The sequence below is a fragment of the Anabas testudineus genome, chromosome 4 (assembly GCF_900324465.2).
Source record: "Anabas testudineus chromosome 4, fAnaTes1.2, whole genome shotgun sequence".
Classification (NCBI taxonomy): domain Eukaryota; kingdom Metazoa; phylum Chordata; class Actinopteri; order Anabantiformes; family Anabantidae; genus Anabas; species Anabas testudineus.
In genome coordinates, this window is record NC_046613.1 from 3,632,775 (window position 1) to 3,685,950 (window position 53,176).

The 53,176-nt window shown below is 40.0% G+C and overlaps 5 protein-coding genes across 5 annotated transcripts in view; 2 read left to right on the forward strand and 3 right to left on the reverse strand.

The window, feature by feature from the left end:
• Positions 1-6,662, forward strand: part of LOC113152428 (meprin A subunit beta-like) — an 8,364-nt gene extending 1,702 nt beyond the window's left edge. The window contains exons 7-15 of the mRNA XM_026345676.1: positions 1,218-1,396; positions 2,894-3,112; positions 3,693-3,842; positions 4,607-4,822; positions 5,004-5,260; positions 5,390-5,600; positions 5,669-5,845; positions 5,955-6,164; positions 6,519-6,662. Coding sequence (XP_026201461.1) covers positions 1,218-1,396; positions 2,894-3,112; positions 3,693-3,842; positions 4,607-4,822; positions 5,004-5,260; positions 5,390-5,600; positions 5,669-5,845; positions 5,955-6,164; positions 6,519-6,532 — 1,633 coding nt within the window. The 3' untranslated portion in view covers positions 6,533-6,662. The remainder of the gene's footprint in view (positions 1-1,217; positions 1,397-2,893; positions 3,113-3,692; positions 3,843-4,606; positions 4,823-5,003; positions 5,261-5,389; positions 5,601-5,668; positions 5,846-5,954; positions 6,165-6,518) is intronic.
• A 1,430-nt stretch (positions 6,663-8,092) lies between these two features.
• Positions 8,093-18,485, reverse strand: uhmk1 (U2AF homology motif (UHM) kinase 1). The gene is made up of 9 exons (XM_026344384.1): positions 17,705-18,485; positions 17,315-17,444; positions 16,570-16,756; positions 16,280-16,477; positions 16,038-16,132; positions 15,854-15,930; positions 15,587-15,685; positions 15,377-15,465; positions 8,093-15,157 (listed from the first exon to the last, which is right to left on the reverse strand). Exons 1-9 carry the CDS (start codon positions 17,985-17,987, stop codon positions 15,011-15,013), a joined length of 1,305 nt encoding a protein of 434 aa, XP_026200169.1. The 5' UTR covers positions 17,988-18,485; the 3' UTR covers positions 8,093-15,010.
• Positions 18,486-18,796: 311 nt separating this feature from the next.
• Positions 18,797-24,542, forward strand: akr1a1b (aldo-keto reductase family 1, member A1b (aldehyde reductase)). The gene is made up of 9 exons (XM_026344393.1): positions 18,797-18,952; positions 20,861-20,956; positions 22,046-22,165; positions 22,347-22,498; positions 22,614-22,809; positions 22,905-23,104; positions 23,844-23,916; positions 24,020-24,106; positions 24,265-24,542. The coding sequence occupies exons 2-9, from the start codon at positions 20,876-20,878 to the stop codon at positions 24,328-24,330; spliced, it is 975 nt and encodes a 324-aa protein (XP_026200178.1). The 5' UTR covers positions 18,797-18,952; positions 20,861-20,875; the 3' UTR covers positions 24,331-24,542.
• Positions 24,543-24,557: 15 nt separating this feature from the next.
• Positions 24,558-31,517, reverse strand: c4h19orf44 (chromosome 4 C19orf44 homolog). Its single transcript, XM_026344405.1, has 10 exons — positions 31,062-31,517; positions 30,555-30,722; positions 30,314-30,441; positions 29,672-30,200; positions 29,249-29,582; positions 28,539-28,618; positions 25,900-26,404; positions 25,673-25,762; positions 25,032-25,198; positions 24,558-24,896 (listed from the first exon to the last, which is right to left on the reverse strand). The coding sequence occupies exons 1-10, from the start codon at positions 31,176-31,178 to the stop codon at positions 24,804-24,806; spliced, it is 2,211 nt and encodes a 736-aa protein (XP_026200190.1). The 5' UTR covers positions 31,179-31,517; the 3' UTR covers positions 24,558-24,803.
• Positions 31,518-37,264: 5,747 nt separating this feature from the next.
• On the reverse strand, positions 37,265-41,515 carry LOC113152771 (protein shisa-like-2A). Its single transcript, XM_026346203.1, has 3 exons — positions 41,331-41,515; positions 39,214-39,350; positions 37,265-37,452 (listed from the first exon to the last, which is right to left on the reverse strand). The coding sequence occupies exons 1-3, from the start codon at positions 41,513-41,515 to the stop codon at positions 37,265-37,267; spliced, it is 510 nt and encodes a 169-aa protein (XP_026201988.1).
• Between the last annotated feature and the right edge of the window lie 11,661 nt (positions 41,516-53,176).

Below are 53,176 nucleotides of genomic sequence, written 5' to 3' on the forward strand. Positions count from 1 at the left end.
ATCACAAGCTTTTTCAGAGAAAATTCAAATTATACCTTGATATTTAAGATATTGATTAATTGTTTGTTTGTTTGTTTTTTAATTATTGAATCCTGCAATAGGCTTCAACAGAAATTCAACTGCACTAGATAAAAATGGTGTTACTAAATTTAAGGAATTAATTCCATCATTTTTTACTGAATATTATATATTCACTGATGAATTTCTTTTACAAATTAAGTTCATAACATTTTAAGAAAAAAATATGAAATCCTCCCTGCAACTGGTATTGATGAATTTGGATGTACAGCTCTAGATTCACTTGTAAGACATTATTCTTACTATGACTGCTTCAGATCATGTTAGTAAGTGTCTTTAAATTTAGTAATTAAATTTAGTAATTTAAATAAGTAAATAATCTCTTAGACCCTACCCTGGCTAAACTGCTCAAAGATGCTTTACCTTCATCAGCATGTCCATATTAGATTAGATCTGTCTTTACTTCTTTAGTAACAGGCTATGTACCAGGGGCTTTTAAGATCACTGTAGTCAAACCTCTACTCAAAACTTGAGGGGATTTAGCCAATAATAGACCAATATCCAATCTGCCTTTTATCTCTAAAATCATTGAAAAAGTAGATTCAAAACAATTATGTGACCACCTGCACTGGAATAACCAGTATGAAGATTTCCAGTCTGAATTTAGAGTCATAGTACAGATCCCTCCCACCCACTACACAGTGTGCTGGCTGTACAGAGGAACACTTAGAGCGAGTCTTTTCACGTATATGTCTTCCTTAGGTAATATTATTAGGAGAGCACTCTATAAATTTCCATTGTGTTGAGTTATCTTTGATATCTTCTTTACCCCATACGTAAAAGAAATCGCTAGAACTTACTTCCATCTGAGGAATATTGCAAACATTAGGAGCATCCTGTCTTAAGGTGATGCTAAAAAGTAGTCCATGTATTTGTTACTTCTCATAACTCTTTAAAAAGTCTCCAGCCAATCTAAATACTGCACACAGAGCTCTGATTGGAATTAGCATGAGAGATCACATTTCTTCTACATTAACATTATCTACTTTAAGACTAGGATGTGGCTACAGACAGTAAAGGCTGCTGGACACCATGTTAGCAAAGCAATTAAAAGAGTCTTATCATGTGAATATCATCTTTTTGTCCAGGTCTTTGAAGACTGTGTAGACAGACTTAGATCTCACTCTTCCTCTCTGCAGATGTTTCTCCTCTGTAGGCAACCAGCGTGTGGGAAAACAGCAGCTGTCTATTGGTAGTAACTGTGATCGTCTAGGAACTGTTGAGCACGAATTCCTGCATGCTCTGGGCTTCTGGCACGAGCAGTCCAGAGCTGACCGCGATGATTATGTCGACATCATGTGGGATAAAATTAAACCTGGTAATACTGATGAGTAATACTTTGAATTACTGCTTTACACTCTGAGCTTCATTTTCCAGCAGACAAAATTCTGTCTTCTTACTTTCATAGACATTTAGCCACAGCAGCTAAACATTGCACTCTTTGACATCCTCCATCATTTGTTTCACAATCATCATTCTGACATATACTGTGCAGCTCGGTGAAGACAGATGTGCTTTGTAACATATTACTGCAATTTCATCTACATCTTTAATGAGCCTTAAATTTATAGCAGGGATCTATGAAGGAATTAAGGTAAGATTCCATTTTGTTTCTTCTATGGTTTTGTTATCAGTATGCTGCTGTCTTGGGTGGATTCACTTGACAATAGTATAGTATACAACTTCCGAAGCTGTCAAAGAAAGTATTCCAGCAGCTACTTTGTTTCTTCAGATAGGTCTCACACAATCTTGCCGCAAAATGAAGTTACCACTAATCACTTGTTGCCCAGAGGGAATCATATGCCTCGTCAGGATAGATTAGTATGTTGATTGAGAAGGTCTTGCACAAAATGCAGATAACCAACTCTCCCTTTAACAGATTGTCACATTGCCTCCTCCATGCATCACTGATAGTGTTAGGAAGGCAAATTTTTATGAGCTCTGTGTCTGAGCTTTGTACTGTTTGGTCTTTGTTTGGATCTAAACACTTCAAAAACCACAAGACTTGGTTCCTGTCATCTAAAGTTCACTGCGACCTTCTGACTTGCCAACCCTAGAAGCTTTCTCTCATGTTTTATTTAACAATGCAGCCAATTCAAAGGCAGTGAAGCATCTGTTTCTCAAGGACAGTTGTTAAGTACTTGTCTTGGACAGATGTGCACTTGGGCCAATGTATGTTCAGCCTTGATTGGATCCAGGTCTTCAGTCTCAGGAGACTATAGTGTACATCTTTTAAAGAAATCTAGATCTTCTATCTAGATCTAGATCTAGATCTTCAATCTATTTCTTGGTTATACTTTATAATAGCCTTCCTTTCTTGAAACAAGTACAAAGTAAAACTGTTTTTGTTTGGTCATTTTTAGTTCTAATCTACACTGACAATGTAAGGCCAGTCTTCTTATGGAGAATTAGTCAAATATAAAGTCAAACTATTGGTTTTCTGGACATTAACATAGTTTTTTTTACAGTACATTTGTGTGTAAAAAAAACTTTTTTTTTGCCAGTTATTACAAATTTATCGTGCACATTTTTATACACATACATACATTTCCTTTATTAGGGTATGGGATATTCAATATCTAAAACAATCCCATATATTTGAGAACGTTATCACCCTGAGTTGCATAAAAGTTGCATCTGTGATGTATTTTAGGAAAATAGCCCGGGTGTATACTCATGCAGTAAACTAATACATTAAGAAATCAGCTTTATTAGCTCCTTAGGCTGTTTATACACATTTTCTCTCACTATGAGACACAGATAATTGTTGCATCATCCATAGACTGAAATCCAGTAATTGCTATGCCTTTTTCAGATAAGAAGAACAACTTTAAGAAACATGATGACACAGTGTCCACTGCTCTGGGTGTTCCTTATGATTATGGCTCTGTGATGCACTATGGGAAGATGTACTTCAGCATTGGCTCTGAGCCCACCATTGTCACCAAGATCCCCCAATTCACGGATGTGATTGGTCAGAGGATGGGGTTCAGCGCCACTGACCTAACCAAACTCAACCGCCTCTACAACTGCAGTAAGTCATTTTGTACATCACGACTAATAATGGGTCAAGATACCATCATTGCACCAGAGGAAGGCCTCAGGCTACATGTCCTACAGATACTGTAATATGATACTGTGGAGCAGTAGTTATGATGGTGTGGTGACATCACAGAAAGAAGGTTTTGGGTTTGATCTGATTGTGGAGTTTGCTTGGCGTGGGTACTCTTGTTTTTTCTCTGTTCCAAAAACATGCAGGTCCATAAGATTCATAGGGATCTATTTGCAGAAATGGAAAATGGAATTCATAATTAAGTTTTCATTACACTGTAAATCACAAGGAAATAACTATAGTTGTGTTTTCTTTAGCTTAGAATGAGCCTTTTTTGTTCTACATAAGGAGTGGACGTTTTTTTTTACTACAGCTCTGTTCCTGTTTTCAGTGTCTGTGGTGATTTCATATCAGACTTTGCTAAACAAATTGAAAACCTCAATCATCTATGCAAAAGAAATGAAGCTTACGTAGCATTTTAGGCTTTTTACTGGTGAAGACAGCTGAACTCATTCAAATGAAACTAGAAATTTCACCTTAATGCAGCAGTTTCTCTCCACAGCCAGTTCTTCTACCTTTGTGGACAGCTGCGACTTTGAAGAGGACAATATCTGTGGGACGATTCAGGGTCCAGGGACAGCCAAGTGGGAACGGCGCAGTTCTGTGAGGGGAGGACCTAAAACAGACTTCACAAACATGGGACAGTGCCAAGGTGACAGTCCATCATCACAAATGTACATCAACTCAGCAGTATCACATGGGACCTGCGTCCTCGTACCTACAAACACATTACAGCCATGCCAATATTAAGCTCAACAGTGCCCCCTTTCGTGTTATAGTGCTCAATAAAACATTAAAGAACAGTGAAAAGGATATGAATTATGACCTCTTTGACTTTGGATAGCACATAGCACAAAGGTCTGCATGTTCTTCCTGTGACAGTCTAAAGACAGATTATGGTAACTGGTGGATTTAAATTACTCGAAAGAGTAAGAAGTTTTCTGCCACTCTGTGACTACCAACACAGTGGTCCACCTTGACTTCTAGTATAGTTGATCAATGGATGGACGGATAAATATTCTTTTATTTTCTAATACCTCTGACATCACAGTAGCCCTTAATGTATTTTTGGATGTTTCCCTCTTGATATTTCATGACAGCAGAACATGATTCTTCTTTGTCTGTTCTTCTATCCCACAGTCAACAACCCTGAAGTAGTATAAACCTTTATAAGGGCCCCCAATGCCTTAGTTTGTCATTGTATTTCATAATGAACACAGGACATGTTCTAAGTCTTAGCTGTACAACTTTCCAGGCAGAGTCAGTAGGTTCTTGAATGTGGAGACAGCTCACGTATCTAATGTTGCCAGAAAACCTGATGAGTATTTGAATTTCTGGGAGATAGTTATTCACCATCCAGAGGTGATCTTCACTCATCTTTCTTTGCTGTGCTATTTTGATATGTTCTGTACTCAGGAAAAGGCTACTTCATGCACTTCAGCACGTCCTCTGCTAAACCTGGTCACCAAGCGTTCCTGGAGAGTCGCTGGCTTTACCCCAACCCTGGAGTCCAGTGTCTGCAGTTCTTCCTCTATAGCACTGCTGCAGCTGATGATGTTCTTAATATCTGGGTGCGAGAGTACGACCAGGCCAACGCCGATGGCAAACTGAAGCTCTTCAAGAGCATTTCAGGTAACAAATGAAACACTGAATACAAAAAACACCTTAATTAAATGAAAAGCTAATTTTACTCAATCAAAGCTGCTGTGAGCAGCAACATGAATGTATTTAAAAGCTGCATGTAGACTGCACCACTTTGCACTGCGGCTCTCTCACTTGTCAAGTACAACTTGTGAATTCTATTTTATTACAGGAGGTGTCAAGGGCTCCTGGGAATTACATAACGTCGATCTAAATGTGACAAAGAAGGCCCGTGTGGTGTTTGAAGGTGTGAAGGGAAAGAGACCATCAAAAGGAGGCTTCTCTCTGGACGACATTAACCTGTCGTCCACAAAGTGCCCTCAGCACATCTGGCACATCCGCAACATCAAGGGCCAAATGGCCAAAACACCACCAGGAAAAAAACTTTTCAGCCCTCGCTTCCCGTCTCCTGCAGGTTACTCCTTCCAGGTAAAGACTTATTTTTATTTCTCTGTGCCAGAAACAGCCATTTTCTGTTTTGGATTATTGATTGGATAATTGTTGGAGTGAGACATGTGATGATGTCACCTTGACCTCATGCTGCTCTGTGCTCTGTAGGTAGGTGTGTACCTCAATGGAAAAAGCAGCAATCCAGATTACATGGCCCTCTACTTCTACCTGACCTCAGGGCCTAACGACAAGAAGCTCAAGTGGCCGTGTCCATGGCAGATGGCAACCATGGCTTTGATGGATCAACAGTCGGACATCAGACAGCAGATGAATATGCACCGAATGATCACCACCGACCCTAACAAGAAGTCCTCTGATGGTAAGAGAATCTTGACTCGAGTTTAGAGGTGGTCAATCAGAGAATGACTGTTCACCTGTTTCTCTCAGGTACTGAGTTCTTCTGGGATGATCCCAGAAAAGTGGGCTCCAAAGTGACTGCATCTGACGGCAGCGTTTATTATCGAGGCCCAGCCTCTGGAACCAACACCTTCATCACCCACAGCAGACTGAGAAGCAGAAACTTCATCAAAGGAGATGACGCCATCTTCCTCTTCAGTCTGGAAGGTACAGATACTAAACCATTAGATAGGACCAGGACATCATAGACAACTAGAACCTCTAACTCAGTTTCATTGTGTGTCTGAAAAGTCATGATTGATCATCTTGTCTTCAGATATATCCCACCTGCTGAAACCTCAGCCTCTGCCTGACTCTGCACTGCACGCTGATGCCAGTCTGTTCAAGGCTGCAGACCAAGGTGCTCCAGAGGAAGCTGTTATCAACCCCAAGATGTTGGGGCTGCTAAAGGCTGCAGACCAAGGTGCTCCACAGGAAACTGTTATTAACCCCAACATGGTGGGGCTGCTGAAGGCTGCAGACCAAGGTGCTCCACTGGAAGCTGTTATTAACCCCAACATGTTGATGCTGCTAAAGGCTGCAGACCAAAGTGCTCCACAGGAAGCTGTAATCAACCTCAACATGGTAGGGTTAATAACAGCATGTGTGGCAGCTGCAGTGTTGGTAGTTTCCATTGTTATGATAGGAAACATCTGCGGGAAGAAGAAGGGAAAAGGGGACTTGAGTGATGATGTGCTGATCATCAAGCACGTGCCTGGATCCTTGGAAGTGAGCATAAGTCAGACAGTGACAGTTTACTAAAGCACATCCTGAACTCATTTACAAACTGTCCTGTGATTCAGTGGAAGAAGATACTGAATGTGTGTGTCTTTGTTTTCAGGAGTACCCAACTAAAGGATCATTTTTCACCACTCCATGAGGTGTTGATCAAAGGAAGAATCTAAACCAAATGATCTCTACAACATGTATTCATCTCTTCTTCTGCTTCTTTAATCTATAATATGTAATAAACTTTCTGGCAGCATTTGTCTTTGTCATTTATTCCTATTATCACAAGTTCTCCATCAGTGATCAGAGTGCCAGCCTCGATATTTAAGTTTATTTTAAATGGGTCTAGAAATGTGGTCTTCACCTTTAAATGGCAGCAAAGTCTGAAGAAAAACAGGGATTAACAATTCTGTGGCTATTTTCTAACTATGTGGTACTTACTGTAGATGATACAGAAACAATCTTGGACTACCTGGTCCGCTGCGTCCTGCAGCTCCACCTGTTAATCGGTGTGAGACAGTGGAAAAAAAGGTTCGATTTTTTGTGATGTGACTGCATTGTTCTGCTGTGGTTCAGGTTTTAACAATAAGAAACATACTGTATGGTCAAGTGAAACTGGTTTTCCAAGTCAGTATCTGGTCTACATTTGTCTCAGTAAGTTTTGAGGAGCAACAAACCATAAATTGAGATAGAAAATAAATAAATAAATAAAACTACTGTAAGTCTAGATCAAGATGAATGAATTAAATGTAGACTTTCAGCTATAATTTAAGAGATTTTACAAAAATATAGCATTTACAATTAGGAGTTACCTCATTATCTGTCAGATAAAACAGTTATCAAGTGTTGATTTTGGAGCAGTCTCAGTTTGATGGTATGGTAATGTCATCTGCAATTAAAAAAAAAATGTTTGTGAGGAGGTTCTAATACAAACCCTAACTTGGTTGAAATGAGCACTACAATTGCACTGCACCACCTACTGCGTATAAACACACAGAGAAACAGACAGCACCTCTTCTCCCACATCGATTCAATCTGCTGCCATCAAAATTCAACAAGGAGGCGCAGACTAAAAAAATATAGACTGAAGACATTTGGAGAAGAGCTGTCATTGGACCTGCAGGTACATAGGGTCCTTAAACTGAGGAGTGGACCAAAATACCTGTGGACAGAAGTCTCATTGAGAGTTACAGAAATTGTTTAATTGCAGTGAGCAGCCTCAAAAGGTTGCGCAACAAAATAGTAAGTTATTTTTTAGAACATTTTTATTTATTATTACTTTTGTCATATTCCAGTGACCTTTATGGGTTTTTCCTTTCTTTAATGGAAGGATACCAACAATGTTGTCCACGTTTGTATATAATTTCTGTTTGAGATTTGTAATTGATTTAGATTACTATGTAGAGGTCTGTTTCCACTTGGACATGAGTTTGTCACGTTCTGTTGATCAATGTGGAAAAAGACTAATTACACTGGCCATAATTCAGTGTTGGTAAAAAGTACAGTGTAAAAACCTTCTACACACACTGTACAGTACATTCATTTTTATTTTTTTGGTGCTTCTCTTCGTAATATACATTATTAGATTGAAGAAGAGCGTTTGGGGTCCAGCTCTAATGTAAATCTGTTTTCCTGTTGAATATTACATCCATCTTTCATATATGGGAAAACACCAGACAAAGTCAATTTCAAGTCTAGTATCCTCTTTATTATGACAAACTCAAACAGGACACCATGAGCGCCACGACTCATTCTCAACTGGAAGGTAAAGTACAAACTAACTCACACAGTTTCATTCATGTTGTATGTGTCTTTCATACAGTGACCTTCTCACATTGGTGTTTTTTTGTGCTCAGATGAAAAACAATCATTTTGTTCATTTGACATTTGATGGAGCAGCACTCCTGAGTTCTATTCAACTAGAAATAGAAACAAACATTTCTATACTGAGAAACATCTACAATTCAACTGACCCACTTCTTCAAACATCCTGCTGTTATCTTTAACAACTCTTCATAATCAACCAGCTGCTTCTCAATCAAACTGGTTCTAAAAAAAAAAAACACAAGGAAGATTTCAACTGTCTCATTGATTGTCTTATTATAATTTATTAAATTTAATTTAATTTAAAATGACTGGAGCCGTCCTGATCAAATCATTTAGTTTCACTTCTCTGATAATTTGGTAATTCTAGACCCTCAGAACTTGTGCTGCTTTAGGTTGGTTCACACTAAAAAAGAAGAAAAGGAATATTTCTTTACATTCAGGCTCATGGGAGCTATTTAGGCTAAATATTCTAATGTGTCACAGACAATTAAAGCTGCAATGATCAGCATTTTCTTTATTGAATAGACCATATGACTGTGTGTAATATGGAAGCTGGAATTCATAGTGACCAACTCAAAAATAATTATCACTATTTTTACTTATTTACAGTTTGTTTTGGTTTTCAAGCTGGCCAAATTCATTAACTATTGCAGCTTTAAATCACAATTACAAAGTAAAACAACTTCTGTTATTCAAACAAAGTCACAGTGAGTTTGTATCACTAGAACAATTGCATCACACCAACTCCTTACATGTCAACATTTTATCACCGTTGTAGTGTTAGTCTTCTTCACAAGCTGAAGGAAAAATTATGAGCTGACTTCATGTGTCAGCAGAATAAAACAGCTCACTGGTTCACTTTCATTTGATCTTTTAGGTTTTGTTACACAGCATTTATCTACTGTGCTTCAAAAATTTTAAGGTAAACTTATGTAATGTGTGCTTGTCAACAGGAATGCTTGCTATAGACATGATCTGAGTAAATGCTATTAATTCTTCAGTTACAAATTCACCCTTCATTACGCTACACAAGTGATGTTAAATGATTTTCACACACACACACACACAGACACACACACACACACACACACAGACACACAGACACACAGACACACACAGACATATGCAAGCTTATAAAAGTCAGGTCTTCTAAGGTTCATATGCTATGAAACTAAAACACAACCCTGAACTTCTGTCAGTGCAGAAAAGACCCACACTGAGCTGCAAAGACAAAAAAGAGGAAAATGGAAGGTAAACTGACTTAAGGTCACAAATAGCAGTGAGTATGTGTTTAAAATGTAAAGATTTTCCCTTTCGTGTCCACACAAAACCTGAATCAGGAAGGCTCGTCTGAGTCAGAACCACAGAGACAGGACCAAAGACAAGAATGAAGGACTCAGAGGGACCAGAGCAACAACCTTTCTGCTTCCGTACTAAATTTTACAGAACAAAGACGTATGTCTGCCCTGTGTTTGACATGAAGCTTCCCCACATTCTCACTGGGAGATAGCTGCTGTCAATTCATCACTCATCAAAGCATTGAAGGCGTTTGATTCTGTTCTTCACATCATCTCCTCTCTCTGTACCTGCTGGCCAACACCGTGTGGCTACTGTCAGTGCTTCACAACACACACACACAAATGCAACACTTCCGACTACTACTCTGAGTAGATACTGGCATTTATAAAAAATTGTCTCACTACAGCCTGTGATGTCCAACATACCAACAAGCAAACATCAACATCCAACATCAATTTGTTCAGAGCCACGATCATAGTCGATCAACAGAAATCTATTTTACTTTGAATTTATTTACCTTGTCAAATGTGAGAACCAACTGCTTAGTTTTATAGGATCAACAATTTGACTTCATTTCAACTCAATTTGCAAATAGTCACTGTTTAGCAGAAATGATGCACGTTTGATTATGTGAGATGAGATATCTGAATGTTGTGGATGACATTAACGTTCAAATCGTCGAACTGCTAATATTACATCAATAGGGTGTGTAATTACACAGTACACAATGAAGACTAGGTAGCATGTTGTCACTTTAGTGTGTACACAGCTTCATATGGATATCAGGTGGGGGTTTTCAGTTCCATAGCACACACCTAACTTGAAAAGGAAAATTTATCTTGACACAATGCTATAATTAATAAAAGTAATAAATATTGTATAAACAAGGTGGAAAAAAATGGTGCTGTTGCTGGTAAAATGATGCTTTCAGGATGCAATTAAAATGAGCTCTTACCTCAAACAATATCAGCAAGTAGCAAACAATTAAATCATTCAGGCAACTGTAGCCTGAGTAAATATTTGAGTCAAATATTTAAACACATTTCCCACACAGATGCTCACAGCTCTGTGGCAGCAGTTTACTTCTTAGACTATCAATGTTAAAAAGCTGAATTAAGTCTAAGCTGGATTAAGAAATATTAATATTAACACTAATACACACCAAACACTTACCTACTGTTAACTTATTCAGAATCAGTACCATCCTGCAGTTGGCAACACAAGATGATAAACCAATTTATGAATAAGTAATAAACTTAACAGGTTTCAGTGCAACAATGGCACTGTGGCTTTAAATAGTGGATTCAGTGGATGGTCAAGTTCCTAAAGTGTGTAGCAGTAACACAGTAATCACATTTTCATTTCTGTCTTTGTCAATAATATCTTAACACTGCCTCTGTGAAGATTTTGCCTTCTGTGGCTTCATGTGTTGCCAGAATGGATTTGTGACAAACACAAAAGACGTTTTTAATGAGCAGTTAGGCAGCATTTGAACTGACACTAGAACAGTGAGGAAGACCATGTGCTGTATGCAGGTGTGGGGATACAAAACATCCCCTCAATATCAAAGATGTATAAAAGATGTGTATCTTTTTTGTAAAGAAGACAACACAATTTATAACTAAATTAAAACTACTGAGCCCTGCATCTTAAAACAAGTGGAATCAACCATATATATTTGTTTAGCTTGACGTGAATGTGTAAATGTTGGAACTTTGGAGAATTCGCTCAACTCATCAAGTTAAGATTTTAAAAGAAACAAAACTAAGTGATTTTTTATTTGATAATATATGGAATTGTTTCTTTTCATAAAAATAAAAACAATGCTAACCATGATAAAGGTTAGTGTTGAATTCAGTCCCTACCCATAGACATAAGACTATAACAAAGTCACTAGGAGCAGATTTGGTACTGATTTTGGTACAAATAGAAAAAACTACAACAAAACAGTGAAATGAAAAACAAAGAACACACACTGTCTGTGTGATTTAACTATTTAGTTGACTTTAACTGGGACAGTTTTGCATTTTCAAAGCTCATAAAAGGACACTGAACACACTAGTAAACCCAAGTTCAGTTAAATTGTGTTTGTAAGGCTGCAGGGGAACTTGCTTGTGAGGTCTATGAGGTCCTCCTTAGCCAATTTTCAAATGAGATATTTGGTTACATGAAAATGTCCTTCTTTCCCTATCAAACCTAATTACTCTTGTTCCTCCATAATAACTTCCTAGATAAATATTATGGACCTGTAAAATAAAGCATTATAAAAGTACTTTTAATATCTGCTCACATTCACTAATGTTCCAAACAAAAACTACTGCTCGATTCCACAGTGTCCCAGCAAGTCTAATAGTTCATTCTCAGACTTAACCTTAACACACACTGATTCTATCACAACCCCTCTAATTAGTCTAATAAGTCTACACGCACAGTTTCTCAATGCCATTTAAGAACCACAACTTACACACGCTGAGTTGTCATGCATCATTAAACACAAACAAACGGAGTTCTCACAATGTCCAAGCTCTCCCGTTAATGATCTCTAAGCCAAAGCCAAAGCCAAGGTTCATACTCATCACTTCATAAGGTACAGTACGACTGTGATGAGTTTATTCTTGCAGGGGACCTGGGCAGTGATAATATTGCTATTGCTACACAAAACTACAGATGCTATTGTATATTTGTTTGAGGGCTGAGCAGAACAACTAAATCATAATTGAACATCATCTACAAAATCAAACTTCAAATGGCATTAAATATCCTGATGTTACCAAGTTTCAGTTTGTATACTAGGTCCTTGACAAACTACAGGACATTTTATAATTACATTGTTACTTAAGGACTACTGGTTACACATACGTGCACAACACTGACCGCCATGGTTATATATCACAGATCTAATTCAAAAGTGCTGTATAGTGCTGGAAGTGGTTGGTAGTGGTCTAATTCAAGTTTCAAGTCAAGATTTTTCGGCCAGTTGTGCACTCTTAAGTGGAAACTTTGGAATTCACATTTTAGGCACATATTATAAAACAAGTTTGTAGAAAAAATATGGTTTGAGAGTAGTTAGGATAAGATGATATTGCAACTTTTCCTTTGACTCTTTTTTATACTTTCTGTTGCAGAATTTAAACATATTTATTAATATTGGAAGGAGCGACAATATTTTGTAACACTAAGGTGCAGTGTGTAAGATTTGGAGGGATCTGTTAGCAGAAATAGAATACAGCTTTCACAGTTATGTTTTTATTATATTATGAATAGTGTGTAATCACCTGGAAACTAAAAACTTCAGTTTTCTTTGGTTTAAAATAAGTCTTCTATATCTTTCACAGAGGCCCCCATGTTGTTCTGCCAGAGGCTTCAGATAGTTGCAACCTGCAAGCTCAACTCTAGATGCCAGTAAATCTTACGCACTGCACCTTTAAGGAAGATTTACACGTAGGTAAGCCCAAATGGTTTTCTAATTTTGCACGAATATTTTTTCACACTAAAAATCACATTGAGCAAGACTCTAGATTTGTGCTCTATAACATTAGTGAAACAGTTCACGTAACTATGTGATTATATTATATAACTGTAATGTATTTATAAAGAAAAGTCACATTTTCCCTTGCTAAATTGTAAACTGTACTTCCAAATAGTAGTCTGTGATAAAATGTAGCATTTTTAGTATTTTGAACTTTAGCATTTAGCTACAATAATACTATCATCTTAGTATTTAGCTAAACCCCACATTGGCATACCATCAGTATCACTTGTAGCTCCCGTGGAGGTGTTCAGTAAAAGTATCAGACTAGATTTAACAATAACGCAGTGTAAATGAGCAATAGGCAGCTTTACAAAGAAACTGAAATAGAAGTTTGCTCTAAATTACTGTCTGTAACAGTCTGGTTTTTGGGATATATTCTCTAAGGCATCTGCATCATCTTCAGCTACACGAGGAATCGACGCATACACGTGAAACACAACCTGTTGTTATAGCAGCATTTTGGTTAAATAGCTAGCTTGTGAATGCCAAAGGGCACTTGCGTAGAAATTGTCTAACGTTTCAGTGTGAGAGAGCAGGCTTGATCGACACCTCATATCCACTTTTATAACAGAGTGGAACCAAGAACTAAAGAGTAATTGTTGTACCAGAAATATACATTCCACTGCAAATATATATGGTATGCCGACTCTCCATCACTGATATCTAACGGCGTCCTTAATCTTCCTGAATTCTAGTAGTAAAGCTGTAATCATTTCTCCCCAACCAATACAACATAACTAACTTTATAATATTGTCAGCAGTTTTGTTTAAAAGTGAATATCTTGGGACATTTCTGTCATAAACTCAATCCATTGTCATGCAACTTCTAATATTTCTTGAAACTGACTCAGATCTATTATATACCAATTGTATGCCGTGCATTTTGTGTACCCTAGAAACAAAATCCTTTGGTGGAAATATCTGTATAGATTAGCTACTGCAGACTCTCTATTCATCAGAACTGCACAGTCTTAAAAAGCCAATGAAAATTATGGCAAAAGCAAGACAGTGACTGGACACCATTCTCCTTCTGTGTATTTCTTCTACAAACAAATGCATCTGCTGTGAAAGATGAAAGATGCTACCAAAAATCTACACAGAGTGGCATTAAATCACCCCATACATGCGTAACAGCTCAACAGCTGACTGTGTCTGCATTTTCTATTGTCTCGTAGAGAATAAACTGTTGTGTACAACGAAAGCGTACTAGTCTTAGAAACACTTTCTAGTGCAGCCGAACTCACTGTTCTTTTTGTTCAGAGCCATATATAAATCACAGTCTGCTTCACAAGCCAAATCAATCTGATCATTTTCAGCATGTCTGCAAAAATATTCACTTGTTCATGTGCCCTTTCAGTGCTAAAATGATTCTCAGAGCATGTTGATTTGTTAAATTTAAGATCTACAAAGCATAAGGCTACAAGACAGGCCACAAGGAACCTGTGGCTAGCTCAGATAATGGCTGAAGCTAAAAGTCCCCTTCATTGCTACTGCATGATCAGCGTTATCCTGCAACATGTCTATAATGACATCCCTGACTGACTCCAGTTATAAGATAAAGTGTTTCACTAAACTTTATCTATAAATATCTAACTATCACAATACACCCTTGGAGGCTTTTCTTCTCATAATTACTCATGCCATCATGGTCATTTTTATTAGTGAATCAGCGTAGACTGTGAGCTGGATCAGGATATGCTGAGGAGGCAGCAGAAATCAAATGTTGCTCAACTTACACTTTGCATGAAACACAGCATGACTAACATGCAGAACTTTTAACTATGCTCATTAATATGTTAATCAATTTTACCTGCTGGGCGGCCATTTGTAACTCTGTCTAGCCACTTTAACAGAGAGTAAAGACCTTCTACGTCATGGTGCCCCTTTGCAGCTGTGTAGTTTTTTTCATGCAAACAATGCAGAAGTGTAAATTGAGCTTTAGGAATTCACTGCACAGTTTGATACAAGTAACCTCTTTTATAGGCGCTGAGAGGGTAGAACGTGGCCACAACAAATTTCCCATCGAAAGTGCGGCCTGTGAGCAACCGCTGAGCTTCTTTGGAGTCACTAGAGCTGGCATACTCTACAAACACCTAGGGGACACACAAGGGACATGTGAATAATATGAATAAATTAGTGGGCTCAAAATCATCATCATATCGTTCTCTGTTTCTCATTTTGACAGGTTTTGCACTAAAACACAGACGTTTTCTACTATAGACTAATTGGTATTAAGAAATCCCTGTAACTTCATATTTTCATGAACATTTGAAGAACATTGAAGAACCTGGTTTATAAAACAACTGTCTCACCTGTCCTTTCCCTGGGTTCTCCTTGGGGATAAGCAGAGAAACCACTGAGCCATACTTCTGGCATTCCTCTTTCATATCTTCTAGGATGTCTGAGAACAAACACGAGAACAATATTTTTTACTTGCTTTAAACTTCTACACACCTGTAAGAACCTGGATCCCAATTCATAAATTCACTCAAAATTTAAAGACTTTAAAGACTCCATTGTACCTTCATACTCCTCTTCATTGTGCAGATGGCTGTCGTCAATTAGGTTCAACAGACGCAGAACAGGAGAGGGCAGTAAAACCAGGTCCTCAATGTGAGGAGCTGACACAGACACACACACACACACACACACACACACACACACACACACACACACACACACACACACACACACAGACACACACACACACACACACACACACAGTACAGGTAATTGTGGTACACAGAGACAGGTTAATCTTAGTGGATGTCACAAATATTGACACATACCGAAGGGAATACTGAAGAATGGGCTCAGCAGGGCAGTTTCAGCTGTGCATCTTTGCTTTGGGTCATTGAGAAGCATGCTGTAAACACAAAGTCACAAAGAGCCGGTGAATAGCTGGAGCTATATCGGCTATATTATTTTATTACACAACAGGCAAGATAGTATAGTAGTGTAATAGATGTTTACCTTTTGATAAGGTCTCTGAGGTGATAGACAGGAATAGCAGGGCATGCCAGACTGTTGTTGGCAAAGATATGGTCAACAATGGCAGCACTGTTATCCTAAACAAAAAGGGACAGATTGTAGAATACTATTTCAGTATCATATTAAGCTATATGGTATCTGTATTAGAGAGCTTGCAAAATCTCTTTAAATTCCTATGGATTATACAATAAGTTTACTCTCCCCAGAGTCCAGTTGAAAAATACCTTCCACTCCTGTGAGCGGACGGTGTCTTTGAGTTTGATTCCTGAGAACATCTCCAACAGGATGATGCCCAGGCTCCACAGGTCCACAGCGGCCGTGCAGCCCGAGTCTCCCTCCACCTCCACTCCAGCCTGAGCGAGGCTGTTCTGTAGCTCAGCCTCTGGAGCGCGATACCCGTCTGTCTGGATGTACTTAACATCCTGTAGGAGGTGAGGACGATAGAAGTCAGAAACTGAACACCCAATTACCCTGCTCCCATTTTACAGGTTTTCATATTGTCAGACACACACACCTGGTTTCCCTCTTTAAAGCTGAGGCCAAAGTCGATGAGTTTGAAGCACTCGTCATCAGCGCTCCAGAGGATGTTGCGTGGCTTGAGGTCGGCATGGACGTAGCCTTCCCTATGAAGAAAGGCAAGAGCCTCCAGGATGTCTCTGGCACAGTGCTGAACAAGCCACATGGAGTGGCCCTGCTGTGGTCTGCCAAAAAAAAAATCATGCTATGGAGTTAAACAGAACACTCTTTTAGATATTCAAATATTATCTTTAAAATGACTGTGACACCATCATTCATATATATATGACTTATCAATTGTTTTAGGCAATACTTACTTAGGTTTTTTATTTATTTAATCTTTTTAATACCATTCTAAAAATGGTCTAAACCTCCCTGACAGATTTTTGGGATACTATGTCAGATTAAAAGGTTTAGTTCACAGATATGCACCTTAAACATATGACCATAATAACATATTCATATTAGCCTCAGATGTTTTTGCTAACCAGTAATAGGTGAAACTCCGCATCTGGACAGTACAGTTGATGGTTAAGGAAAGCATCGGTTAATGGATCGATACAAGAACATTTCCAAGTCATTGAAAACATTACAGGGGCAATTACTTTTTCACATTGTATCAGGCAGGTTTGGACAGCTTTTTGTATTTACTCAGGTTATTAAAATTAATTTGATGATCTGAATCATTTAAGTGTGATAAATATCCATTCATGATCCTAACTATCAGCAATCAGATTACTCACCTACCACCGTGGGTACCACTGGTACCTCTCACCAGCAGCTCAGACACACTGACATCTAAGAGCTCCAGCAGAAGACAGCGGGTGGCAACACCCATACAGCTGTGGTTGGTGAAGACCCCATACAATGTCACTGAAAGAAGAATACATCTGTTATTAGAAATAGCAAGGCCTGCACTGGTGTATTCGATTCATGTTTAAGGACGTACATACAACCTCATTCACCAGTATTACAATCCATCATTAACGTATTTGTTATAGAAAGGTTCAAACTAAGCAATCTCGCTTCATCATCGTGTCAGCATAGCTAATTGTGTTGTTGGCTTTAACGTTTTAATGTGTTAACGTGTAAGTTATAGGTTTAGTTTTCCCTGGTTAAAAGGCTGTTGTTACCTATGTTTTTATGTCCCTGGATGTCCTCCAGCACGGACCTCTCCTTGTGATACCCGTAATCTCCTCCCTGAGTGTCGGCCTGAAACTCCTTGACAGCGGCCGTGGTGGCTCTACCTGAGCTGACCCGGTACACCGAGGCCGAGACTCCCTGGCCGAGCCGCGACTGGACGGTCCATATCTCGCCGAAGATCTCGAACAGAACCGGCTTCATGCTCTGGTCTACGCTACCCGGACGAGGTGCCTGTACCTTTGCGTTCGGCTCGGAGGAGCCGCAGTGAGCCATTGGGAGACTGGAGGCGGGAGGAGAGGCAGCTAGTTGACAGGTGGGAGCAGCTGCAGGAGCATTGCGAGCGAACTGAGGCTCTACCAGCGCCGCATACAACTAACAGGACTTTGGTTAGTCAATAGTAGCTAAGAGACAGCACGGCTACACCCTCAACCTCGTTAAAACTAAACACAGCGCAATACTTAGACATATTAGAATACTGTTTGGCTAGCAAGACTATCAAAACGAGTCTAAGTCAGTCAGCTGACAAAAAGTTACAAGCTAGCTAAGTTAACTTAGCTCCTCAAAGTGGCTAAACTAGCCACAGAGTTTAAGCACAAAAACAAACCACTTCCACGTCGCGCAGGAAAGTGTTTCCCCCATAATGTACCGGATATTATTACGGCATTTTAACTGACTATAACAAATTGCTAAAGTGTATCAGTTTCGACCAAACTGCTGTGAAGTTTTGCTTGAGTTTCAAAACTCTGGTTGTTGATATTACTCCCACTTCCGTTTCTGCTCTCCTCTGTTCACATTGGAAGCCCATGTCTCTCTGCAGTCCGCCCCCTGCCGGCGCGGAGTGTGCCTACAACGTTCAGCTCAACGTTTCCTATTTTTTCTGACTAACTTTATTGTGTAAAAGATACTACAATCAATTGAATACAATTATTAAATATATGTTGAGTGTGCTAACATCACAGTGCGGCAGATTTGTTCCAACTAAACGCCACTGCGCACTATTTCACATGTAAGGTTTCATCGTTGATCACATCCACATTTCTTTTCTCAGCTGCTCAGCTGACGCCACCGGAAACAGACTCATCATGCAACCGGAAAGGGAAATGTCAACAAAATGAGGTGGTGTTTTTGAACATTTCGCAGAAATCAGTGCTCTGATTTGCACACTTGTCCTGCAGAAGAGAGGGGGACCATAAGGAGAGGTCCTCGTTTGAAGCCGCGGGTTGTAAAATCTTGACACAGTAAGTTCACGGTTTAGACAGAGCGGGAGAGCCGCTGTTCACTGTCCATTATTTCACAAAAGAGCCGAACCAGCTATGCAGTCATTGAAATATAAATATCAGCTCATGAAGCAGGTGTCCCGTCGTTTATGCGTTGACACTGAAAAGAGAGTGAGTCGATTACACTTCCATTATAGATGTAAATACAAAGAGGACGCGAGCACTGAGTTGAGCAAAGTGCGGATTTATTTTTTTTTTAAAGAAGCTAAAGCTAGCTAGCTGCTTTTACAGCTAACACAGCTGGACCTGGAGCCCAGCATTCATTTTAATGGGCGTAATGACGGCACACAGTCCATTAGGTTTTAATAACCAGTTTTCACGCCGGTGGTGTCTGCTAACGTCAGCTTTCAGTATTTCTGTCATATTCTGTGTGAACTAAATGGCTCGGCAGGAGGAGACAGCTGCTGAGCTCGAGGTCAGCGTCACTGTCGCGCGTGACTTTCCAGGAAACGAGCGGACAGACATTTAGGAAAGATCTGGAAAAGGACTCGGTGTTTCATGCTGTTCTAGCTCTAATCAACATCCAGTCCTGATGTTTGATTGTCGATTGCTTGTTTTCACAGTGTCGAGATTCCACACGAGACGAAGCTAATGCTAAACCAATGTGAAATCTCTGTTCCGCTGTCATGTGTCTGGTGGACATATGTTTGTTGTTTTGTATGAAGGTGTCACAAAGGGAAGGAAGTCGATTCCTGACTAAGCTAAAACTGCTGGCTGCAGATGTGGCTGACACTTTGATTTCTCTACATCCTAACAGGGCATGAGACTAAACAGTATCTTGTTATTGAAGTGAGACAGCTTTACTTAGTTTTCTTATGTGGCTCACAGCTGAGTCTCTAACTTGAGCCAGTTGGCCTTTAGTTTTCCTAGTCGTGTAGCATCGGTACAGTCTTGTTTTTAACCAAAGGTCTGTTGACTTTTGAGAAAGTCAGCACTCCTCCTCCTCTTTTTGGGTTGTTGGGTCAATCAAAATGTAACAACACTGACCAGGATCGGGTGGATCCTTTCTTCAGAAAGTGTGTTTGTTGAAGTCAGCAGATGCACAGAGAGCAATCTATCTTCACACCTTAACACATCTTCCCATTGTAAAAAAGCTTGTTTTTAGAAAGAATATTGTATTTTTTGATGATATCTTTTACATCTTGTTGAGAGTATGAATTTAATTATCTAGGACGGACTGTGGATGGTTATTTAATTCAAATGTCACTTGCCTCACTTTAATTAACAGTTTTATCATAGTTGGGGTTAAGTTTAGCACTTTATAAGCAGCATATATGGTTTTATGACAAAAACAGTTTTATTCTTTTAGCTTTCCATGCTGACAGATTGGTACCTCCAAGGTTTAGACTCATGAAACACCTCTATAGGGCCTCAGATGTCAGATATATCTAGTGTTCCTATGATAACACTCACCGGCCACTTTATTAAATTGAATCTAATACAATCCAACAACTCTGCTGTGAAGTCTACTTTTACAGGGTAACAATGTCTTTGTTTTTTGTAAGGTGATAATTGTACTGTATATTTATTATTAAGGTCATAGTAGGTGGTAAACTCTTACTGTGGTGAATTATATGAAGAAGTGTTTCTAATGTTTTGGCCCCATGGGTCAGGGGGCAAAATATTAGAAACCTATTTCTATATTGTGTAGGTTAATATTTCTTAATTAGTCATTCTTAACAAAACAAACCTGGTCTCATACAGTTTGTGGAACAGTGGAAAAACAAATATTGCCTGTGTTCAGGTCTTACTGGCTTTATAAGAGCAGTATAATAAGTAGGGATGTATTATTACTTAAATGTCTTACAACTGCGGCATAAGCCAAGCGGCTCCACATACTGACTGACTGGCTCTCCTTGTCTCTTTAAGGTGCTATTGAGAGGCATGAATGACTTTGCAGTTCTCAACACGGGGCGGAAGATGCCCCTGATCGGACTGGGAACGTGGAAGAGTGAGCCAGGAAAGGTAGAGACTGCACGTGTCCTTGTGTTTTTCCACTCCTAATAACATTAAACATGTAACCTAGCGTTTACTATCTCTGCCTCTTCAGTTCTCCTCTTTCTCGTGCTGAAAGTGTCTGTAATGCCAGACATTAATGCTGCACTAGAAAAAAACAGTTGACAACAAATCTAATTACTATGTACTATGCGTCTATAGCAGGACACCATGAAGGAAGCTGCCACTTATTAAAAAGAACATTACTGCACACATGAAGTTTGCCAAAGAGCAAACGTCAGGCGACGTGTGACACTCCACAGCAGTTTTGGCAAAATGTTTTGTGGACTGATGAAACTATATTGAACTATTTGGAAAGAACACGCAGCACTACATCAGTCACTGCATATCATAATGAAAACATCATCCCAATCATATAGTATGCTGGAGGAAACATCATGATTTGATATCTTATCCTTTTGATAAGTTTCTGCAATGTCACAACATTTATTCCTGTCCAGAGTTGCATTATTATTAGTATTGTTGATGGGAGAGTCGGACCACTGTGTAAAGTCTTCTCCAGCAAATCCCAAAGACTCTGACACTGACCTCATTCTTTGGACACATAACATTGTTGAACCTAGACTAGGTTAGTATACAGGTACTAGGCACTAAGCACTAGACATGATGGGTGCATCACTTCACCCGCCCCTCTTCTTACCCTGATGCACCCATCACTCTGGAACAGGGTGAATCTGGACTCATCAAACCACGGGACCTTCTTCCATTGGACAGTTCTTAACCGACCTCCTTAGATGTTTTCTTTGCTTAATTCATGCCAATAATATGACCCTTCTGGAACAGATTAACATCTTTTCCACACATCTACACTTGCCAACCAAATTACTACTTACTACTTACTAGTACTACTACTATTACTACTACTTTTTATTTTTATTTGAATTGCTATTAGATTTTCAGGATGTGAAAGATTAAAGGTAGCAGGCTCCACACCTTGCCAGCTGATGGCAATGTATGTCTGGAAACAATGCGTCGGTGTACCTTTCCAAGTCTGTTTGATTTTTACTACTCTGCACCCCCTCCTCATCCTCATCATAGGTGAAACAAGCAGTTACCTGGGCATTGGAGGCTGGCTATCGCCACATTGACTGTGCATCCATTTATGCCAATGAGGCTGAGATTGGAGAAGCCCTACAGGAGACACTAGGCCCGGGCAAGGTAAATCAACTTTACTATATTACATTAGAAATTACTACAATAAAAATACTTCAGATAAATAAAAAAAACCTTAGAGGGTGACAGGTACCAAATGCTGAGATCACCTTCAGATTACTTATCTGAAATTTCCAAACACCCACACACTGTTTCCAGTCAATATCTCACATTGTTTGTGTTCCAGACCCTGAGACGAGAGGACGTGTTTATCACATCCAAGCTGTGGAACACCCAGCACCACCCAGAGGACGTGGAGCCAGCGCTCCTGAAGACCCTCAAGGAACTGAGACTGGAGTACCTGGACCTCTACCTCATCCACTGGCCCTATGCCTTCCAGTGAGCTCAACCTCCACCAAGTGACCAAGTCCTAATGACAACTCACTTGTCATCCTGACAAGTTGACTGTTTTGAATCTGTCTGTTAACTTCTGCTCCCTCTTTGTACCCTCTAGACGAGGAGATGTTACTTTCCCCAGAAAGGAGGACGGTACTCTGCTGTATGATGACACAGACTACAAGGTGACCTGGGCGGCTATGGAGAAGCTGGTGGAAAAGGGCCTGGTCCGTTCCATTGGCCTATCCAATTTCAACAGTCGTCAGATTGACGACATCCTGTCTGTCGCCAGCATCAAACCAACTGTTCTACAGGTACAGGGTGTTTGTGCGCTGACATGGTCAGATAAGACAATCTGTATAAAACGTCTCAAGATTCACTCTGATATCTCTGTGATTTGAATGGACAGGTAGAGAGCCACCCCTATCTGGCCCAGGTTGAACTACTGGCCCACTGTCGGGACCGGGGCCTGGTGATGACAGCTTACAGCCCTCTGGGCTCTCCCGACCGGGCCTGGAAACATCCAGATGAGCCTGTCCTGCTTCAGGAGCCTGTGATCGCCTCCCTTGCTGAGAAATATAAGAAGAGCCCCGCTCAGATTATCCTGAGGTGACTTCACTGTTGAGTTACCTGCAACCAGATTCTTACCAAACAATACCTGTTTGTCACCAGGCATTTTTGAAGTCTTTATGCCTGCTGCATGCTTGAGAATACTCACATCCAATGTTAAAAGCGTGGGCCTCCACAGACCTAAGAACACACACTAGATGATTCAGTCGCGACCAAGGACCACACTTTACATTTCTACTTAACAGTTTCAGAGTTGTGATTCCAGGGACCTTGTGATCTCACAGAAACTCACATGATCAAATGTGATTTAGACTAAACCAAAATAAATTTTCTGTCTCATTAAGTAGCACGTAATTGCTGTACAGAAATATGGTAATTTAGAAATGGTTTCTTAATTACAAAGTTTGCCCACCAGAGGGCACTAATAGGTTGAATTTCCTACTTATTAAATACTGTTTATATAAAAGCCTATAGTGCAATAAAATATTAGTTTACTCTGAAATTCTGATATTGACATCAGCCTCAAAGATCATGAATATTTCATAGGGGCGACACAGAAATTCCTAAAGTTTACTTGGTAAAGCAGTTAAAGATGAACCTCAGGACTGGTGGATCTATTCCAGGTTCCTCCGAGCCACATGTCAGAGGGTCCTCATTAATTCAGTTGTACCTTTTTATATGTGTTTCTTGGGTTTATGTAGAGAGGAATAATCCGCTAATTTACCAGATTAATAAAACTCATCAGTAGAGGAAAACATGGCATGCTTTGTGTTTACAGGTGGCAGACACAGCGAGGAGTGGTAACAATCCCCAAGAGTGTGACACAGTCCCGTATCAAGGAGAATATTGAGGTACAGTTACAGCTTTACTCCCACCAGTTAATTTCTAAATCATGATGTCTCCTCAGCGAGACTCTGAATTCTGACTCTGATAGAATTTTGTGTTTGTCGTCAGGTATTTGACTTTACACTTGAAGCAGAGGAAATGAAAAGTGTTACAGCACTGAATAAAGGCTGGCGCTACATTGTACCAATGATTGAAGTAAGTAGACCTTTTTTTGTTTTTCTTTTTGCATTTCTCAGAGTTGGTATCCTGTCAACTGGCAAACTTTATGTTCCTGTCGAGTTCAGTGTTAAGTGTGAAAGGTTTACGTGATGGAAGCAGAAGCAAATGTATTTACTTTGGTTTGGATGTTACAGGTGGAGGGAAAGCGTGTTCCCAGGGATGCTGGACATCCTTACTACCCTTTCAACGACCCCTACTAAAGACTCGCACTACAACTTTTGAATTCGTGCCTTCAACTACCACATCACCGCCACATCACCTTCCCGTGTTGTCCTTCTACTCTGTCTGTCAAATCCTGCACTTCTCATTAGAACATTTAAGAGTTACTGTTGGTGATGTAGACTGAAACATGTGGTATGATGGAAAACATACAATACATGTAATTTTTTAAAATAAACATTTTGTTACTTCACTTGCAGGTGTCTTTATTTACCCAGTTGATTATATAACAGTAAATCAACACTGGCAAAAACGATTTTAACCTTGAAACATTAAAACCATGTGTAACATCATGTTCTGTTGATACTCATGACGTTGAGTATGTTGTAGAAGAATTATTTACAATCCTGTTTTATGAAAAATTTATTACAAAAATATTTTTCCTAGAGTAGAAAAGTAGAATTCTGGATAAACCCTTTTTAATAAGAAGTCTCGTGTTCATGTGTGCCCCGTCTCATACAGCACAGTGGTATTCTCTCATCTCCTGCATCACCTCCTTCAAGGCTTCCTCCATTGTCAGCGTGCGAGGTCTGTGCCTGCGGATGTACTGCGGAAAGAAAGAATGTAGACAAAGCTGTAGTTTCACTGAGTTGATTCCTTTTAGTAGTTTTGAATTTCAACTTAACGTCTACACACACTAGAATGTTGTCGTGTGTGTGTTTGTGGAACTGGTGTGGTTTACCTCCCTGGTGTCCTCCAGCGTGGTGTATCTGTAGTTTGGTGGTTCCAGGCTGCGCACCAGGCTGGAGTGAAGTCGGCGGCTGCTTTCAATAAACTGCCTCGTTGTAGCAAGTTGCTGTTTCAGCATTTCATTGAGCACAAATACAGCAGGGTTGTGGGCGCTGAGAGCTGATGGAGATAGAAAAATCATCAGAACCTAGCTTCAGCGCTCAGAAGCACACATCACTAGGTTTGTGGCAAATGTGAGAATTGTGTGTGTGTCACCTATATGATATGTCTGGCCACACACTGAGACTTCCACGAAACTTTACTGCGATCTATGCTGACAATTTCCTAACTAGCTGAGAGGTTGGTACTAATCTTCTCATCTGTGTGTGTGTGTGTTTTTTAAAGGTTTGGAACACATGATGTGACAGTTACTCCCAGAAACAGTGGTGTTAACCAGCATTTCACCAACAGAGGGGGCTGTTGGTTAATATAAACTCATTCACTTGAACGTTTGTGTTAGATGCAAAACACTGAATTTCTCTGAAAATCATTTTCTGTTATTAAAATAATATGTTCAGACTTAATGAACACACACTTTCTATTAGTGCCCTCTAGATTTCTAGGTGTTTATATACATGTGTTTAGGGGTGTTACCTTCCACTCTTTCTGCACTAAGAGTATGTGCAGCCACTGAGGGGGGAGTCATGTAGGTCAATCCCAGTGCAGGACCAGATGCGGAGACACCTACAGAGAAAGTCAGAGACAACTCACATCTGGGTTTATACTCAGATGATACATGTATTATCAAAACTCCTGATTAACATGATGCTATTTAACCGTGGTGGTGGTGTAGTGACCTCCACCAAATCTTAAATACTAACCAGTGGACCATGCGTAAGCCATGCTTTCAGGCTGTGTCTGTACAGCTGCCTCTTTTAAAACCCCTCTGGCTGCAGCACGCCTCGCCTTCTGCTCAGATGAGGTCCAGCTGCGGGGTGATTCTGGGGATCTGGAGTCCCTGCTTCTACTGATTGACTGTGTCTGTGACACGCGGGAGCGACTTGGGTGTGAGAAAGTGCTTGAGTAATCATCTTCTGTCCTCCCGTGAGACACGTCTGAATCTGAAGTCTCATCTCTGACCTCCGATAGTGGCTCCTCCCCATCTCCATCTCTATCTCCTGTCAACTGCTCTGAAACCTGGCTGGCACTGCAATTTTGCTCTGTCCGGCTCTCACTCTCAAAATCACTGTGGTAGTCCAACACGTCCTCCTTCTCCTCCTCCTCCTCCTCCTGCTGCCGCTGTTGTTGTTGTTCCCCTTTCTTATAACTTGGCAGCTCTTTGTGTCTATTTGAGGATCCAGCAACAGTCAGGTTGTGTTCTTGTCTCTGCAGCAGCAATAAGCAGAAACATCAGTCCCAAAAGTTAAATGGATCAAATGTAATAAAACTGATACGGCCAACTTTTCCCCAAGTCGTAGATAAATAAAAACAGCTACACTATTGTAAACCTTCTGCTTTCATTCTCACTGATAAATATTATCTCCCCATACACACTATAAGTTCATTTTATTTATAAAGTCCACCACAAATCAGCTAATTATATACAGAAATGGATAAAAGTCTTTGTATCCTTCAGTTAAAGAAAGAAAAACCTACAAACATCACTGAAATAATAATAATAATAATAATAATAATATAATAAGTAAGTAAGTAATTTTTATTACATTTTTATTTATTATTAATTTTGTCACACTACAGCTGTAAAGTGAAGTTACACAGACACTTTGTTTGGACGTGTCAGGAGAATTGTATTTAAATTGCTGCAACAAATGAGTGTCGGGGTGCAACAACCACTATTATTAGCAAGTACAAAAGCCTTCAGAAAGAACTGGGGGAAGGTAAGATCAGCAAAGAATGAATGACTGATAATTATGGAAGAAATCATCAATGCAAAGACTGACATGTACTGTGCAGCCACTAAAAAAAAAAAAAAACACAACTGGAAGAAAAATGTGAAACGTGGTCATTACACAGGATGCAAACTGGCAACTTCAGAACTACACTAAAAGCTAATCCATCAACAGGACTACATAATTACCTCTTCACAGAATGAATATCCCAAACTGTGAGCACTTACCTAGATCCTGTTTTAACCATCATTCTTACAGAGTCAGAAGTCATTATCATCTGTAATAATGACTTATGTACAATTTGACAACAGAAGTGCAAAAGACAAGTGATCAGATCAGGTTTAAGAGTTTCAACCAGTATAAACTGACCTTTTATCAGCCTAAAGGGCCGTGCTAAATTGTATCATCACAGAGTGATATGTGATCATTCTTACCATTATACAAATTCGGCATATCGACATGTTTGCATCTCGCATGATAAAACAAACACAACAAACATGGTGGAAGGATGAGAGTTCATGGAGTGTGAGGAAGATTTACTTCAGATACACTCTTCATAAAAAGCATCTGCTATTTTTAAATTGAGTCAGAATCTCAAAGCAACAAAGTGCGTAAGTGTGAGAGGAATTTATTCCAGCACAGACAGAACCAATATGAGGAGGATGATGGTGGATCTGAGAGCAACAGCAGAAACAAACTACTGTAATTCAGAAGGGTTTTGTTTGTCGGTTGGTGAAAGAAATAAAGCAGTAAGAAGTAAGGCGCTGATGGGACAACATGATGCCAATACAAACTGTTGACAAGGTTTAAAGACAATAAAAAATAAACTCTAGATACAACTTGCTCTGAAGGTAATATCTCATTTGTATTCCACTGTTTAGTATTTGATTTGAGGCTTTTAAGCACTGTTAAGCACTGTTAAGACTTTATGCTGTGACATTGCCAAAAACTAAAAAGAAAAGTCTATACGACACAGCTATATTGTCTCCATGTGTAACTAAGACCAAACCTGCAACAGAAATGTCCATTAAGAAAGTAACATTGTCTGGTCTGTCTAATTGTAAACAGAAGTTATAACTTCGAACTGTTTAGGGACAGTACAGAGTGTAGGTCATCAAAAACGGAGGTATGAACTGAACCAAGGCTCAAAAAGGTCTGACCTCTAGTATTGTCATAGTAACGTCTTAGGAGACATTAGTATTCATGTAAACGTTGGACTCAGCTCGTCTGTCTAATTGACTGTTTTTTTAACTGCTAATTGCTCCCCAGTTCCCCGGCTAGGTGATAATGTCTTTGTTAAGGCGGTGGCCAGACAGTGTGGGGTGTGTTTCTCAAAACAGCTCTCTCCTGCTGGAAACAATAGAGCTGATTTGAACTGCAGAGCTGGATTATTTCTAACTATGACACAAATATTTCATATTACGCATTGTTGTGTACAACAAACACTGATTACTTCAGTTTACTGTAGAAACAGAAACAATGGGCAAAATTACATGGAAGATAAAACAGCTCCTTAAAATCATATTTGTTTTAATTCCATGACAGATATAGTATATTATCATATAATGTATTTTTTACACAGTTCTTAATTCACATCTATCATTTCCCACCTGAATTTCCGGTGTTTCCTCTGTAAATCCAACGCTAGCAGGTATGAGGTCATCTAATGACATCACATTTACCTTGAAGTCTGCAATAACACAAGAACAGCAACAGAATTTTATGAAATGACTGCATATCCAGACAAACATCAAGAATGCTACTACTAGCAATACACTAGGCATCAAAGCTCTATTAGAAGCACCTGTTGAGCAAAAGATAGTGTGTTGTGTTATAAGATGGGTGATGGGTGTGTGGGTGGGTGTTATTTAATAAAGCCCATTGTAGCCCTGTTGATGGTAAGGAGAGGAATGGCAGACACAAATCTTCTAAACTGACTGTTTCTCTCTGTTAGCTGCTTTAAATGTTCCCACTGGAGAACTGCCCAACTTCTGTTTCATAAAGTTTGTTCAAAGATTGGGATGATTGCTGCATGAATCCCCCATGAAAGCATAAGAAAGGTGCATATACATTTCAGCAAAACAAAACTCTACACAGACATGCGTTGTATACCTTGTGGTCCATCTAGGATGCATGAGATGAAGAGTGAAGAATAATGACAAAAGGACTCAGACAGCACAATATCAAAAATAGTATTCTGATCTTGATAATGCATTAATTTGAGACATTGTTGTAAGTGGTGTACACTGATGGTTCTAAAGAAAGCCTGATCTTAAAAATCTTAAAAACACAAACGGCCATTTGCCAATGAACTTCTCACCTTCAGAAGAAACTACACTTATGTCACTGTGGAGATCTTCAGAGGCAGGCTGCACAGGGAAGAGCTCCTCCAGAGACTGCACCTCACTGGGACCTGACATGGCAGAGACAGCGCGCTGTGGACTGCCCAACCTACGAGGGGAGCTTAGTCTCCCTGAAAGAGTAGGGGAAACACAGGGGGGCGAGGGAGACGGAGAGAGTGCAGAAGGGCTGAAGTGAGCCTGAGGCTGGCCGGTGAATCGAAAAGGAGAACGGCGGTGAGAAGGAGAGGCGGGGGAGCGAGGTGGCTGAACAGCAGCTGGAGGAGGGGTGGAGTGGACCTTGTGACTCAACATCTGTAAGAGAGAAAAGCGGGGTTGGTTTTCATTTCATCAAATCACTACAGACATGTAGTGACTGTGTAGTGGGTTTAAAGCAGACATACCTTGTCTGGCTTTTTGATGAAAGAGACTTCTGGTCTTGAGAAGCTGTTTTCTGAATCCAGTGAATCTCCAAGCAGTTTCCTCATGTCCTCTTCGTCACTTTCCAGACTCAAACCACGAGTTGCTCTCACAGACTTGGTGTCCAAACTCACCAAAGGTACTGCAGCAGCAGCAGCAGCAGCAGCAGCTCTGGACCAGGACATGACACCAGCATCTGGACCTTTTGGAGACCCAGAAGTAGCAGTGTTAGTGCTGTCAACCGCTGCAGCAGCTTTGTTCTTGAGGAAACGTTTCCCCTTCAGGCTCTGCTCACTGCTAGACTGTGCTGATATTGGTACAGAAGGCTCCAGGGACTGGGTGACTGCTTCTGTTGGTGCTGAAAATCCCAAGTCTGAGTTTAGATTGTGGGCAGCTTTTGGCGCCTGTCTAGCCTGTTCCTGGGACTGCTTGCGGCTGCGAAAGCGGCTCTCAATTTGAGCCAGTCTGCTCAAAGCAGCAGTCTGGGAGCCACGCTGGGAAGACGACACATACCTGAATATGTGCATGAATACAGAGAAAAACACAAGGCTTAAGATTGTTTTTTAACTGAAAGTGTGGAATAGATTATTCAGATCTCTGTTTCTCTTACATGCCCTGAAATGTACCTTGGTTCAGGCATCTGCTGCATGTGGCTCTTGCTGACAGGTGACTGGCTGCTGATTGTAACTGGTGGTGGAGCCTTCTTCAAAAACCTGCTCCCTGCTCCTCCCAGAGAGCTTTGAGGTCTGAGATCCTGGCAAAAACAAACAAAAAAATGGCTCTCAGACAGTATAACTAAAATGGTAGCTGTGGTAGTATTATACTGAGCAATCAATTACTGTGGCAAGATTTTCTTAGGCTGTTTACCTTAGAATTCTCATTTCTTTCTTGGGTCTTCTGAGGAGCAGCTGAGCCCGCTGTGACAGCTCCATGCTCAGGAGCTGAGCTTAATGAAGACAGGTCACTCAGATCTGAAAGCAGAGTGTGGGTATTTTGGGCAGCAGGTCTGGAGTTTATAGACCCATCTACAGTACCCTGGAGAACAACATCATTATTGGTTGTGGTCATGAAACAAATACCTGCAATCATTTAAGTTCTTACATTATTAGTAGCTTTGACATACTTTCACTTCTACTATGCTACTTAATAAAGGTCTATCTTTCAGTTATGTTCCAGAGATAAATGTACAGTACTATTTTGGCTAGACTGCTGTAGATATTAGTTTGCAACTCTGTACATTCACATTTTTACAAACAAAATCATCCTCTTCTAAATGTGATACATTGTTACAGACCAAACTGACAAAACGTAAATAGGAGATCTATTTCAGTGCTAAACTATATACATATTAAATGTCAGATTTACTTTGATTACCTTTGTTTTGGCCGCAGACCCATGTGTGGACTGACCGACTCCTCTGCTGGTCCTCTTGGCGGACAGCAGTGCCTGAGCTCGGTCCAGAGCAGAGCTTTGACCGCCTCTTTTCCACATCTTTAAATTGAAGTATTTTCAATTTGATTCTAATTCTTTATAACTAATAGTTAATTCACTTTGATATATATTGCTGTTGTTTGTTTACACGCCATGTTAACATCAGCTAACCAGGTTTGCTACTGTGTCGGAGAGTAGCCTGATGTTAGCTAGCATGGGGCTAAAACCATGTTAGCTGGAGAGCTACATTCAACGCTTCCCTTGAATAAAATGTGCGTCCTATTATAGTTTAACATCAAGAGCTTTACAAAGCTACCACCTTCTACCTAGCTGCCTTAGCTGTATACATAAAGTTAGCAGTTTGTGAATGGCGTCCTTTGTTTCCATGGAAAAGCTTCCTGTTTCGTCTTCTTCGTTGTCTTCAGTTGTCTTAGAGTATTAGCGCCTCCTACTGGTCATAGTGTTTTCTACATAGATGGAAAGAGCAAGATATAGAAATATATAAACGGTATTTGGTATAAAAAACATCGTCCCTAGTTATGTCATTATTCTTAAACTGAAGTGGATCATTCTGAACCCCCCGAGTGACAGACATTAGGGTGTACGTATTGTTTTTATGTCAACAATGTTTAATATCTAAAATGTCACATATTTATTCTGCACCAAATTACTCAGGACAAAGGAATCATCCACTGCTCTGTGATGATCCATGTTACTTTTTAAGGTCTGTAAATATGAATTTGAGAAGATAAACTGTATAAAAAACCTGAACATAGAAGGTTCAATAAAAATCTGGATAGAAACACGTTTATAATTCATATGGGTTTATCACATCACAACTTCCTTTGTGTGTTTTTCATTTTTTCCTATTACCTCTTACTCTGTCTGAGCATTCAACCTTGATGTCCCCCTGTTATAAGACAGGTGGTTCACAGTATGAGTGTCTGGGCGCTCTGTATCTGCACCTATGTCTAAAAACAGTGACCTTGTTTTAACTGTCTTTTGCCATCAACAAATGGAAAGAAAAAGGTCTCCGCTGTTTGCAGTTCTCTTAAGCTTGAGTCATCATGTTTTCAACGTCCTGGCTTTTGGCATTCTTTCTGTACTTTTCAGTATTTGTTGTTCTGGTCATTTCTTGTGCCTAAACACCTCTGCATGAACCACATGTTTGTTACTGTTTCCACACTGACAAACACAACCCAGTGCATTGCACCTTGTTACCTGTAAGGACACTGAGTCATACCCTCAATCATTCTGAGGGCATGACTGTTCACAAAAGTATACATGCAACATTAGAACATGAAACACATAATATTCTTTCTTCAACTGTTTTATTTTTTTACTGAGTTACTTTGTTGTATCATTGTGTTCAGTCTAATTCCCCCCATTTTATTCTGCATGTTAAAGTTATTAACACTCCAAATGCCTTGATCAAAGTATCATTATTAGAAATGTGAGACTACAATCACTAAATTTGATTATAAAAAGGTCCTACACGTATTTTCTCTAATGATTGATTGACTGCTGAATGTATACAACAATTGTATTCAAATTGGGTTTGTTACCTAACCTCCAGTGGATTTGAGCTGTGCTTGGACCATTGTAGAATTGTAATTCAAATGTTTCTTAATGACCTTCATTACCCATATGTCTGTACTCACACTAACGTATACTAACTATATGCATGCCATCATTACTCCTTCTAAATGTTTCTCAACCTGTTTTTGAATGCAGAACAAATGGATTCTACAAGAAAAAAGAGTGCATATGGAAACATTTATGTGACCCCACCAAAGACCTTCTGGATACATAAATGCAGTTATATAAGACTACTTCCACTGTATCTTTGCTAAAATTTGCTTTTAGTCTTCTGGACTTGTCAGCTCAGTAATTAGTCACCTTTTCACCTTTGCTTTGAAGCCATTTCCATTTAAATGTGAAGATTCCCATCGTCACATTATGTTGCTCTCAATTCAATTTGTGAAACCCATGTTTTTTGCCATGGTATACACTGATCATCTGGTGGATTAATGTTGTGGTTGACAGGAGTCAGCATGGCTGCTCCATATGCCCCATATTCATCAAGCTGTGATGCACTGTGTTTTATCAAATGTCTTTGTACTTAAATCCAACCAAACCACTAATTTTGTATAATTGGAATCCAGCATAAAAAGTCTGCTATACCAGCTGTCACTTTGGTGCTACTATTAGAGCCAGCAATTGCAATTTTGCCAAAGGGGTGCAATTTCAACAGAGGCCTGCTGCCATCAGGGCGCTCTTTCAACAAAGGTTCTATGGGTTTAGGAGAAGGTTGGGACAATCAATGTACATGGTTACTTAGGTTGGAGGACTTGCCGCTTCATTGTGGCAGAACTTAATTTTGCCCATGCTGAACCCTGTGAACATTAAACCTGCACCTGGTGTTAACGTTAATGTCTGTTAAAGGTATTATTATTATGTTCTGCCAGCACATACTAGTGTAAGTCTTATGTTAATCTTGTACTAATAAAATAAAATATTCTGAAAGACACCCTTCTTTGTTTTTTCCATATTCGTTATACAGTATTCTATTGTCAATACATTTTTACTTAGTAGTTTTACAATGCAAGTTACAGATCAAAATACTTCTTTTGAAATGTTGAAATGAGTTTCCCATGACATTTATATAGAAATGTTTTTAATAACACGCAGCGGGAAGGCAGGGCACCCAAATGTTAGCACAAGCACATTTGGGCAGAACTACAGTAGCAGAGTTTATTATAAGTCATAAGAAGAAAAGAGCTTTCTCAGAATTCAGAGAACAGAAGGTCCAAGTCCGATCAGAGGTAAATATCAGAAAGAAGAAACAGTGAATCAGTCAATAATCCAAAAGGCAGAGTGAAGTCAGGTGTGTGTGCGTGTGTGTATATCTCAGCAAAGACAGGGAACTAAGAGCAGGTGATCTGAAGGCACCGAGATGAAAAGGAGAGAATAAAGCAAAAAACGAACTCATAAGAGAACTGTGGCAAATGTGTTGAGCTCGGTGTCTCAGCTAGCACAAATGCACATGGAATATAGAAGACTGAGTACCCTTGGGTAAGTATGATGCTTTATGACAATAAACAAAAAAATATTGCTCTTTTTCCACACGGCTGAACCTTGATTACAAGTAAACATACTGTATACAGGCAGGGATCAGAGCTCATCAACCTGATCCACTGCTTAAAACCCACCATCAAATAATCAAAAAGCACAGAATATCATTTACATCTTCAAGATTTCAAGAAGGTTTTTCTCCTCTGTGATGCACGTAAATGAAGCGAACTGTTAAATGATATGACGCAAATCATATGATGTTCAGGGAATAAACCTAGGATGGCTTATTGGCAGTGCTGACTGAGTATCCCTGACAGAAAGGTAAGAAGAGAATCTAATTTAAAGGCACCAGATGCACCACATCCAGCGAGATCAAAGTTAAGCATCAAAGCAAGACGCAGCACACAAGCATGGGCAGTCATAGCTTTAATAACTTTGGAAAATACACATATATCAGTAAGAGGCACTTGCGCTGCCAAACGTGTTAGAAATACAGTGATGTTAAAGACGGGGTCATGAAGAAGCTTTGACAGAGATTAACATATGATTAATATTCTCTCAAATCGGCTGAGCAGTCATGGCACAACATGAGAATCATCAAAACAAAACACCAACTCACAAAAGACGTGAGCAGAAGACTAACAGCCAACCTGCATCGGATTTCATTCTATCTGCAGATTACGCACTTAATGAAGCAGGGACCTGCTGTATGCATATGTGACTAGGGGCAGCATGGCACTGTAGCCTCGAAACAAGAGGGTGTGGGAGTTTGCATGTTCTCGTGCCTGTGCAGGCTCCCTCCCACAGTGCAGATCAGAGGTTTGTGTCGCTGCTGACTTAATTCACACGCACAAATTAGCATAAAGTTACATTTTAAAGGAATATTTCACAGCAAAAAGACAGTGTCAGGACCTCAAATCATTGATTGCTGAACCTGCATAAAATGAAACACAGATGTTAAAGCTCACTTTTCAGACAAAGACAAATAAGATCATAAAATGTTTCCAGCTGAACGGTGCCCAATGTAAATTTAAACGCCCACTGTTTGTGCTGCAGCACCTTTCTTCTGTGTAAAATTCATTTACATCTTTAACTATATGTTTGTGGAGGTGAATTAAATCTACAATTATGCACATTATGCTGCAATTATTATACGCAATTATGCGTCTCTCAAAGTAAACATCCATGCTAACCTACGAAGAGTAAGTTATATTGGTTCCAGTGAGTGGATTGGTTAATGTCATAAAGTCAGGAGGGCAGAGTGAAAGAAGATGGAGCAGCTAGAGGAGTGGCTGGCAGAGGAGTTTAGAAAATATAAGCCTATCATGCCAGACTTGTTCTCCTTCACTGAACTCGACAATTAAGTGTAGTGATTTCTTTACACCTGTGTAATACAATTTTTTGTCTTCAATATTATTTTACTTCTTTAGTAAACTGAGGTTTGCATGTGTGTTGTGACATAAATGTCTCCTACGCTGTTTCCATGCAGCCAACAGAAGCATAACTCGGCATTAGACTCGAAATCAATGCACTCGTCTCCGCCCAGCCCTTTAGGTATTAGATTACAAAGTGATAATAAATAGGAACGCTGCACAAGCCAATGATCAAGCAGAACTATTTGGCCTTCTCTGATTGAAGGGCAAGCCTCACTCAAAAACTTTAAAGAAGAGAAACCAGGCGTTCAACAAGTCTCACAGAACACTTGAACAGCACTTTTCCACATCATATATTTAATAAACATTATTTGCTGTAGATTTAAATAAAGATGGATTTCATCAGCTACAGACTCTTTTTGTGCATATAGTACATCTACAAGGTTTGATAGACTCGGTCTACTCTCTCATAAAATATGATTTCTGCAATAACCTCTGGGGTTTGGAGAAGATTTTAATGAAGTGAGGTCTAATAAATGTTATTGTAGTCCTTTTACTGCCATTTTGCAAACAGTGTACATTTCTATTTGCCTGCATACAGGACTAGACATGTCAGGTCATTTCTTTCACTCTCTCAGTTCTTTGTGTCAGGAACTGAACCGCAGCTCTCTGTTTGGGTCGACCGCTCTTTGTATTGGGTCTGATTATGTCGGGTCCTGGTTAAATTTTTTTTATTTTTTTTATTCACAATGGGTTCAGGTTGGCATACACCCGGTCTGTTCGGGTCAAACATCATCAACACCTGCACCTTTTACACTCTCACAAATGCTTTTAATTTGTACTGGGGATTTTCTGTTTACAACATGAATCCTCCAGCCCAGAGTTAGCAGAGCATTTCTGGATCAACAAGGTCTGCACATTATTCTCCTCTCAAACTTTTTATTCGTAATTCAGCTGCCGCCTTTTCGATTACAGCATAAAAGCAAAGTTTGGGGCCATTAGGTTAAATGAGAAGAAAGCGTAACAGACACAAACTCTGTAGCCCTCAGAGACTTAGACACAGCTTGATGGATCAGTGAGTTTGTGCCTGCCAAAGTCACTCTGTGTCTCAGGTTCAACAGCAACGTTTTGGTCTGTGATGTTAATGGTTGCTTATCATTCAGAGAACGTACTGTAAGTTATTTCTCAGTGGATCTTATTTTGAAAACACGTTGATGAATTCTGCGTGATTGTGTTTTTCTTCAGTTTTAAAGAAATATAAAATGTACAACCAATAAGTGCTAACAACTGGGGAAATTTGCTCTAATAAATGCATTATAACTCAGCTCATTTCATCTTCCAAAGCCAATTAAAACTCTTTATTTTACCTAATCTGTATTCAGTACCTGTGATTCAGAAAACCACATTTTCCAAACACCACCTATTGTAGATTTACAACCTGACCACATACAACTTTAATTAATCTCAAATATAACGCAACCAAGATCATGTTTGCTTAACTCTTCTAGTTCTGCTACATTTTTCTTTAATGAATACATTTAGATTTTGATGAGGAACTCTTCTCTGCATCATGTACAAATGCTAATTCAGCAAAAGTTGTAGCTCTCCAGAGAGGAAGGATACAGTCTAATGGTGAATAGGCTGCTGCATAAGATGGCACAACCAAAGTAAAAGTAGCTGTTCAAATAGTCCATGGGTCTATGCTGGACCCTCAACCTTGACAGATGTCACAGTAGCCATGAAACATCGCTGGAAAAGGCGGTCAGGCTCTTGAGGCTGGTTGTCACAGTCCAGCTTTCCCCTCAGAAAGTGCTTCTTGAGTCCTGGAGGGCCAGCAGGTGTGCTTGTATGACTTGGTCCTGGTCCTTGTGGACTCGAGGTGGAACCTAGAAGGCAGAAAATTCACTTAGGAAATTACAAGAATCACACAGATTTATCACCCAGCTCATAGTCTCAGCACTGAGCTTCATTAGAAGTGAAGTCAACATTACTTAGTGCTAGCCAAGGAAGTAGTCCTGGGATGGCAGAATGTACAGTGGAGACTCACTCATGATACTATCATTCAGTATGGATGAGGTTGTTCAGCGATGTTACCGAGTGGAACATCTTCTATGTGCAGATGGCGGCAACAGAATTCTCAGCAAATGTCATTATAACCAGCGAATCCAGCCTGTGCCGTAGGCTATGCAATTGGCCAACACTACTGTGATTTACACTTGTGTATTGTATACTGCCAAAACGCTAGTTGTCAGTGGGGTTTCCGTGGCACTTTATTGAGCTTATTCGCCACTGTGTTGACATGTTTTGATGTTTCACAAACAATGGCAACTGAAACTGAGCAAATCATGTTGTAGCTGGAACCTAGTGCAGCAGTACAATTAGTAGGAACATTCAGAATATTGGCATTGTAGATCAATGGTATTTAATTTCCTTCTGCCTGCTCTATCCTACAATATGTATTAACTCACATGACATCATCATCCATTGGTTGATGGATGGCCTTGGTGGTATTATACTATAGTACAGTGCATTGTTCCAATCTGTACTTTGTAGTTTCTCTTCCTCCATGATGTTTTCTGACACTTTATTATTACTTCTGTCTTCCTCATGGCACGTCCCTTTCCCCCTCTTCCTCTCCCTGTCATCTATCATCACCTCTGGTCCTCCAGTTGTCATTTCTTAGTTGTTCTATCCATTCATCCAAGGTTGCTGACAGTTTTTCTCTGTCATTTTGTCTCTTCAATTAATATCTCCCTTTTCTGTTGTAGATTTGAACTCTTTGTGTTCAAATTTCCTGTCTCCCTTTCTCCAACCTAATTTATGTATATTTCTTCTTAGTATATCTATAATGTCTTCCTTTAGCCCCTGTTCCTAACTATTAATCTATTAACTATTAGTCTTTCAGCTCTTTACAGCGATATAAAGAGAGCTATTACTCTAATAAAAGCCATGCCTGCCTGTGTGTCTGCATTTGGGTTCCCCTGCATATTGGTTCTTACACAATTCAGTGCTCAACTGCATTGATGCACTTAGGTTGGGTTCAGGACATTGATGTTTCAACCTCGGTCAAGTATATGAGACACACGAGGGCTATACTAGTAAAACACAGCACAAACTCCCATGTATTCCACTTGGGTTGGGTTCAGACATGAAATGTTATATGTTGATGAAATGTCATGTTTTAGCTGTGGACAGACATGTTCAGCCGATTTATTAACTACACATGAAGTGTTCTCTTACTTTCTATGTTGTAGCTTGTGCTTTACTTAGATTTACTTATTTAACTTGATTGTAATCACTCTTAGTCTGGCCTCTATGGGTGGCCCTACCAGGAGCTTAAGGCTCCAGCTGGCAGCTCTCAGGTTCACTGAGATGCGCAAGCCCCTAAAACATGACAAGATAGTGATGATGATTTCAGTTACCATACCTTGATGGTTGACTGAAAAGGTTTTGTCCTTATCTGACAGATTTTTGTCATTATTGTATTCAAGAATCAATAAGAAATCTGTTTTATGAAAGGAAGATAACAAACTCACAAAGTCTTGCAAAGGTTTGTTGTGGTTTCTTTCTTTCAAAACCTTTGTGTTGATATAGTAACTTATGGTGAATGTTGAAGGTCGAAGGAGAGAAGGCTCTGCACGCAGTACCTGGTGCTCGGAGTGGCAGCCCGTTGTCCAGACCTCTGGGTTTGGTGGCGATGAACAGATAACAGAGGACACACAGAGTGATGATGAAGGCCAGGAGAACCACAGCTGCTACAGAGAGACCCACAAGAGCTCCAAGACTGTAAGACAGAAAACAATCATATAAAAGCAAATAACGAGCAAATAGTAGGTACAGTCAGAAAGTTGTGAAAAAATCTAAACGGAAGAAAAAGTTCTGCTGGAAGAGGAAATGCTCTTATTAAGTATGCATGAACATTAAATATTACTTAAGTGAATAATCCCAAATATATTGGAAGCATCCCAGCAATACGACCAGTACCAAATGCAGACAAATTGGCTCAGGGTTTATCATGACTTACTGTAAAGCTGCCACATCAGCTTTGTCCAGCATGACCAGTCCTACCAGCCCTCACACTGCTTGCTCTACTCAGCAGAGCTTATGGAAAAATATGTCCCATTGCTAGACTGACATTTTCTGTTGTCGCCTTCCTTTTTATAGCTTTTAATTGCTCACTGCAGAGGCTGCTTAGGGTCATAGTCTTTGTTGTTAAATTCATTCTGTTGAATGAAAGGAAATTGGAATCTGTACATTTAGAGAAAATATCATTTTCATCTTTGCACTGTTCCACTTTGTGTGCACGTGGATACCTTATTATCAAAAGCACCGTATCAAGAGGATTTGATGAGAAATCACTGAATCTCACAATCTCTATTCTTGGATGCAGTTTTAGTATGAATAGATTGTTTGGTTACTGCAAAAACAAATTAGAGTGTACCTGAAGTACAGTACCAGCATAAAAAGGAAAAAGAAAAAGAAGCTGGTGATGAAGCTGATTCAATTTCAGACTCCCTCTTCATTCACTCCTAATTAAAGACACACAGAACTACTCCACTCTCAACTGACAACTTACTCCAGATGTTTAAAACGTGTTCATCATCTAGGCTAATTGTTGCTAGCGTGCTTCAAATCTGGCAGAGTACTCTAATCATGTGTTCTGCAGTCCTGCCTGATGATGAGGACACCTACTCTGTACCTTGAGAGCAGTAAAGCACTTCGGTGACAGCACCACAGTGTTTCAGAGCTATTCTTCTTACACATAATGACACATAATGATGCAGAATGGCCAGTTATATGCTGCCCGGAGTTGACTGATTTTACTGGAGCTCCTGCTGAGATGATTTGGTGACGTGCTGTGAGAGTTGCATTGTGATGCAATACAAACTGATTAAAAGGCCGTTATTAGAGCAGAATTACATCCATTTAGTTAGATTATATATAGATTATATTAAATAACATCAAACACTGTTCTGTCCTGTGACTTTGTTCTTTGAATGCACTTTCTTAAACGTTCAGATCATCATCACTCGTCTCCTGTGGTATCTATAGTACTAGTTTAGAGGTGTCCATTAAAACTCGACATTTTCTTAAACGCTTAAGATAAAGTGACGTACGCTGGAGATGGTTTTATCTTGACCTTTAGAAACGTATCATTTGAAGCAATCACAGTGTTTCGAAATAGCACCATGAGTGAAAATATGGGGGAAAGTGATCTTTGGTTGCTCCAGGTACTGTACTGTACTTCAGAAATCTACCACTGACGAGCCCTTGACCATCACAGATCCAATATTAGATATCACATGATGAGACTCAGGGGAGTCCAAGTTCAGTTTCACTTTGTTGGAGACAATGCTGTTCCTCTAAGTGAAACTCAGAGGTGACGTTAAGAGGCTTTTGATTCGTTTCTTTGTGACAGTTGTCAAGCATGTCCACACATCCCACCTGCACATTTGACAGCTTTGCTATGAAAACATATTAGGTGAGCTTCCATTAACATTCCTCCCTCCTCCTACTCTCCACATATTGATTCAATGACTAATGGTTTGAAGGTCATCAGTGTTTTTTAAATTACAAGTCTCCCTAATTAAACCTCTGACAGCCAATTAGCCTCACTGGAGTCAAACAGTAGCTGCAGAATGCCATCAACAGGTCCTGGACCTGTTTCTGGAGCCAACAGCAGTGATCTGTCGGTGTCAGTGTATCAGCTGCTATCAAAGCATCGATTTTATTCTGCATACTAACTTCACACCAACCAACCTACCTCAACCACCACATGTATCCATACTCGTAGGGGAAGAAGCTGTTGGGGTCATCGCAGCAGTACTTGAGGTCGCTGAAGCCGCAGCAGAAGAGCGCCGTGGCGTCACTGTCCGCTCTCGGACATGTGAAGCCCTCCACGAACACGCTTCCCTTGCTGTAGTAACTTTCGCACTCCGAGCTCATCATCTCATCTGCAGGCTGCGCTGTGGAGAGTCCGCTCTCAGCGCGTCCATCTCCCAACTTCACATCATCCTCACAAAGTATGTGATGCAGGAGCAGAGCTGAGGCGAGTGCACCGCCACCCACATCTCTCTCTCTCTCTCTCTCTCTCTCTCCCTCTCTCTCTCTCACTCACACTATCTGTCTATCTATCTATCTATCTATCTATCTATCTATCTATCTATGTGAAATATGGAATTGAATCTGACCTACAGGGGCTCTGAGGTGCCACTCTAAAACTGATGTAATTTATAACCACAGTAGCCCTGTAGGATGCACACCTATCAAGGCATAGTTTTACATTTACCAATAAAACCAATCATGATTGATTATTATGATCATATTTATCATGTCTGTCATGTTAGTAAGTTAAGGTAGCCGTCTTTATTAAGGCAAACTTTCCTTTTTTCTAACCATAACCGAATCAGTGTCTAAACCTAACCAAATGGCTTTATTTGCATGGTTGTTGTCCAGAGATTTTGAATGCTTAGGGCAAAAATTAGAGTTACACCAGGCACTAGTTTGGTGCTATTGTATGAGATGGTAGCCTGATGCCTAAAGGAATGCATTTTCAATAGATGCCTGTATGCAGGCACGCTTGCAATGAACACATAGATCGTAAGAGCAGGTTGGAACAAACAAACTACATGGATGTGAAAGTTGGAGGACTTGGTGATGTAAAGTCAGGGATCACCAGCATCACTAGAGTGGTACCAGAGTGGTAAATAAATACTAATAAGTAAAAGCTGGCAGTGAGGGCAGGGAAAATATATATTTCATGAGTCTGAAGAATGCTTCGCATGTAGATATATGCATCTCTTGAAACAAGAATGGTTTGAATTAGCCATTTATGATGGTAAGAACAGAGTAAAGTAAAGGGCAGCACAGGGTGACGGTAAACAACAGGAGAGAAAAACAATCCTGTTACACAAAGACATATTTTATTTCTACTTTGTGGCAGTTTGCAGAAGATGGGACACCAAAAGCGACTTTCAGCAAAGACTGAGAAACCAGAAAATGAAGCCTGAGGTTCAGAAAATGCATTTGAAAAAATAGTGAATGTTTTCAAATATAAAAATATGGAATAGTTCTGTACAAATCGAATTGTTCTTGTTTGGTGGCTGTACCAATCTGCTCAGTTAATCCACTTGATTCAATTAATCAGTGGTTACTGAGACCAAAACAAGGGTTAGCTTTCACGACGGCAACATAGGGTGAATATAATAATGATTAAATAATAAAGCACTGATGAACTGAGCAGCGATTCATTCTCATGTCATCTAATTAGAACCTCTTAATTGTAGTAATTGATGCCTCACATGAGTGCTCACAGCTAGTTTAGAACTCATCAAGGATTAGAGAGGGAGGTCTAAAGTAAAGTACAAAATATTCATTTCTTAATGTGCAGCATAATGAGGTTTAATGTCCGTACTTATCTCCTGCATGATTACTAACCAAAATTTAGATTATTCTTGTTTATATTGATTTAATGTGTTAATGGGCCAAATAAGGTAACTATCACAAAAAAAAGTTTATGTACGGCACAGTTTTTTTAATTGCTAATTGCTAACAAGCATTGGTACAAACTGAAGTCACAAACTGTTCACACAGTCTGTGGATCAAACTGTGAGTCACTTTTCACACAAAATGCATTTAGTGACCACATTAAAATTCATCACGTCCTTTTCTCAGGCCATCTCCTGCAAAACACAAAACCTTTGAAGCACATTTTTCAAATGCTAACACACTTTGTTCAAACCAGTTAAAATGTGATTAAATCAACCAGTAACTGCACTCTGGAAACACACAGGTCAGAGGCTGGGGATACCTGCAGAAAGGTACAGAGAGAGGGAGACAGAGCAGAGAAAGCACAACCACAGTAGAGAAAAGACATAAAACAAGAAAGAAATGAATATATCTGCTGCAGCCACATTGAAATCTATAGAAAATAATTTCACAAATCTTGACAGAGCTGAGTGCAGACTACAAAGATGACAGATTGGTGAAGAGAGAAGAGTGTCAAGGAGAAGGAGAGGATGAACATAAGCTGGGATCTCAGATAAATTAAGGGCCACAATTACTGACTATGTAGTCAATCATGGTTGAAGAGTGCAGCCGAACCTGCAGAATCCATGAATGGAATTGATGCATATGGCTGCATGGCTGATTCATTCTTATTACAATATGCAATACAATATAAAACAATTTAGTAGACCAATGAAGTGTAAACATGTATTTATCTGTAAGAAAATAAAATAAAAATTTAAACTGTGAAGATAAAATATAGTTTATAGGCTTGTGGAGGTGAGATGCCAGCGCTGAGAGGTGAGAACTGTTTAGCTGAAATACATGTTCTTAATGCAGACTGTGTGGAGAGTTCTGAGACAGTAGTTTCTGTATTGACCAATGCTTGTTAGCAAAGAGATAACACTATATTTATATATATGTGTGTGTTGAAAATGTATGTAAGTGGCAATGAATGCACTGACAATATTAGAATTAGCTTTTCTAACCTTAGATAATGTGTTTTTGTTGGCTTGAGGTTTCACAGTTTTTAGATTTGTACACCCTCCATCCCTCAGGACATCATAATAAGAATATGTTCCTACATGTCAGCCCTGTGATTGACTGGTGACCTGTCCAGTGTGTACTGTACTGTAGTGACAGCTGGGATAGGCCCAAGCACCTCCCAAAACTTACTTACTTACTTCAGACGTTATTGTGTTGCATCATGGGAACTGTAGGATCTAAGAGCTTGACCTATACCAGGGACCAGAAGTTAGGATAACTTTGCCTGACATATCCAGGTTATGTTATGCTGTGTATGTAAATATAAATAAAGAAATATTAATGACAGTTTCTAACAAAAATGCACACACATGGTCACAGTATGTCTGCACTGAGGTCACATGTGAAGCTGTTCTACACTCTCAAAGAGAAGTCAAGACACACTCATCAATAAAGAGTCAAAGCAATCATGGGACTGTTGTCAGTGTTCATGTGTCAAGTCGACAGTACCACAGAAAGCCCTGTTCTACTTGCCTCCACACTCAACTCCAGGTCACCCCACAGTTTCTACAAAGATTCCTTGATTATAGGATGCATCTGTGAGGGCGATTTGGAGCAGAGTGAGGGTCTGCTGAAGACTTTTTACCAGGTGGTGCACTTTCTGAATGCAAAGCACAGTAGCTGCTCCACTTCAAATCAACACTGCCTCTCATGTTTCCATTCAGAGTGAAGAGGTAGAGCAGATGCAGCAGTTCTAACAACACCAGGTTTTGAATTCAAATCTGCTTTTGCGACGGCTGATGTGACACTCCCGGTTTAAGAGATCTGGTTTCACCCAATATGCTGCTCATAACCTCACATTAAGGAATAGTGTGAGGTGATGAGCAGCATATTGAGTATCACATTTATAAAGTGATATCCATTACAGGCTGTGAAAATGTTTGTACTATTTTATTCAGAGTTACTGTATTAATGTTTATTGTAATAAGTCTATGTAGTAAAGTAAAATAATGCATGCAAGTTACATTGGGCTAATTTTTCCATTACTTAAAATATAGTTTATCCACAAGAGGTTAAACCTGCTGATGGTGCAGGGATGATGCTCTGGATATTGTGGCATTTCAGCAGTAATACCAATCAGCCTGTTGGGGGCACTACACCTAAAGGGCAAAATCCCTGTGTTGCTGCTCTGACTCTGGTAGCATGAGCAGGATGGATGGATGCTTGATGTTTTATTGTTTTAGGAAGTTCCCTCTGATAAATACATTAATCTGATCGTGTTTATGTATGCAATTATGTTTAGTGCAAAATAATAAGTGCAAAATAATACCTAAATGTTTTACAGACTGCCAGGGCAGCTCAAAACTATAAAACATTAAGGACTTTGGTAGATAACTGAATTAGAACAAATGCAAATTATTTACAACAAATGGTGAACTATACCAAAATTGATAAACACTCACTGCTATTGAGAAGCAGTTCCTAATGTGCCTGCCTTTCTACTCCACACATAAAGCTTTCTGCTGTTGGCGCATGTGATCTGTATCTTGGAGTCCTTTGAGGGTCCACACAATTTGGCAGAGCTTCCTCTTCTTGCCAATGGCTGCTATTTAGAATAATGAAATAAAACTGTAATCTTTCTTTGTTGTCCTTCATTCCTATTAGGATGACAAGAGAAGCTGGGTTCTTGGAGGGCACACGGCCTCTAAACCCCACAAGCTGCTGCTGCAGTCACACTGAGACCAGGGTTGTAGAGGAGTGGAGTTCCAACCACTTCCTGATTATCAAACCTACTAGCCCTCAAGAATATATGGAAGCTCTCCAGTGATAATGAGGCTCCTAAAAATCTTTCCCCCTATCCCAGCATCCCACAGAATTTCAGTCAACTCACCTCTTGTGGACCCCTGGGGATGGGAGGAAATCAAAACTATTCAGTCTAACCTTTCTTGGATCTAGTTGGCTGTGGCGCTCTTCTAGTCTTCTGCTGCTTCTGTTATGCTCTATTCATATTCAGAATTTGTTTCTATATTGTCCTCAGATTCTGAGGTCGTCTGAGCTGTGTACCTTTTGCTGCTGATGGAGAATTGTAGGTGAAATGACTTATAGACAGAGCAATTTTTATGTTTTGTCCCTTTAAACACGGGTCGCTAGTGTAGACCTTGGAAGACAACATCGTAGCAATGTGCACCTTTCCGCTGTGATGTTTGTGTTTTGAGAGAGATGGAGAGAGAGAAAGATCTTTTCTCTTTAATCAGTATTCTTTCCTTAAAAGAAACAAAACAACATTATAAAGCAGAGTGGATTTATTGACCAGAAGGTGAAGCATGGTAGAGGTAATGTCATGGCTTAGTCTTGCATCTTTATTAATGATATAACTCATGACATTAGCAGCAGAAGGAAGTCAGAGATGTACAGAAACGTTGTGTCTGCACCAGTTTACTTAGGAATGCATCAAATCTAATTGTGAAGAGTGTCATCATGCAGCAAGATCCAAAACACACTGACAACTTAACAACGTCAGAGGGAACAAGTGGGAGGTTTAAACTGACCAAGTCAATCACCACTAGAAGAAACCAACAATTTGGTGATGTCACTTGGCTTACTTAGCATTTTATTTGTGCAGTTTGTCGTAGTTTAATGAACTACAAATGTGAATATTTGTACAGGCAAATAAGAATGTATTGCTGGTTCCAAAAGGACACTCTTCATCATGTTTGTCCAAAGAAACCATGTGGAATTTATCTTTACTTGGACTTAAGTTTGATGTTACAAACCAACCAACCAAACCGACCTCCAGCGCTGAGGGGCACGTTCGTAGCCCAGTGAGCGGTGGTGTATTCATCCAATAAGCCGGCAATAGGTTTTATGTAAATGTCTGATCGATTGTTGGTCATCTAGTGTGCAGCGTACTTGAAATAACATCTGTCTTGAGCAGATGTTTAACGAGCTTGAGCAAGAGTCCAATGAGAACCTGGCTTTGTGGGAAAAAAAACAACTGTTCAGTCTGTTTGTGTCCAAGATGGTTCAGTGTGCATATATACTAACTGAAAATGATGATATTTATTATCATAATGAGTTAGAGTGTGTTGCTGGTATATTTCTGAAAAGGCTTTTTTCCCCCTCTGATCCTCAGTTTCCACCATATTACATAATCAGAGACCACACAATACATCAATATTGTCAAATGTATGTGTCCCATAAGTAATGTAAAGAAACACATTAAAGCCATTTTAGCATGCATTATATATGTTGTTGGTGTGGGTGTAATTGCTGCATTTTGGCTCATTCGGAGGCATGTAAACAACTGCATTTTGTTTTTTTAATGAATGAATGCATGTTGGCCTCTGGGAGGTTGTCTAATCCTGTGTAATCCCTGCCTGATGAAACCAGATAGAGTGGAAATATTGGCAAAAGAGAGGAATTAGTGTCCATAGAGTCTGGCAAAACATGTGATCGCTGCACCGGCACATAGTTTACTCACACATGTGCAGCTCCCCCCCGGAACACACGGACAGCACGCCAAAATGCTCGCCTTCATTCATCAGTCTTCTAGATGTAATGTAAAAGAATGACGGGAGGCTGTGTTTTTGTGTTACCGGAGAGGTGCGAGTGCCTTTTTGTATTACAGTTCCATGCCAGGTTTCCACACATCACATAGTGCTAATATATTGTGTTTTTGACTGGTCAATAATTAGGATGTGCTACAGTACCCATGTTTTTGTACTAAAGAATTGATTTACGGCGTTATCTTCCTCAATCAAGTACACCCCAACCCTAATGGGAGAAATGCTCTGCTAAAAAAAGAGGGAGGGAAATTAATTGACAAACTGCATCTGTGTGACCTGGCTGCCACACACATGGGCCCATGCTGAGGACAGACTATGAAGGACAAAGTGACCTCAATTGTTCGTGCTTTGAGAAAACGGAAGATTAAAACTCCTCTCTAAATAAATAAATTAAAATCTGTTTAAGGCAGAGCATGGTTCAGGGCTGAACTAGTTCACACACACAATAACAGTAGGTCTCTAAAACAAGATTTGTAGGATGCAGACCCAACTGTAAGCTCCCCTAGTCGAACAACTGAAGCTAGGCTGTACTGAGGTCGGCCTTTGGTACAATTTGGCATTTGATAATCTGCTTAAGCAGTTGTTTGACATTTTCAACCTCAACCACTCAGGTTGCAGAAGCCAGTGGACTCCGGGTGCCGGTCCCAAGCCTTGTCTAAATTGGGGAGAGCTGTGTCAGAAAGGGAATCTGGTGTGAGACCTGTGCAAAACAAATGTGCGACCCCCTGTTACAGTTCCCTCCTCCGACCAGCTGAGGCAGTGTCCCCGGAAGCCTTTGTGTTTTTGTTTATTAGGTTTTGTTTTTTCTCTCACTTCAGGGGGCATGTCTCGGCTGGTTCGAGTAATTGCAGGTGTTTTTAGCAGGTGTTTTTTGTTTGTCATTATTGTTTGTATTTAAGTTAGTGTCTGTCTATTAGTTCTTTGCTAGTGTGTCACCTGTCTGATTTTTTGATTTGTCTTCTCAGTATAGTCAGCTTGTTTGTTAGTTTAATCTAGTTAGTTTCCGTATTGTCAGTTAGTTCCAGCGCTCTGCTGTGATTTGGTTTTCTTAATCAGTCCACGTTCAGCTGTGTTTTGTTTTCTCATTAGTCAGTGTTGGCTTAGGCTGCGCTTTTTTTTGTTTGTTCGACCAGATCAGTTAGTCATTAGTTTGCCTGGATTCAGCAGAAAGACAGAAACTACAGACTTCGATCCAGTCCCAGAGGGCCATGTTAGGTCACCTACAGAACCAGATTGGTGCCCTAGCCTCAGTTAGTGCAAAAACAACATGTTTTTGGTGGAAAAACAAAAACCAGGACACAGGAAAATCTACACTCTATCCGAAGTCCTTTAATAATGTGATTCATGGCGTTTGGTCCCGTTCTGGTCCGGTACGCGTTCTCACCAGGAGGACCGCACCAGAGTTCGCTAAGTGATTCGGATCGAGACCAGCTCATTGTGGGGTTCTTGGTGCGGTTGTTTTGGTGCGCACTCAAGTGTGACTACGGTGTTCTCACCTGAAAAAACGAAACGCAGCAAGAGGGAAGTGTACTTGAGTTGGATGAAATAGAACTGAAACCTGTAGGTGTAAAAGCACCCTAAAAACCTGAACGTTTTTTTGTGGGGATGCTACTAAGTTGAGGTAGTGAGAGGTTTCTTGGGTTTGTCAACTTCTACCGCCTCTTCATCCAAGGCCTCTCCACGTGCTCACTTCTTCAAATGTGGCTTTTGTTTTTTCCCTGGCAGCTGAGGATGCCTTCGCTTGTATAAAGGCTTTGTTCACCTCGGCATCCTTCACCTCCCTGACCCTAGGAGACAATTCATTGAAAGTGGATGCCTCCAGCACCGGGGTCTGGGCTGTCCTGTCTTAGCGTACTGCCAATGACAATAATAATAATAATAATTATGATGTTGGCAACTGTGAGCTGCTTGCAAAGAAATTGGCCTTGGAAGAGTGGAGGCAGTGGTTTGAAGGGGCTGACCAGCTCTTTTTAGTTTGGACGGTCCATTGCAAGACTCAACGCTTGCCAGTCTTGGTGGGCGTTGTTTTTTGCCCGTTTTAACTTTGTCCTCTCTTTTAGCCCCGGCTCCCAAAACGGCAAACCGGATACTTTGTGTTGCCAGTTTGAAGAGGGGGACTCGGACTCTGGTGAGGAAGTCATCGACCACCAATAATAATAACTGTGGTATTGATAAATTTGGCTTTCAGTTTTTTCTGAAGTTGTGGTGAAGCTGTTGACAAGACCTCAGCAAGGGTTTGTGGAGCCATCTGTGAGTTGATCAAATTGTGATAACATTAGAACTTCTGTTTAATGTTAATTTTAATTATGTACAGATGGTTGAGCATGAAGACTATTTCAATTTGCACAGATCGAGGAAAGTCTTTTTAGTGTTCGATTTCTTAAAGATACGTTTGTGCAGGGCAGTATTTTAAAAGTGTTTCCATCATGTGGGACAAGGGAGAAAGAGATAAGCTGATTGTCAAAGTTGTTTATCTGTAGTGTCCTCAATAGTAACCATTAACTTTTCATTGCAGTGGGATCTTGCAGATGTATGCTCCCTGTATAATAAATACAGATGGAAATAAAATCTAGGCAGCAGGAAATGCATGATCAAAAGTGTAGTGTTACTTGTAAGCAGGTTCAGGTTCACAGTGTGCTGCTCATATAACAGTACAGTTACTATATATATGACGCTGCAACTAAACTTCAAGTAAAATGGTTTTCAACTATTGCAGAGCCATTTACACTAAACTGACAAAGTGGGTCCTTTCTTTTTGAATGGAGGGAAGGTGTCAGCTGAAACCCCTTAGCCTATGAAGATGATGAAACCTTCTCTTCAGTTTCTCAAATGTCATTTCAGTTCTTGTGCTTGTCCTGGCTTTGTGACAGCACTGTGAGGGACCAAGCAGGCAGGCAGCAAGTGCGGCCATCACAAGCACTGTAGCAGGTTTGTGGCCCTGCGTGATGGTCAGAGAATGGGGTCAGAAAATAGGCATTGCAGGATTTTCCTCTGTAATGAACTAAATCTTATCATTATGACCTATAGGAAAATAATTTATTGGTAAATTGGATTGCAAAGTTGCTGGTGTATATATGTATAATAATATAGTATAGTAAAATATGTCTGACCTTCACGTTGATCTAATCCAATCATCCACATGATGAAATTCTGAGAGTCACGTTTAAAAGATCAAGGATTCCGGGTTCAGCGACCTGTCCAGGGACACTTTGACATGGACTAAAGTTAATCTGAGAGTAAAATAAAACCTTCCACTAAGCTAAACTGAGTTGGTATAAAGCAAAGTTACAGCACAGCAGAGTTGACTGATGGATACATATCTTTTAATTTTTACTGACTACAGAGTTAATCACAATCCACATTGCCCCCGAAACTCTCTGCTTTGGTTCCTTTTGGAATCAATATGATTGTGATTGGCTCTCGCTAACACTGCGTTACAGGACGTTTGCATAAAATTAAGTTGTAAACCTCACTCTCACTCACAATGGCCGGCATCTTCTATTGCTATACCAGCTTTTTGAAACTCTGTGAGTTTCTTGATTTCTTGACTTGATATACAGTACATGCCTGATCTGATCTGTCTCTGTCCAGAGGCTGCTTGCTATAGTTTGGACCGCGATCTAGAGGTAGTTAATACTGATGGAGTAGTGCCTAATTCCATGACACATCAAATTTCGAACACTGAAAGAAACAACTTCTAATGTAGAACATTCACATGAAATGGTTTTCTCTCTGTGCCCAGTCTCATTTTCACTATAGACAGGTTAAAGAGGCGAATCACAGCTGTCATCCTCAGGATTAGAGTAAATGAACTGGAGCAAAGTGTCTGTGTTGGGTCTCCGTGGATCAATCTGCTGTTTCTCTGTCCCATCATGTCATTAATTGCTGTACATTCATTCCCCAGCTCAGGCCAAACAGTCTCTGATTAGATGACTAGAGTGATTATACAGATGGTGATTGTCATCCCTGTTACATTTGAACTAACAATAATGATAGTAGTAATAACCAGAATTGTGTCATTGGTGGATAAGGACATTTATGTTTAGTATATTTAACACTGGTGTCTGTGCTGAGCTGTACAAACAGCTACTTGTATACATACACCGACCAGCCACAGCATTAAAACCACCTGGAGGTTTTAATTTTGTTCCTGATCAGTGTACATTTTGCACATATTACCTTTTGCATGATGTGCAAGATCTTCATAGTATTTATGCTGCATAAGCACGGACTTTGTGGAGGTCAGAGTCAAGGGGAACTCCTTAAGGTACATCACATAAAAGCACATCACCCACTCTGGCATGAATTCTTTTGTCCATCTCTTTAAGTACCACATACAGTATCTCTGACTCCTCTTGTTTCTCATAGGGTAATTTTGTGCATCCAACTTTATGTCAATCCATTTATTTTTAATTTCATGCATCCATGGTGCACAACTCTGCTGACCCAGAGCTGGCAGCTTCTGTACTACTCGCCCTCTCTTCTGCTGCCTTCTGTCCTCTGTTGCCACTACTTCCACAGCTCAGCTGCACCAATCATTTCACTTGTAAGATTATCCTGGTGTGAACTCTCATGAACGTCTTTCTCCATGTGTCAGTGTCAAATGTGTGCAGGTGCGAGGGCTTGATAAATTTGACTTTTATGAGTGAGCCTCATTAAAAGATGTAAGAGACCTCTAAATTAAGAATGGTAAAATGTTCATGCATGAGGCCCATTATTTTCTGAATGACAGGTCAATCTCACCTTCCTCTCAAATCAGTTGGAGACTGGAAAAGCTGGTGACTTTGCAGGTCCAACTTCCATCCAAACTCTGGAGCTAAGCCAAGTAGCTCACTTTCCTGATTGGAAATTAATGTTTCTTTCTGTTTCATATGAATTAAAAGTGAATTGGGGTGTGACTGCACATTAAGGTAAACACTGATGGCTACTTCTACCTGATGGCTTTGCAGGATCTCAAACTATAGGAGGTGATAAAAATTCAACCCTGTCACCAAACAAGAATCACTAGTTACGGATTTTTCTACAAAACACATCAGATGGGAAGGATCCCCTGTGGTCTAGACACTGGTGGGGATGCAGGAAGCCAGAAGAGAGACAATAGACACGTGGGTTGTTGGAAAGAGGAAGTAACTGAGAAGCTTCTTCACACACGTACATGTTGTAGCTTTTATGAATTGTGTAAATTTATATTGTTCCTTTATAAATTCTGATCGACTGTATGTGGATCCGCGCAAACTAATGACTTTACAGTTTAAGCAGCCTGTAAGTCCACCGTTAGACATGCGCTGTCGCTGTGTGATGCAGCTTACTGATGAACGTTTTTTTTTCATCGACCTCAAACTGACATCTTTCTGTTTTTAGTGCGTTCAGCCCATTGAGGTTGTTCTGCGCCACTAACCTTTGTCAGATTGTACATGGATCTTTAATCCAGTCTCAAACCTATTTTAATACAGTAGCTCTGTGACTGGGTTGGTGTTGTTAACCCCAAGGGACATGATTGCCAGCTGTTCTATCCTCCTGCCGGTGGGTCAGCACATACAGGGCCGCCGATGGG

Bases quoted from the DNA above. Each gene is read 5' to 3' on its own strand.
- uhmk1 (XM_026344384.1), bottom strand. From the start codon at position 17,987: ATGGCTCACTGCGGCTCCTCCGAGCCGAACGCAAAGGTACAGGCACCT. The intron at 17,445-17,704 runs GTAACAACAGCC...TTCTTCTTTCAG, and splicing joins CCAGGGACATAAAAACATAG to TGACATTGTATGGGGTCTTC. The intron at 15,931-16,037 runs GTAAACATCTAT...TTGTGTTTACAG, and splicing joins CTCAGAGACCTTATCAAAAG to CATGCTTCTCAATGACCCAA.
- akr1a1b (XM_026344393.1), top strand. From the start codon at position 20,876: ATGAATGACTTTGCAGTTCTCAACACGGGGCGGAAGATGCCCCTGATC. The intron at 22,810-22,904 runs GTACAGGGTGTT...TTGAATGGACAG, and splicing joins TCAAACCAACTGTTCTACAG to GTAGAGAGCCACCCCTATCT. The intron at 23,917-24,019 runs GTACAGTTACAG...GTTTGTCGTCAG, and splicing joins GTATCAAGGAGAATATTGAG to GTATTTGACTTTACACTTGA.
- c4h19orf44 (XM_026344405.1), bottom strand. From the start codon at position 31,178: ATGTGGAAAAGAGGCGGTCAAAGCTCTGCTCTGGACCGAGCTCAGGCA. The intron at 30,723-31,061 runs GTAATCAAAGTA...GTTGTTCTCCAG, and splicing joins GGTCTGCGGCCAAAACAAAG to GGTACTGTAGATGGGTCTAT. The intron at 25,199-25,672 runs GTAACACCCCTA...TATCTCCATCAG, and splicing joins TAGTGCAGAAAGAGTGGAAG to CTCTCAGCGCCCACAACCCT.
- LOC113152771 (XM_026346203.1), bottom strand. From the start codon at position 41,515: ATGATGAGCTCGGAGTGCGAAAGTTACTACAGCAAGGGAAGCGTGTTC. The intron at 39,351-41,330 runs GTAGGTTGGTTG...TCTGTCTTACAG, and splicing joins GGATACATGTGGTGGTTGAG to TCTTGGAGCTCTTGTGGGTC. The intron at 37,453-39,213 runs GTACTGCGTGCA...TCTGCCTTCTAG, and splicing joins GCTGCCACTCCGAGCACCAG to GTTCCACCTCGAGTCCACAA.